Source organism: Oncorhynchus mykiss, chromosome 2, assembly GCF_013265735.2.
Source record: "Oncorhynchus mykiss isolate Arlee chromosome 2, USDA_OmykA_1.1, whole genome shotgun sequence".
NCBI lineage: Eukaryota > Metazoa > Chordata > Actinopteri > Salmoniformes > Salmonidae > Oncorhynchus > Oncorhynchus mykiss.
This window is the reverse complement of record NC_048566.1, coordinates 19570246-19640982: the sequence shown is the minus strand read 5'-3', so window position 1 is coordinate 19640982 and position 70737 is coordinate 19570246. Positions and strand designations below refer to the sequence as shown.

The following is a 70737-nucleotide window of genomic DNA, read 5'->3' as shown; positions in this document are numbered from 1 at the left end:
CTGCAGCCTGACAGAGAAAACAAGGAAACATGGTCAAATAGGGGGAACATTTTTCTAAGGAGTTGATGTTTCATTGCCAATGTCTTGTTACTCTAGCAGGAATTGACTAGGTTTATAAGCTACCGCGTTGCATGGTGAATAACCAACCAACACTGAAAATGGTCAACGGGGAGTGGGAATAAATACTAAGCACTTTATGACATATGCAATATAAATACATTTTAATTTATCAATTGAATGATTGATTGATTGATCAACTTGCTGATACATGCATGCTTGGGTGGATATGGTTCAGTGTCACCATAAGATGTACTGTTACAGGATGTCAGGCGACCTCAGGGATTACCATAAGATGTACTGTTACAGGATGTCAGGCGACCTCAGGGATTACCATAAAATGTACTGTTACAGGATGTCAGGCGACCTCAGGGATTACCATAAAATGTACTGTTACAGGATGTCAGGCGACCTCAGGGATTACCATAAAATGTGAGAAAATTATGAGATGAGAGGTTGGATGAATGTCACATTGGAGCAGCCAGAACATGCTGTATGTACATTTCTACTGTCCCCTCAGTCCCCTGTGTCTATCATATCATCAGTATGACCCCATATATACATCTGCTGACCTCGTTAAAACAGGATCCCACCCCGCCTAAAGTAACACGCCAGCAAATGAGTCAGGGATGTAAAGACTGTTTGTGTAACACAGTGGATGAAGCTATAATAACACCAAGAATTATCAGACCAAGGTGCAGCATGATCTGGTTTACACATGTTTATTAACTGAAAATGCACAAAAACAATAAAGAATGAACAAAATGTGAAGACAATGGTGTGCTCACAGGCAACACATAAACAATATCCCACAAAACACAGTAGGGAAATGGCTGCCTAAATATGTTCCCCAATCAGAGACAACGATAAACAGCTGCCTCTGATTGGGAACCATACCAGGCCAACATAGAAACAAACAACCTAGATTACCCACCCTAGTCACACCCCGACCTAACCAAAATAGAGAATAAAAAGTATCTCTATGGTCAGGGCGTGACAGCTCGACCTTGCACATATATTTGTTGCATAATAGAGCATCAAAATGTCAAATAGGGGGTGCTTACAAGTGTACAGTGTGAAATGGAAATGTGTTATTTGCATATCCCACTCCCCCCCAGAGAGTGGGATTACAGCCAGGCATCAGCCGTTATTGACGGTGACCCTGGAGTAATTGTTTCGACAGATTTTCCACCTAGTCGGATCGGGGATTTGAACTAGCAACCTTTCGTTTACGGCCCACAGCTCTAACTTCTGTAATTACTTGAGTTGGGAGTAACATACTTTTGGATGTAACTGACAAAAGACTTGATTTGCATTGGCAAAGGTCAGGAGTTTGCACCTGTTACATTACAGAGTGAAATAAAGACAATACGGTCTTAGGAACAAATGTAAAAAAAACAGCAGTTACATGTTTTAACTTTCAGCTGCAGAATCTTCCATCTGATGAAACGCTCAGTAAATCTATCGGCGAGTTGGCTTTGAGTAAGTGGAGTTTTATTTTAGTGGACTATCTGAACTATCTGTGTCTTGTCACACAACAACGCCAAACATTTGATATGAAGCCAAGAATACGCCAGCAGGGTCCAACCAGTCTGAATATGCTGCTGTTGGGCACGCTGGAGAAAATATAAAATACATTTCTAACATAAATGACAAACTCTATTTCTTGAATTGCACTGTTGGTTAAGGGCTTGTAAGTAAGCATTTCACGGTAAGGTCTGTACTGGTACCCCCTGTATACAGTCTCGCTATTGTTATTTTACTGCTGCTCTTTAATTAATTACTTGTTACTTTTATCTCTTATTCTTATCCATATTTTTTTTAACTGCATTGTTGGTTAGGGGCTCGTAAGTAAGCATTTCACTGTAACGTCTACACCTGTTGTATTTGGCGCATGTGACAAATAACATTTGATTTGATAGGCTACATTGGGTCAAAGGTCATTATTTCCCTCAGCCCAATTTCATATGAAAGCACTGAAAATATGAACTCCTTTGGATCACAATCAGGAATGGTATCATTTCCATGTCAATTCAGAGAATGAATTGAAATGTGCCTATCTTCAATGAGGACTTTTCAATTGATTGATTGAATTCACTCTTAATTTAAATGAAATTGACCCCCGGCTAGCACTGATCACTATGTCCAATGACGTTTCCCAATTGACACCAATTGCGTAACTTGTTGCTGCAACAGGTGGAAGACAGTTGCCCCAGACTCACCCACCTGACATTCACTGTGTCCTTGTAACCTGAGGTGATTATGAATTAATCCCTTATTGGTCAATGAATCCCCCTGTCGATAAGAGCTAGCTGTAATTGAAATATTGGCCTCTATGACAGTATTATGAGCTGTCGGAAGACTAACGCTATTAACAGATTTAAAGACAAGAAAAAACAGTAAAGATATAAACATTGGAAGCTGAAAAGCCTCTCTACTATGTGCTCCTTTCTGGACCCGTGGCCGTGGTAACCACTGACACCCCCAACTGAACACCCCCGTATGAAGACATGTCTATATGACAACGTCACTTCACTATGCAGATACTAGTGTCAGAGTGATGTTACTGTATTTACAGACCCATAAACATTATACCATTGTCCATAGAATGTGACCCCCGAAACAAACGGAGTCCAATGCAACATCTGACAGCAGGCTAAATCAAATCAAATCAAAAGCAAATCAAAGTTTATTGGTTGCGTAAAGCGTTCAGCAGATGCTATAGTGGGTGCAGTGAAAGGCTTGACTTACTAGCTGCTAACGATGCAGTAAAAATGTCAAACAATACACAAATCATGAATCTACTTGTAAAAACAGTGGTTCTATGTTTATATGACTATAGTGCAATGTCATATCAGCCTCCTGTCGATGTAGTGGGGCGAGGAAGACATTGGCTGTATAAAAAAAATCCCATAGTTGTCTTTGTGTATTTATGACTATTTTGCGATGGAATTTCTCTGCAGTTGGTATAGTGGAAATTAAAATATATGACACCGCCACTTTTCATACAATTTGCATAAGGACAATAGTAGCTGAATTTTAAAGAAACGTCCACTTACTGTCATTGTAGAGTTTTCTCAAGTGGGAACGTCTGTCTCTGTTCAGCTTGTCTGGGTCCTCGTCAGCATCGACATAGACTTCAACAACTTCCTGACCCTTTGTAGGTCTGCTGTTGGTCTGCTGCTGTTCTGTTCCTAACTATTGTCTTTCACTGGTGATCTACTCTTTAGGAGATCTGTATCGGAGCACAAGTGGCTGTTATTGTTACTTTGTCTCTGCAGGTCCATGCGCTGGTAGTTTTTATAGCAGACACTGAGGTATATCTACCTTCCTATCCCTCGGGACCTTGGTACTTACCTTGTCTCTCTCCCTGAGAGACCACCACTTCACTCACTCTCTGTCTCCTCCCCTCTCTCTATCCCCCTCCTCCCTCTCTCCTGCTCTCCCCTCCTACCTCCCTCCCTCTCTCTGTCCCTAACACACACTCTCTCACTCAATCTAAGTTCCCCCACTTGTTTTTCCAGCAAATATGCATGTACCATAGTTGTAAGGTATTCCAACCCTCTCCCTCTCCCCACGTGTCCTTAGCCCCCTCCCTCTCAATGTCAGTGTTAATGTTGAAATGTGCCCATTCTGTCAGTCTGTCTGTCTACATTAGCCCTGTAACCCATTCATTGTGCTCTCTGTCTCTCTCTCTCTCTCTCTCTCTCTCTCTCTCTCTCTCTCTCTCTCTCTCTCTCTCTCTCTCTCATACACAACCACCCCTCCCCATACTCTGTTCTCCTCTCTGTCTTTCTCGCCCTCTCACTCAGTCTTACTCCGTGAATTCCTTCCACAGTGTTTGGATTCCGTATCTAATCAACAGACGTGGTGGATTAGGACAGTCTGATTGAGCTAACAAGCTGTTTCCACCATCACTGTATCTGATGGAGTTTAGCTTCCAATGACTTCTCCTGCCAATCTGCATGTTGTATTAAATCCCTATTACTCAACATATCTCTGCTCTCTGGTCTCTCCCTCACTCTCTCTCCTTCTCCCTCTCTCTCCCTCTCTCTCCCTCTCTCCTTCTTTATCTCACACACATTCACTCTCGTCTCTCCCTCTCTCTCCCTCTCTCCTTCTCTGTCTCACACACATGCACTCTCTCTCTCCTTCTCTCACACATACACTCTCGTCTCTCCCTCTCTCTCCCTCTCTCCTTCTCTCACACACATACACTCTCGTCTCTCCCTCACTCTCACTCTCTCTCCTTCTCTCACACACATACACTCTCGTCTCTCTCCTTCTCTCTCACATACATGCACTCACTCTCTCTCCTTCTCTCTCACACACATGCACTCTCTCGTCTCTCCCTCACTCTTACTATCTCACACACACATACACTCTCTTGTCTATCCCTCACTCTCTCTCTCACACACATACACGATCGTCTCTCATTCACTCTCACTCTCTCTCCTTCTCTCTCACACACATACACTCTCTCGTCTCTCCCTCTCCCTCACTCTCACTCTCTCTCCTTCTCTCACACACATACACTCTCGTCTCTCCCTCACTCTCACTCTCTTTCCTTCTCTATCTCACACACATACACTCTCTCGTCTCTCCCTCACTCTCACTCTCTCCCCTTCTCTGTCTCACACACATACACTCTCTCGTCTCTCCCTCACTCTCACTCTCTCTCCTTCTCTGTCTCACACACATACACTCTCGTCTCTCCCTCACTCTCACTCTCTCTCCTTCTCTATCTCACACACACACAGTCTCTCGTCTCTCCCTCACTCTCTCTCCCTCTCCTTTCTCTCACACAAAACACTCTCTCTCTTTCTGCCTCCTGCTCTCTCAAGCAGTGAAGTGAAATCAAGTGTTGTGCATAAACATACATTTTTAAAACCCATGTCCTCTGAACTCTTAGTCAGCCTCAAAGTTTAGAAAAGCCTAATGCATTAGTCATCTATTTTTCATCATACAAAACATATATTTTTGGTATGCTCTCAAAGCTACGTTTCTGGCTTTCCCCTTTCTCCCTACTTCTCTTCCTCTCCCCTCCACCTTTCTCGCTCTTTACCTCCCTCCCTCCCTCCCTCCCTCCCTCCCTCCCTCCCTCCCTCCCTCCCTCCCTCCCTCCCTCCCTCCCTCCCTCTAGTCCAAACTGTATTATGTCCCATCATCTGTGAGTGACAAAGCTAACAGCTGAAACTTTACCTTACCAAACAGCTTAATACCACAGTGCCGTCAACATGTCAACTCCTTTTCCCTGCTTAGTGCCAATGAACTGGGACCTCTTCTACATCTCTCTCCCCCGACACCCTCCTTCTCTTTCTATCTACTCAGATTTCCCCTGATACTACATACTACTGTACTATTATTGCTGAGGGCTCTCGCTCTCTGTGTGTTGTGTAACTAAAACACAGGCTGTTATAGCAACCACCCGTATACACTCAGGTTACTACAGCTGCTGGGTGGCCTGACGGGCGGGGGCGCGCAGGGGGGGGGGGGGGGGGGGGGGGGGGGGCGACGACCTGGTCCGCTCTGTGGGCTCCCCATGCCCCTGCTGTGACAACCTGCCACCACTCCACCAGGAACATGTCTCATCACTACCTATCACTACCCAGCCTACTCTGCTTAAATTCTTTTAATTTCACACACACACACACACACACACACACACACACGCACGCACACGCACACGCACGCCACATATACTGTACATACACATGCGTATACACTTGTACGCACACACGCTCATACACACACCAGCATGCAGAAACGTACGCTCGCATACACACACTCGCTCCTGCCATTCACAAAACATTGTTGCTGACAGAGACAGACAAACGACATAGTGTACCTTTCTGCTCCTAAATGACTACAGATAGCACAGATAGTACAGATAGCACAGATAGTACAGATAGCCTTTTTGCAGTTTTTTCTGATTGCTTTGGCACTATCTTTGAAACTATAGGCTATTTTTGCAAAACTCTACACACTAACCACAAAACCTTACACCAAACCAGCAAAACATTATACAACTCTTGCAAAGGCAAACAATTCTTGCAAAACTCTTCAAAAGCTTTAAAAAAATGTGTGTTTATGCGTAAATTCAGGACACACAAACCATCATTTGAATAAGCAGGCGAAGAACCAACTAGGCACTGATAGTATGAATGAAAAACACTTGTGGCTTTTGCTTTTTCTGTGTGCTGGGCATAGCAGTTTGCAATAAAGTTTTGTCATAGCTGTAGTAAACACACATGCACACAGGTGTCCAAATTTGTAAAGTATGGCTGTGTATTGCGAACATAACACACTATCAAACCAAAGAGGAAAATCATTTTCATTATTTTTCTCAAAATGTTCTAACACTCCTCAAACAACAAAAGCGCAGTAGAAGAAAACAAAAACATTTGTTCCAGAAAAAAAAGAACAGAACAAAATGAAGTTACTGTCAAGTTCTGACCTTAGTTCTTTTATTATGTATTTTTTTTAATATGGTCAGGGCGTGAGTTGGGTGGGTTGTCTATGTTCCTTTTTCTATGTTGTGTTTTGCTTTTGGCCTGGTATGGTTCTCAATCAGAGGCAGGTGTCGTTAGTTGTCTCTGATTGAGAATCATACTTAGGTAGCTTTTTTTCACCTGTGTTTCGTGGGTGATTATTTTCTGTTCTGTGTTTTGTATTTCACCGTTCAGGACTGTTTCATTTTCGTTCTCGTTGTTTTTGTTTTGTGTTCATATAATAAATACAATATGGACACTTACCACGCTGCGCATTGGTCCTCCGATCCTTCTTACTACACCTCCTCAGAAGAGGACGACGAGAATCGTTACAGCTACATCTCACCTTCTTTGTGGGTCTGGCCATAAGACTTCATCCACATCACATGTGATGTTGTCTTGAGTTAGGCAGCGTGGAAAGTATGGCCTGGAGGGCCATATCCAGGCCTGGCATGACCCCTGACCCATGTCTCCACAAGCCTCCTCTGTTGCCTGTAGAAGGGGTGTGCGTTGGTGGGGCTGGTGATCATACACCTTCCAACGCCATGCAGAGAAGAATTCTTCAATAGGAATCAAGAACGGAGAGTATGGGGGAGATTGAGTGCGATGAAAAGTGGGTGACCTGTGAACCAATTGCGGACCACAGCAGCCCGGTGGAAACTAACATTGTCCCAGATGATAACGTACCTGGGCTGCTCTGGACCCTGGTTATTTGGGATTACTCTGTTGTGGTGGGTGTCCAGAAATGTGATAATGTGTGCAGTGTTGTATGGGCCTAGGATTGCATGATGGTGAAGGACTACTTTTTGACTAATAGCCACACACATTGTTATGTTGCCATCACGTTGTCCCGGGACGTTGATGATGGCACGGTGTCCGATGATATTTCCTTGTTTTTGCAAGGTTGAAACCTGCCTTGTCCACATCTGTATGTTAGCTCATTTTGCACTGCATCTACTTCTAGCTCCATGACTCTCTTAACTCTTAAAGACAAGACAAAACAATGTAGCACAGTAGGAAAAGACAGGGATCAGTCAATATGATGTAGCACCATACACTTCCAGATCCAGTACCAATGATCGGATAGTAAAGCTTACCTGCACATATTCATATCTCAGTTGTTTTACACAGTCTGAGTTTCTTTCGAAAGGGACCTTGTACAGCTGCCTCATCCTAACTCTATTGCGTTTCAGTAGACGAGACAGTGCAGAGAGACTCACTCTGTTGACGTTGTGGAATATGGTGTTATCTGACATTATGTGGTCCTGCAGTTCTCTGAGTCTGCATTTATTTCCAATGACCATATTTACTGCTCCTGCTCTGGGGTGAACAGTCCACCTCTTCCACCAGATACTGGTTTTCTTGCAGCTCTGTTAAAACATTTGAATGGTTTTAGTGAGATATCCTTCTCACTATGAAAGTTCAGTACATATTACTGTACCAGTAAGACTACAGCACTTACAGTTACTTACCGGTTCTCATTTTGAAATATCCGGATGATACCTGCAACAGTATAGTGGCTCAGATTTGGTTGAACCCGTTGCCCAGCCTCCCTCATGCTCATCCCATGGTTAACAACATGGTCAACCACAGTCACTCTGATTTCATCTGTAATTGTGTTCCTGACTCCCCTTCTTCTTCCTCTTCCTTTTCCCTGTCCTCTCCTTCTCTCCCATCCTACATCACATCTTCCTTCTCCTCCTCTTACTTCTTCACCTCCTCGTCCTCCTCGTTCTCCTCTTCCTCCTCCTCGTCCTCCTCTAGTTCTCACCCCTCTTACTCTCTGTCAATATTGACCTCCATTGTTGTCCAAACCAAATGTTTACCTGTGGCCTAATTATAGTGCTCAAGCTCTGATTTGTAAGTGAACTCATTATCTAAAAGTGTTTTCACAGTGTCAATGTGGAAAGGCAATTATTAACAAAATAGTGTAGCAATGTAGAGACCAATATTTACAGTTTTGCTAGAAGTGTGTTATTAAATTGCAAATTGAGTGTAAAGCAGTGAGTTGTCTTTACAGTGTTGCAAAAAGTGTGTTGTAAAATTACAAACTGAGGGTAAAGCAGTTTGGCACACTTGGTAAGTACATTGCCTACAAGTGTTAATGGTTTCAGAGAATGTGCTTCAAGAATCATTGTTAGTGTTTAAGCATTCAGAATAAACTGAAATACGTGTAATGACAGCATTGTGGTACCTGTATAACAGGTTCATCTGTCCCCTGTCCTTCTGCAATTCTTGCTAGTGGCAGAATAATAACTATTTTATGTTTGCACTTAATACATTTTGCATTAAAAGGAATGGTTAGCATTTTTATATATTGTGACCGAACTTGTTTTAACTATCATAAGATCCATCAAATAATGTCAAATAAAATCTCCCTAACACAGTCCAATCTTAGAGCATGACCCAAGGGCAACCTACCATCACTACCCCGACCCACCTTTCAAGAAACACTAATAAGGAACTTACATTGCAACTCTTGCATAAACTATATGTCTTTGAAACACCAAAGCATATTTGTGTGTTTTCCTATGTGCCTGTCTGATCAGTGCTGGACCCACACCCTCTCAAGTGTCCCCAGCAATCCTGACAGAGCATAGGGGGAGAGACACAGAGAGAGAGCGAGAGAGCGCCAGGGGAGTTTTGTTGTCTGTGACTCCGGTAGAATTTGTGGCAAAAATATAAACGCAAAAATATTAACGCCACATACAACTATTTCAAACATTTTATTGACTTACAATTCATATTTGGACATTAAGGCACTAATATATGGATATTAGGGGAATACGGATATGCATGTTTGTCACAGATACCTTAAAAAGGGTAGGGGTGTGGATCAGAAAACCAGTCAGTGTCTCATGCAGCATAAGCCATCTTCTTCGCATAGAGTTGATCAGGCTGTTGATTGTGCCCTGTGAAATATTGTCCGACTCCTCATCAATGGCTTTACGAAGTTGCTGGATATTGGCGGGAACTGGAACACGCTGTTGTACATGTCAAACCTGAGCATCCCAAACCTGCTCATTGGGTGACTTGTCTGGTAAGTATGCAGGCAATGGAAAAACTGAGACATTTTCTGCTTTGTTTCAGAACATTCAATTTTCTGGAAACAGCTCTGGTGGACATGCCTGCAGTCAGCATGCCAATTGCATACTCCCCCAAAACTTGACACATCTGTGGCATTGTATTGTGTGACGAAGGATAAATGCTCACTAACAGGGATGTAAACAAAATTGTTCACAAAATGTGAGATAAATAAGCTTTTGGGTCTTTTATTTTAGCTCATGAAACATGGGACCAACACTTTACATGTTGAGTTTATATTTTGATTCAGTGTAGATAGTGGATAAAAGGAGGAGTTGTGACCCACATGTATAGCAGCTCTTATAATGGTCTTCTGATCTGTTGACCTCCATGCATTATCATGGTTCAGCTGGGTTCTGACGCTATACTGTACATCTCTGTAAAATAGCCTGGAGGTTACCTCTGTGTGGATGCTATATGCTACGGTAGTGATATTGAGGGCAATTCACACAGCCACCCACAGCAGACATACACATGTCCCAGACACACAATGTCCCAGGCTCAGAGGTGTCCTGTTGGGTTAGAGTTATAGGTTGAGGTTATGGGGTTAGGAACTGGGAAACGTGATCTCTGGACATTACCGTCTGACTGTACCAAGTGAATTTCTAAAAAGAGCTCTACAAATGTGAAGGAAAAATGTGAGTGATTGATGCTTGTGGATGTGACAGCGCTTGCGGGATTGTGCCTGTTGAAAGATGATTCTCTTTTATTGTGATCATAGTTTTCATAATGATATGCACATGAACATGGTCTCATGCCTGAGGAGGACAGGATAGATGCTTGGTGTTGAAGGACTTTCGCCAGGGAGGGAGTCTCACTGCAGGGGAAAATGGAGAGGTGTTTATGATCACTATTCATACCAGCGGAAACCAGAGCAACAATAAGATTACATAACACGCTTCTGTGTGAATCTGAATGTGAAGAATGTGGATGAGAGGAATAGTTCCATTCACAACGAGGTGATTTATATGAGCTGATTTTATTTATAGCTCAATATTTGCTACTGGTTTTGCTTCTAAATTTAGGAAGTGGGCCTGCAGGAACGTCAACCAACACACAACACAAGCCTAACCCTCTTGAAATCAATGTCAGACAAATCTCAACGATTTGTTGTCAACTGTCCCTTAGTAATATATATATTTGGTGATTTGTGTTGTGTTGGCCAGTATTTTATCCGGTCTTATTTGATAAATGCTTTGAAATATAAATATTGAAATATGCTTATATTATTAAAGTATATTCATATTTTATCCTGCAAAACTCGCAAACAGTCACAATAATTATGTACAAACAAATAAACATACCTCGTGAAATAAAACATGGAATAAACGCATACCAGTATAGCGCATAAAAATAGACACATGACACAAAACAATCTCACACAAAGACATGAAGGGGAACAGAGGAATAAATACATGTAGTGTGATTGGGGAATGAAAACCAGGTGTGCAGGGAACAAGACAAAACAAATGGATAAATGAAAAATGGAGCGGAGATGGCTAGAAAGCCGGTCATGTCGATTGCCGAACGCCGCCTGAACAAGGAGAGGAGCCGGCGGAAGTCGTGACAGTCCCCCCCCCCCCCCCACACCCCCCCCCCCCCCACCCGGCGCACGGCTCCAGCTGCACGCCGACACCGGCCTCGGGGACAACCCGGAGGGCGAGGCGCAGGGCGATCTGGAACCCAGCACCTCGTCCTCCGGACCGTACCCCTCCCACTCCACTAGGTACTGAAGGCCCCTCGCCCGACGCCTCGAATCCAGGATGGAACAGACGGAGTAGGCAGGGGCCCCCTCAATGTCCAGAGGGTGTGGAGGAACCTCCCGCACCTCAAACTCCTGGAGCGGGCCAACCACCACCAGCCTGAGAAGAGACACATGGAACGAGGGGTTAATATGGTAATTGGGGGGAAGCTGTAACCTGTAACATACCTCGTTCAGTCTCCTCAGGACTTTAAATGGCCCCACAAAACGTGGGCCCAGCTTCCGGCAGGGCAGGCGGAGGGGCAGGTTTCCGGTCGAGAGCCAGACCCGGTCACCGGGGCCTCACTTCGGTAACGGTCCGCGCTGGTCTTTTGGCGCAGCACGGCCTGCTGGAGGTGACCATGGGCGACTTCCCATGTCTCCTCCTGAACCAATCGTCCACTGCGGATCCTCGGTCTGTCTCTGATGCCACGGTGCCAGAACTGGCTGGTACCCCAATACACACTGAAAGGGGGAGAGGTTAGTGGAGGAGTGGCGGAGCGAGTTCTGCGCCATCTCTGCCCAGGGCACGAAAGCCGCCCACTCCCCCGGCCAGTCCTGGCAATAGGACCGCAGAAACCTGCCCACATCCTGGTTCACTCTTTCCACCTGCCCATTACTCTCAGGGTGGAAATCTGAGGTGAGGCGGATCGAGACCTCCAGATGTTCCATGAATGTCCTCCAGACTCTCGAAGTGAACTGGGGTCCTCGATCAGACATTATATCCTCAGGCACCCCGTAGTGGCGGAAGACGTGTGTAAACAGGGCCTCCGCAGTTTGTAAGGCCATAGGGAGACCGGGCAGAGGGAGGAGACGACAGGACTTGGATCGTGGTGTTTCCCTGTGAGAGAGGAAGATCCGTCTGAAAATCCACCGACAGGTCTGACCAAGGCCGTTGTGGAATGGGTAAGGGATGTAGCTTACCTCTGGGCAGGTGTCTAGGAGCCATACATTGGGCGCACACCGAGCAGGAGGAAACATAAACCCTCACGTCCTTAGTCAAGGTGGGCCACCAGTACTTCCCAGTCAGAGAGCGCACCGTCTGACCGATCTCCGGATGACCAGAGGAGGGTGATGTGTGGGCCCAATAGATCAACTGGTCACGGACAGCAGACGGAACATACTGACGCCCGATGGGACACTGGAGTGGAACGGGCTCTGTACGCAACGCCTGCTCAATGTCCACGTCCAGCTCCCCCACGACCGGCACCACCAGGCAGGAGGCAGGGAGAATGGGAGTCTGAGCCATGAGCCGCTCCTCTGTGTCATACAGCCGGGACAGTGTGTCATACAGCCGGGACAGGGTAAAGAACATGACCCACCTTGCCTGACGAGGATTCAGTCTCCTAGCTGCCCGGATGTACTCCAGATTGCGGTGGTCAGTCCAGATGAGGAAAGGGTGTTTAGCCCCCTCAAGCCAATGTCTCCATGCCTTCAAGCCTTAACCACAGCCAACAGCTCCCGGTCCCCCACATCATAGTTCCGCTCCGCCGGGCTGAGCTTCTTCGAGAAGAAAGCACAGGGGTGGAGCTTCGGTGGCGTGCCCGAGTGCTGAGAGAGCATGGCTCCTATCCCAGCCTCGGACGAGTCAACCTTTACTCGAAACGCCAAAGAGGGATGCGGATAGGCCAGCACAGGAGCCGAGGTAAACAGAGCTCTAAGGTGCCCAAAAGCCCTGTCTGCCTCAACCGACAACTGCAGACGTACAGGACCCCCCTTTAGCAGTAAGGTAATGGGAGCAGCCACCTGGCAAAAAAAACCAATAAATCTCCGGTAGTATTTGGCAAACCCGAAAAATCGCTGCACCTCCTTTACCATGGTAGGAGTCGGCCAATTACGCACGGCTGCAATGCGGTCACTCTCCATCTCCACCCCTGATGTGGAAATGCGATACACGAGGAAGGAGACGGCCTGCTGAAAGAACAGGCTTTTCTCAGCCTTGACGTACAGGTCATGCTCCAACAGTCGTCCAAGTACCTTGCGCCCCCAAGGACACATGCTCGGCACGTGTATGCCAAGGACACACCCTGCCCATGCAGCTCCCTGAAAATCTTGTCTACAAAGGATTGGAAGACTGGTGGAGCATTCATCAACCCGTACGGCATGACGAGGTACTCATAATGCTCTGAGGTGGTACTAAACGCCGTCTTCCACTCGTCTCCCTCCCGGATACGCACCAGGTTGCACGCACTCCTGAGATCCAGTTTAGTGAAGAAGCGCGCTCCGTGCATTGACTCAATCGCACTGGTGATAAGAGGTAGCGGGGTAACTGTACCTCACCGTGATATGATTGAGACCTCGATAGTCAATGCACAGGCGCAGACCTCCATCCTTCTTCTTCACAAAAAATAAACTCGAGGAGGCGGGTGAAGTGGAGGACCGAATGTACCCCTGACGCAGGGATTCAGGGACATATGTCTCCATAGCCGCTGTCTCCGCTTGCAACAGGGGATACACGTGACTCCTGGGAAGTGCAGCGTCTACCAGGAGATCTATCGCACAATCCCCCATCGATGGGGTGGTAATTGAGTCGCCTTCATTTTACAGAAGGCGAGAGCCAAATCGGCATATTCTGGGGGAATGCGCAAGGTGGAGACCTGGTCTGGACTTTCCACCATGGTAGCACCAACGGAAACCCCTACACACCTCCCAGAGCACTCTTGCGACCACCCCGTGAGAGCCCTCTGTTGCCAGGAAATGGTGGGGTTATGACGAGCCAACCAGGGAAGGCCTTGTACCAAAGGAAATGCAGGAGAGACAATGAGGAAGAGACTGATTCTCTCCTCGTGACCCCCCTGCATCTCCATGGCCAGGGAGATGGTGGCTTCCCTGATTAGCCCGGACCCTAATGGTCGACTATCCAGAGCGTGTACCGGGAAAGGTCTAACCACAGGAATAATGGGGATCCCTAAACTAAGGACAAACACTCTGTCGATAAAGTTCTCAGCTGTGCCTGAATCGACGATTGCCTTATGCTGGGAATGCGTGGAAACAAACAGGTATTAACAGGTGGACAACAGAGGACTCTGGATGAGAGTGGTGCAGACTCACCTGGGGTGACGCCAGAGTGCCCTGCCTGCTGCCTCGACTCCCAGAGGGACCAACCCGGCACCGACCGGCAGTGTGCCCTCTGTGGCTACAGATGGTGCACGTGAAGGCCCCTCCTCCATCCTCCCTACGCGCAGCCCCTCCCAGCTCCATGGGCACCAGAGCGTGGGTGCTGGAAGATGAAACCGACAGAGCCACCTCTGGACATCCGCGGGTGACCAGCAGGTTATCCAACCGGATGGACAGATCCACCAGTTGGTCGTCCTGTCAATCCATCCTGCTCCAGCGGCCAAGGTCCGGAATTCCAGAGCGAACTCCTGTGCGCTCCTCGTCCCCTGCCTCAAATGAAAGAGCCGTTCTGTGAACTCCTCGATGTGGTCCAACGCCACGTCTCCTTCTCCCCATACAGCGTTTGCCCACTCCAGAGCTCTCCCCAAGAGGCATGAGAAGGGATGAACGGTGGCCAGCTATAGGTCCAGTTGTAAGAGGAACCCTTGGCTCTGTGCTGCCATCCCATCATACCCCCTGGGAAGGGAGAGACGCATCCCACTGGAACTGGATCCGGACGGGACGGGTAGAGGTAACCCCGGTTGTGCTGGCCGGGGCGCTGGAAAGACTCTCCTGTCTCTCCCAGCGGTCCATGGTCTGGACAACGTGATTCATCATGGCACCGAGATGATGCAGCATTGCCGAGTGTTCCTGAACATGCTCCTCGACTCCTCTGACCGGGGTACCTGCTCCTGCTGACTCCATGGTCGGTGTGAGATTCTGTCAATGGTGTGCGTACTGTGACCGGAGTCAGGTGCAGGAGAGCAGAGAGTTGTGAACAGGCGCACACTTTATTTAGGCAGGAGAAACCAACAGACAGACGCCACTGTGTCGAAACCTCCAGCCAATTGGAAAAGGGCAAAACGCGCAAACAGTCACAATAATTATGTACAAACAATTAAACATACCTCTTGAAATAAAACACGCAATAAACGCATACCAACTATAGCGCATCATAATAGACACGTAACACAAAACAATCTCACACAAAGACATGAGGGGGAACAGAGGAATAAATACATGTAGTGTGATTGGGGAATGAAAACCAGGTGTGCAGGGAACAAGACAAAACAAATGGATAAATGAAAAATGGAGCGGAGATGGCTAGAAAGCCGGTGATGTCGACTGCCGAACACCGCCCGAACAAGGAGAGATTGCAAAACAATCAATATCAATGGTCAGTTTGACACCATGTTACAGTATAAAGCTTATTTACAAGTGTGATAAATAGCGCTGCATTCCCATCCAGACCATGAAATAGGTTAGAATTTAGATCAAATTGAAACTATTTTATGCATAATGACATTAGCTGGACCAATTGCTGGGCCAATTGTCCGCTGCCCTATGGGACTCCAAATAATGGCCAGTTATCAGTTATGATAATGACTGTGTAGCCTCGCCCAGTTCATAAATATTACATGATGGGAGGTGCAAAGGGGTGCGGTCTTTCCTGTAGTCGGGAACGGAACCGGAAGTTCCGCCATCTCCTTGTACCATTCGAGCTACAACAGGGTCAGTATAGACTTAATTTGGATGTTAATTATGGTATATTGTCAACAGTTATTAAATATTATAAGTAATATTGACGCAGTAAACGTTCCATAACCATCGGTTTTATGTTAAGGATGGTGGTATCACTCGATCAGATCATAAATACCACTCCTATTCTGTTGCCACTTGAACTGCTAGCAACAGCGTTCAACGTTATCTCATCTGTTTTATGCCGTTGGCTACTTCAGCTACCTAGCTAGGTAAATAGCAATGATTCATTCAGTGTCGTGACAGGAATACCTATATTTAGTTAGTCGGGTTTCTCTTTCACGCTTTCCCCTTAACCCCCACCACAATTGTAAAACGTTCAAATTGATCGCTACTGAGAAAGCCAAGGAGAAGGGGAGTTAACGGTAAGTAGCTAACGTTTTCCAGCTGATAGCTGGGAGGGTGGTACCAGATAGCTAATGTTAGCCAGCCTATAGCTAGCTAACGAATTAGTTAGTGACCCCTTTTATCTGGTTTGGATGGCCTTCTATGTTTGCCAACCAAGTTCGTTACACTTCCCATGTTCTTTGATAGTAGTAGTGTCAAGTATTTCCTGTTGTACTGTTTGCATTAGTGTTGAATTGCTGTGTAGACTGTTGTGAGAGATGATAACTGGTTAGCATGATAACTGGGTGGGGGTCTCTGGCTCAGGATGGTGTGTGACTGTCTGATAGCAAGTGGGAACGAGCGTAGTGGCCACAGTGTCTCTGACATTGTCATGATCGTTACAGTCGACAACGTTACACCGCCCTATTTTTTTTCTGGCGTTCGCACAAATATGGGCTAGTAGCGCAATAACTTCGGCTGGCTAACGAACTTTAGTTCAACAGTTTGTTAGCTAGCTTGTATTAGACTCAGCCAACTAGGTACGTTTCTCTGGCTTCAGCTAACTAGTTGCATGTGTATTGCATGTTGGGATTTCATTGCCGATAATGTATCTGCCATTGAATGCACATTGTATGTCTAGTGTCAGAGTGAAACTTATTCTGATACTTATTCCACTGTAAGCTGTCCTGAATATTTAAATGGCATTAGCCAAGGTCCTCATCAACAGTTGAACTTGACGGTACAATAACATACATACAACACCCGGACGTCTCCTGTCCTGTAGCATGTAGCTATGTTATTGTACCGTCAAGTTCAACTGTTGATAAGGAGCTTTGCTAATGCAGTGCTCCACATTATGATGTGTAGGGTTGAGGTCATTGCCATATAAATTGAGCACAGAATATGTCTGTTTCAAGAAAGATCACTTTTTTTCCGGAGTATTTCTCAGTATTTTTCAGATCGCTTCCTCAATTTACATAGATTTGGCCTGAACCCTGTTGAATTGTGAGAGATTTGGGCTAAGCTTGTCCCTTATCTACATTCGGTCATGGTAGATGCCTTGTATGAACTTTGGAACGTTGCTCCAGTAATCTCTAAACTGACTTCAGGAATGGTTATCTCTCTGTGTTATGCAACCTATTAGTACTGTACAACCTGTCGTCTTCCACTCCTTATTAGTCTGCTCGGCCACACTGCTAGGGTCATTCAGCAGCACTGGAACAATTCTGTCAGAGAAGACAGTTAAATCATATAGGAATATGCTGTACCTACATATTAGATGAGTTTGTTAGTCACATACAGAGGCTCGCAGATGTAATTGCAGGGCACAGTGAAATTCTTAAGCTCCGTGCTCCAACAGTGCAGGTCAAAAAGAGAAGTGAATGAAACCCAATAAGATTAATCATGCCACAGCATTGCTAAACAGTCCACAGAGTACTAACAGTTCAATGATGTCAAAATAGTGACACTGTTCAAGCCTGCATGCCATGGTCATGCTCATCTGACAGCATTAACTGGGTCAGATAGTGAAAGTGAACCATTCTAAAACACTGCCTAATTCCAATTAAACCCAATTAAATATCCTAGCCTACGTTGTGTTTGGGGTGAGGAGAAGCTCAGGGTTTTCTCTTTGGGGCCCTCAACACGTACCGGTAAGATTAGTGTTGTCATCTCTCACTCCACAGATTGTTTTTATCGCCCCAAATCTGCGGTTTTGGGACTCAATGTCTCTGTGAGGAGAGACGGACAGGCTGAGACAGAGCACTCTGTAAACGACTGGAGCCGGAAAGAGAGAAACCAAGTGAGAGAACACTATTCCATTGTAACAGGTGTGTGTGCTGCCTTTCTCTCTCTGTTGACATAAAGGAGCACTATGTCCACTAAATTTGATTGCTGGTTTAGTTTTTCTCTTTCACGCAATGTTTGCCTATCCATCTCGATGTCTCTCTCTCCATCTCGATGTCTCTCTCTCCATCTCGATGTCTCTCTCTCCATCTCGATGTCTCTCTCTCCATCTCGATGTCTCTCTCTCTCTCGGTGTCTTTCTCTCTCAATGTGTTCTCTCAATTCAATTCAAGGGGCTTTATTGGCATGGGAAACATGTGTTAACATTGCCAAAGCAAGTGAGGTAGATAATATACAAAAGTGAAATAAACAATAAAAATTAACAGTAAACATTACACATACAGAAGTTTCAAAACAATAAAGACATTACAAATGTCATATTATATATGTGTGTGTGTGTGTGTGTGTGTGTATATACACACACACACATATAATGTTGTAACAATGCACAAATAGTTAAAGTACACAAGGGAAAATAAATAAGCATAAATATGGGTTGTATTTACAATGGTGTTTGTTCTTCACTGGTTGCCCTTTTCTTGTGGCAACAGGTCACAAATATTGCTGCTGTCATGGCACACTGTGTAATTTCACCCAGTAGATATGGGAGTTTATCAAAATTGGATTTGTTTTCAAATTCTTTGTGGATCTGTGTAATCTGAGGGAAATATGTATCTCTAATATGGTCATATGTTGGACAGGAGGTTAGGAAGTGCAGCTCAGTTTCCACCTCCTTTTGTGGGCCGTGTGCACATAGCCTGTCTTCTCTTGAGAGCCAGGTCTGTCTACGGTGGCCTTTCTCAATAGCAAGGCAATGCTCACTAAGTCTGTACATAGTCAAAGCTTTCCTTAAGTTTGGGTCAGTCACAGTGGACAGGCATTCTGCCACTGTGTACTCTCTGTTTAGGGCCAAATAGCATTCTAGTTTGCTCTGTTTTTTTGTTAATTCTTTCCAATGTTTCAAGTAATTATCTCTCTCTCTCTCTCAATGCGTTCTCTCTCTCAATGTGGCTCTCTTTTGATGTCTCTCTCGCTCTCTCTCGATCTCTGTCTCCCTCTCTCGATGTCTCTTGATGTCTCTCTCTCTTGATGTGTCTCTCTCTCTCTCTCTCGATGTGTCTCTCTCGATGTCGATGTGTCGCTCTCGATGTCGATGTGACGCTCTCGATGTCGCTCTCGATGTGTCTCTCGCTCTCTTGATGTCACTCTCGATGTCTCGCTCTCTCTCAATGTGTTCTCTCCATCTTGATGTCTCTCTCGATGTCTCTCCCTCTCGATGTCTCCCTCTCTCTCTTTCTCTCTATGGGTCTCTTTCTCTCTATGGGTCTCTCTCTCTCGGTCTCTCTCTCTCTCGATGGGTCTCTCTCTCGGTCTCTCTCTCTCTCTCGATGGGTCTCTCTCTCGGTCTCTCTCTCTCTCGATGGGTCTCTCTCTCGGTCTCTCTCTCGATGGGTCTCTCTCTCTCTCTCTCTCGATGGGTCTCTCTCTCTCTCTCTCTCGATGGGTCTCTCTCTCGGTCTCTCTCTCTCTCTCTCTCGATGGGTCTCTCTCTCGGTCTCTCTCTCTCGATGGGCCTCTCTCTCTCTCTCTCTCTCTCTCGGTCTCTCTCTCTCTCTCTCTCTCGATGGGTCTCTCTCTCGATGGGTCTCTCTCTCTCTCGACGGGTCTCTCTCTCGGTCTCTCTCTCTCTCTCTCTCGATGGGTCTCTCTCGGTCTCTCTCTCTCTCTCGATGGGTCTCTCTCTCGGTCTCTCTCTCGCTCTCTCTCTCGCTTGGTCTCTCTCTCTCTCTTGATGGGTCTCTCTCTCGATGGGTCTCTCTCTCTCTCTCTCAATGGGTCTCTCTCTCTCAATGGGTCTCTCTCTCTCGATGGGTCTCTCTCTCGATGGGTCTCTCTCTCTCTCTCGATGGGTCTCTCTCTCTCTCTCTCTCGATGGGTCTCTCTCTCTCTCTCTCTCTCTCTCAATGTGGGTCTCTCTCTCCCTCTCTCGATGTGGCTCTCCCTTGATGCTGCTCTCTCTCTCAATGTCTCTCTCGATTAGAGGTCGACCGATTATGATTTTTCAACACCGATACCGATTATTGGAGGACCAAAAAAGCCGATACCGATTAATCGGCCGATGAAAAAAAATATATATATATTTAAAAAATAAACCGTATTTGTATTAATGACAATTACAACAATACTGAATTAACACTTATTTTAACTTAATATAATACATCAATAAAATCTATGTAGCCTCAAGTAGATAATGAAACATGTTCAATTTGGTTTAAATAATGCAAAAACAAAATGTTGGAGAAGAACGTAAAAGTGCAACATGTGCTATGTAAGAAAGCTAACGTTTCAGTTCCTTGCTCAGAACATATGAAAGCTGGTGATTCCTTTTAACATGAGTCTTCAATATTCCCAGGTAAGAAGTTTTAGGTTGTAGTTATTATAGGACTATTTCCCTCTATACCATTTGTATTTCATTAACCTTTGACTATTGGATGTTCTTATAGGCACTTCAGTATTGTCAGTGTAACAGTATAGCCTCCGTCCCTCTCCTCGCTCCTCCCTGGGCTCGAACCAGCAACACAACGACCACAGCCACCACATCAAAGCAGCGTTACCCATGCAGAGCAAGGGAAACAACCACCCCAAGGCTCGGAGCGAGTGAAGTTTGAAACGCTATTAGCGCGCGCTAACTAGCCAGCCATTTCACTTCGGTCACACCAGCCTCATCTCGGGAGTTGATAGGTTTGAAGTCAAAAACAGCGCAATGCTTGACGCACATCGAAGAGCTGCTGGCAAAACGCACGAAAGTGCTGTTTGAATGAATGTTTACGCGCCTGCTTCTGCCTACCACCGCTCAGTCAGATACTTAGATACTTGTATGCTTGTATGCTCAGTCAGATTATATGCAACACAGGACACGCTAGATAATATCTAGTAATATCATCAACCATGTGTAGTTAACTAGTGATTATGATTGATTATTTTTTATAAGATAAGTTTTAATGCTAGCTAGCAACTTACCTTGGCTTACTGCATTTGTGTAACAGGCAGTCTCCTTGTGGAGTGCAACGAGAGAGAGGCAGGTCGTTATTGCGTTGGACTAGTTAACTGTAAGGTTGCAAGATTGGATCCCTCGAGCTGACAATGTGAAAATCTGCCTTCTGCCCCTGAAGGAGGCAGTTAACCCACCGTTCCTAGGCCGTCATTGAAAATAAGAATGTGTTCTTAACTGACTTGCCTAGTTAAATATGTCTCTCTCTCTTGATGTCTCTCTCTCTCTCGATGTCTCTCTCTCGATGTCTCTCTCTCTCTCTCTCGATGTCTCTCTCTCTTGATGTCTCTCTCTCTCTCTCTCTCTCTTGATGTCTCTCTCTCTCTCGATGTCTCTCTTTATGTCTCTCTCTCTCGATGTCTCTCTCTCTCTCGATGTCTCTCTCTTGATGTCTCTCTCTTGATGTCGCTCTCTCTCTCTTGATGTCTCTTGATGTCGCTCTCTCTCTGTCTCTCTCTCGATGTCTCTTGATGTCTCTCTCTCTTGATGTCTCTCTCTTGATGTCTCTCTATTGATGTCTCTCTCTCTCTCTTGATGTCTCTTGATGTCTCTCTCTCTTGATGTCTCTCTCTCTCGATGTCTCTCTCTCTCTTGATGTCTCTGGATGTCTCTCTCTCTCTTGATGTCTCTCTCTTGATGTCTCTCTCTCGATGTCTCTCTTGATGTCTCTCTTGATGTCTCTCTCTCTCTCTCAAGGTCTCTCTTGATGTCTCTCTCTTGATGTCTCTCTCTCGATCTCTCTCTTTATGTCTCTCTCTCTCTTGATGTCTCTCTCTCGATGTCTCTCTCTCTCTTGATGTCTCTCTCTCTCTCTCTTGATGTCTCTCTCTCTCTTGATGTCTCTCTCTCTCTTGATGTCTCTCTCTTGATGTCTCTCTCTTGATGTCTCTTGATGTCTATCTCTCTCTGTCTCTCTCTCTCTCTCTTGATGTCTCTCTCTCTCTTGATGTCTCTCTCTCTCTTGATGTCTCTCTCTTGATGTCTCTCTCTCGATGTCTCTCTCTTGATGTCTCTCTCTCTCAAATTCAAATTCAAATTCAAGCTGCTTTATTGGCATGAAAAACATTGTGTCAATATTGCCAAAGCAACAATGTATACAATATACATTGTAACAAAATTGTAAATGATAACAAATAATAATATAAAATGGTAGTAAATAATAATACAAAAATAAATACAATAAAATGGTAACAGTCTACAGTAAACATTAATAATTATAGTAATAACAATAATACTAATAATAAGTAAGTTACTGTTTACTATGCAGATGTTATTATTCAGTGTCCCTCAGGCTATGGCAGGAAAATACATATTTGGCTGCAAGAGGAGCCATTGCTCCTTCGCCCATGAGTATTCTTAGTTTTTCCTCTGGGTTCAATTTGTAAAAATGTGGAATATATGTAGTCATTTCTGTGAATAATGAATCTCTTTGTGAGGAATATTTATCACAGTAAAGGAGAAAGTGCATCTCTGTCTCTACCTCCCCTGTCATGCAGTGACCACATACACGCTCCTCTTTGGGTAGCCATGTCTTTTTATGTCTGCCGGTTTCTATTGCCAATCGGTGGTCACTCAGCCTGTACTTGGTAAGGATCTGTCTCTGCTTTGTATCTCTGACAGAGTAGAGATAATCAGCCAATTCATATTCTCTGTTTAGGGTCAGATAGCAATTTAGTCGGCTTTGGGATTTTGTTTCGTTTTTCCAGTATTGTAAGTATGATTCCTTTGATTGGTTCATGATTTTGTTTATTGGAATTCTTTCTTTTGAAGCAGTGCTGGTGTCAGCTTGATTGGTGAGGTCCAACACCAGCTGACTGAGAGGGCTCGTTTCTGGGCTCAGCTCTTGGGCTTGAAGTGCTTTAAATTGCAGACTCGAATTTGGACTTGAATTTAGATGTAGCCAAAATTTTAATGATCTTTTCTGTATTTTCATTATTACTGGAAAACGGCCCAATTCTGCCCTACATGCATTAGTTGGTGTATTTCTCTGGACTTGTAGAATTTTCCGACAGAATTCTGCATGTAGGGTTTCAATTGGATGTTTGTCCCACATTTTAAAATCCAGTTTATTGAGTGGCCCCCAAACCTCACTTCCATAAAGTGCTATTGGTAGGATTACACTGTCAAATATTTTAGTCCAAATTCTAATTGGGATGTTGATTTTGAATAATTTCATTTTTATTGCATACATTGCTCTGCGGGCTTTTTCTTTGAGTGCCTTCACTGCCATATTAAAGTTTCCCGATGCAGATATGGTCAGACCAAGGTAGGTGTAATTTTTTGTGTGTTCAATTAAGGTGTTGTTCAGGGTGAATTTACATTTTTGTTTCTGACATCTGGTTTTTTTTTTGGAAAATCATGATTTTAGTTTTTTGGAAATTTACTGCCAGGGCCCAATTATGGCAATATTGCTCCAGAATATTAATGTTTTGTTGAAGACCTTCTTTGGTTGGTGATAGAAGTACCAAGTCATCAGCATATAGCAGGTATTTCACCTCTGTGTCAAATAGTGTGAGTCCTGGGGCTGGAGATTGGTCCAACATGTCTGCTAATTCATTGATATAAATGTTGAAAAGATTTGGACTCAAATTGCAGCCTTGTCTCACACCTCGACATTGTGAAAAAAATTATGTTCTTTGGTTTTTGATTTTTATTGCACACTTATTTTCTGTGTACATACATTTTATTAAGTCATACACCTTACCACCAAGCCCACTTTGTAGAATTTTGTAGAATAGCCCTTCGTGCCAAATCGAATCAAATGCTTTTTTAAAGTCAATAAAGCAAGCAAAGATTTTGCCCTCTTTTTTTTGGTGGACGTGTTTATTAATTAGTGTGTGTAAGGTGTATATATGGTCAGTAGTGCGATGGTTAGGGAGAAAGCCAATTTGACATTTACTTATTACATTTTTTTCTTGAAGAAAGGTTTGAATTCTTGAATTCAAAATGCTACAGAAAATCTTTCCCAAGTTACTGTTGACGCAAATTCCCCTGTAATTATTGGGGTCTGATTTGTCTCCACTTTTGTGGATAGGGGAGATGAGCCCCTGGTTCCAGACATCAGGGAAGCAGCCAGAAGTTAAAACCATGTTGAACAATTTAAGCACAGCATTTTGCAACTCAGGTGTGCTGTTTTTCAGCATTTCATTTCTGATGTTGTCTACACCACAAGCCTTTTTTAATTTAATAGATTTTAGCTTTTCATTTAGTTCTTGTTGGGTTATTGGGTAATCTAATGGATTTTGGTTGTTTTTAATGACTGATTCCAGGATGTTCAATTTTTCTTTAATTTCTAATTGGTTCTGGTTTAAGTCTTTTTGTGGGATGTTTTTGTATAGATTATCAAAGTAAGTTTTCCAAATTCCTACATCTTGTATGGCTAATTCTTGTGGCTTTGATGTGCTTAAATTGTTCCACATGTCCCAGAACTGATTTTGGTCAATTGCGTTTTCAATTTCATCAAGTGTCTTGTTGGTATAATTCAATTTCTTGCATTTCAGTGTTTGTTTATACTGTTTCAGAGTTTCAAAGTATTCATATCGTAGCTCTGGGTTGTTTTGCTGCTTATGTTTTTTGTTTGACATTTGTCTTAGGTGTTTTCTAATTGTTTTACATTCATTATCAAACCATTTGTCAGAAACATTTTGATTTTTGCTTCTGATGTTGCATTGCTTTGGTTTTCTCAAATTTGCTTTCGATGCTGCTTTTTGGAATATGCAGTTGATGTTTTGGGTAGCTGAAGTGACACCATCTTTATTGTTTTGGTACTGTGAGTTATTGAAAAACTGTATAGAGTTCATCATTTCATTTGAGTTCAATGTTTCAATGAATGCCTCTGCACTGTTTGGAGCCCATCTGAACGATTGGTTTATGTTGTAAAGTTTATTGGGCTGTTTTTTTGAATGAATACTGCCGGTTAATTTCTTCAGAAACACGTTGATCTGACTGTGATCTGACAATGGTGTCTGTGGTCTGACAGTGAATGCACTAATGGAGGAGGGGTCAATGTCAGTGATGGCATAATCGACTACACTTGTCCCAAGAGCTGAGCAGTAAGTAAACTGACCTAAAGAGTTCCCTCTGATTCTACCATTAAGCATGTACAGGCCTAAGGCTCGACAGAGATGTACTAACTCTTTTCCATTTTTGTTCAGTATTTGGTCAGGACTGTTTCTATTATTTATAATAGGGCTACTGTACAAGGAGGGGTGTCCAAATATGTGGTGGTTACCTCCCGCATCAGTGTAGTCAGGCTCAGAACCTGTTCTTGCATTGAAATCTCCACAAAGAAGCACTTTACCCTGCACCTGAAATGTAATGATTTCTGTCTGGAGATTGTCAAAAAACTGATCATCATAATATGATGAATCTGAAGGAGGAGCATAAGCTGCACATATGTATACATCATTGTCACAATAGATTGTACCTTTGTTAAGTTTTAGCCAAATGTGAGTGGTACCTTTTTTCATTTCATTCAGTGCTAAGTCCTGCTTATGCCAAATGATGATTCCACCTGAGTCTCGGCCCCGTTTAACATTTTTATGTTTGATTGATGGTAGTAAACTTTCTCTATAGCCTGAGGGACACTGAGTATCTATGTCTCCACGACACCATGTTTCCAGTAGGATTATGATGTCCTGTCCCTTGATGTTTTTAATCAATTCTGGATTAGTTGTTTTATAACCAAAATGTGAAGAGTATAGGCCCTGGATATTCCAAGAGCTGATAGTTAATGATCTCATTTATAATAAGTGATATTCACTGGTTTGAGTAAAGTACATCGAAAAAAACAAAAAAAATAAAATACTATATATATATATATATATATACACATACATACACATATACATACATACATCTCTCTCTCTCTCTTGATGTCTCTTGATGTCTCTCTCTTGATGTCTCTCTCTTGATGTCCCTCTCTCGATGTCTCTCTCTCGATGTCTCTCTCTCTCGATGTCTCTCTCTCTCTTGATGTCTCTTGATGTCTCTCTCTCTCTTGATGTCTCTCTCTCGATGTCTCTCTTGATGTCTCTCTCTCTCTCTCTTGATGTCTCTCTCTCTTGATGTCTCTCTCTCTCGATGTCTCCCTCTTGATGTCTCTCTCTCTCTCGATGTCTCTCTCTCTTGATGTCTCTCTCTCTTGATGTCTCTCTCTCTCGATGTCTCTCGATGTCCCTCTTGATGTCTCTTTCTCTCGATGTCTCTCTTTCTCTCGATGTCTCTCTCTCTCTCGATGTCTCTCTCTCTCTCGATGTCTCTCTCTCTCTCGATGTCTCTCTCTCTCTCGATGTCTCTCTCTCTCTCTTGATGTCTCTCTCTTGATGTCTCTCTCTCTTTATGTCTCTCTCTTGATGTCTCTCTCTCTTGATGTCTCTCTCTCTTTATGTCTCTCTCTTGATGTCTCCCTCTCTCTTGATGTCTCTCTCTCTTTGTCTCTCTCTCTCTTGATGTCTCTCTCTCTTTATGTCTCTCTGTTGCTGCTTTTCTTTTTGTCTACTTGTTTCTTCTCCTCAGAGTTTGGCTCCTCTCCTCTCTCTGTGTATTAACTCACTGTACACTTTGCCCTGGCTGCTATTTGTTTTGTGTTGTATTAACTGTTTTACAACCCCTCTCTTTCTCTGTTTGGGGCAGATTTTCCGTGGAACCCGACAGCCAGACGGTTGCCATGTCGACCTCATCGCTACGGCGACAAGTAAAGAACATTGTCCACAACTTCTCAGAGGCCGAGATCAAGGTTCGCTCGTCCTCTTTCTTTTCTCTCTTCCTCTCCGACCACTTTTCCACCCACACCTCACACCTCTATTTTTTTATTCTTCTGTTACCCATTGTCCTCTTCCTCCTATCCTCACCACTTCGTTCAAGGCCATCTCACCTCAGTCTTCCCCGCCTCTGCTTCCTCCCTCTCCAACTCTTTCTTCCTCTCCTCCCTTATTTCTGTCTTAACTATTGGCACTTACCAAAGAATACATTCCACTGTGTACTCCCTGTATCTCCACCTCTCGCTATCTGGGTTAATGTAATCATGTTATCCATTCATCATGATGGTTCTGTCCAGCCTGTTTATCATCACATCATCTCCACACCCCAGAGAGTAGAAGAGATGATCAGTTAAGGTGACCTACGATCACGGCTGTGGACTTATCAGGGGTTCATTTGATTAAAGTACTTTGCATAATTGTTTTGTCTGTTTTTACATGTTTAGTCGGGAGCTTTGTATCGTAATATTTTGTTGGCTTGAGCTTGCCAAGGGAATTAATAGTCTGTCTTGATATAAACTACCAGTTGATTAATCAATTCATTTATCAATAAATCACACCTTAGATTGTTCAATATTGACTGCTTTTGGGGCGTCAGGTAGCCTAGTGGTTAGAGCCATGGGCCAGTACCTGAAAGGTTTCTCGATCGAATCCCTGAGCTGACAAGGTCAAAATCTGTCGTTCTGCTCCTGAACAAGGCAGTTAACCCACTGTTCCTAGGCCGTCATTGTAAATAAGATTTTGTTCTTAACTGACTTGTCTAGTTAAATAAAGGTTAAAGAAAGAATCCTGATGTTTCTCTCCCCCCTCTGTTCCTTGTCTCTCCCCCCTCTGTTCCTTGTCTCTCCCCCCTCTGTCCCGTGTGTCTCTCCCCCCTCTGTCCCGTGTGTCTCACCCCCCTCTGTCCCGTGTGTCTCTCCCCCCTCTGTCCCGTGTGTCTCTCCCCCCTCTGTCCCGTGTGTCTCTCCCCCTCTGTCCCGTGTGTCTCTCCCCCCTCTGTCCCGTGTGTCTCTCCCCCCTCTGTCCCGTGTGTCTCTCCCCCCTCTGTCCCGTGTGTCTCTCCCCCCTCTGTCCCGTGTGTCTCTCCCCCCTCTGTCCCGTGTGTCTCTCCCCCCTCTGTCCCGTGTGTCTCTCCTCCCTCTGTCCCGTGTGTCTCTCCACCCTCTGTCCCGTGTGTCTCTCCACCCTCTGTCCCGTGTGTCTCTCCACCCTCTGTCCCGTGTGTCTCTCCACCCTCTGTCCCGTGTGTCTCTCCCCCCTCTGTCCCGTGTGTCTCTCCCCCCTCTGTCCCGTGTGTCTCTCCCCCCTCTGTCCCGTGTGTCTCTCCCCCCTCTGTCCCGTGTGTCTCTCCCCCCTCTGTCCCGTGTGTCTCTTCCCCCCTCTGTCCCGTGTGTCTCTTCCCCCCTCTGTCCCGTGTGTCTCTTCCCCCCTCTGTCCCGTGTGTCTCTCCCTCCTCTGTCCCGTGTGTCTCTCCCCCCTCTGTCCCGTGTGTCTCTCCCCCCTCTGTCCCGTGTGTCTCTCCCCCCTCTGTCCCGTGTGTCTTTCCCCCCTCTGTCCCGTGTGTCTCTCCCCCCTCTGTCCCGTGTGTCTCTCCCCCCTCTGTCCCGTGTGTCTCTCCCCCCTCTGTCCCGTGTGTCTCTCCCCCCTCTGTCCCGTGTGTCTCTCCCCCCTCTGTCCCGTGTGTCTCTCCCCCCTCTGTCCCGTGTGTCTCTCCCCCCTCTGTCCCGTGTGTCTCTCCCCCCTCTGTCCCGTGTGTCTCTCCCCCCTCTGTCCCGTGTGTCTCTCCCCCCTCTGTCCCGTGTGTCTCTCCCCCCTCTGTCCCGTGTGTCTCTCCCCCCTCTGTCCCGTGTGTCTCTCCCCCCTCTGTCCCGTGTGTCTCTCCCCCCCTCTGTCCCGTGTGTCTCTCCCCCCCTCTGTCCCGTGTGTCTCTCCCCCCTCTGTCCCGTGTGTCTCTTCCCCCCTCTGTCCCGTGTGTCTCTTCCCCCCTCTGTCCCGTGTGTCTCTTCCCCCCTCTGTCCCGTGTGTCTCTTCCCCCCTCTGTCCCGTGTGTCTCTTCCCCCCCTCTGTCCCGTGTGTCTCTTCCCCCCCCCTCTGTCCCGTGTGTCTCTTCCCCCCCCTCTGTCCCGTGTGTCTCTTCCCCCCCTCTGTCCCGTGTGTCTCTTCCCCCCCTCTGTCCCGTGTGTCTCTTCCCCCCCCTGTCCCGTGTGTCTCTTCCCCCCTCTGTCCCGTGTGTCTCTTCCCCCCTCTGTCCCGTGTGTCTCTTCCCCCCTCTGTCCCGTGTCTCCCCCCCCACGCCCCTTCTCTCTTTCCCCCCCCTCCACGCCCCTTGTCTCTCTTACCCCCCCCCACGCCCCTTGTCTCTCTTTCCCCCCCCCACGCACCTTGTCTGCTCTGTCCCCCCCCACGCCCCTTGTCTCTCTTTCCCCCCCCACGCCCCTTGTCTCCTCTGTCCCCCCCCCACGCCCCTTGTCTCCAGGTGCGGGAAGCGACGTCCAATGACCCATGGGGCCCCAGCAGCTCTCTGATGTCAGAGATAGCAGACCTGACCTACAACGTAGTGGCCTTCTCTGAGATCATGAGCATGGTGTGGAAACGACTCAACGACCACGGCAAGAACTGGAGACACGTCTACAAGGTTTGCGTGTGTGGGTGGTGAGCGAGAGGAAGTGAAAAGGAAAGTTGTGCGAATGTCTGTTCAATATTGACCATAACAACAGGTGACGTAGTCTGTCTGTCTGGTTTGTCTGCTCACACACTCACTCTCACTGTTGTATTTGTGCACATAGAAATAGGAATTAGAATACTAGAATGGACATAACTAAACCAAGATAGACCACAGTCCGTTGTTTTCAAATGGGATCAAATGAGTCATAGTGGGAAGAACCAAGCACGATCTAGCAAGATCCTATTGGCCCGTTCTAGCATTCATTTGCATATTTGCAATAACTCAATTTGCCTTTACACTGTTTCTAAACAACACCATTTTTTAATACTTTGGCAAAGTTTAGTCCACTCTGTTCGTAACATATTTTAGTTTTGGGAAGAGAACTGTATTGAGAAAATTTGCAGAAAATCGACAAATCCATCTTGTTCCATCTTCTCCTACTGCCGCCCACTGAGCTTCCTTTCACTACCATATTTGGTAGTGAGTAGAAATGCCAAACGGATGCTTCACATTTACACATCCGGTGAAATATCTGTCTCATTGTTCTATCTGTGACCTAAGGCTTCATATGACAGTATAAAAGATCTTCCATTTTGGCCAGTGACTAGGTCAGCCAGTGATAAGATATTGTGCACATTAAGCTTGTTAGCTAGCCTGTCAGTTTCAGTGGAATTAATGATTCCATGAATGTTTTAAATGAACAATGTCTACACTATTTCTGATCAATTTGATGTTATTTTAATGGACAAAAAAGTAGTTTTTCTTTAAAAAAAACAAGGACATTTCTAAGTGACACCCAAACTTATATAAATATACAGTGCCTTGCGAAATTATTCGGCCCCCTTGAACTTTGCGACCTTTTGCCACATTTCAGGCTTCAAACATAAAGATATAAAACTGTATTTTTTTGTGAAGAATCAACAACAAGTGGGACACAATCATGAAGTGGAACGACATTTATTGGATATTTCAAACCTTTTTAACAAATCAAAAACTGAAAAATTGGGCGTGCAAAATTATTCAGCCCCTTTACTTTCAGTGCAGCAAACTCTCTCCAGAAGTTCAGTGAGGATCTCTGAATGATCCAATGTTGACCTAAATGACTAATGATGATAAATACACTCCACCTGTGTGTAATCAAGTCTCTGTATAAATGCACCTGCACTGTGATAGTCTCAGAGGTCCGTTAAAAGCGCAGAGAGCATCATGAAGAACAAGGAACACACCAGGCAGGTCCGAGATACTGTTGTGAAGAAGTTTAAAGCCGGATTTGGATACAAAAAGATTTCCCAAGCTTTAAACATCCCAAGGAGCACTGTGCAAGCGATAATATTGAAATGGAAGGAGTATCAGACCACTGCAAATTTACCAAGTCCTGGCCGTCCCTCTAAACTTTCAGCTCATACAAGGAGAAGACTGATCAGAGATGCAGCCAAGAGGCCCATGATCACTCTGGATGAACTGCAGAGATCTACAGCTGAGGTGGGAGACTCTGTCCATAGGACAACAATCCTATGTATATTGCACAAATCTGGCCTTTATGGAAGAGTGGCAAGAAGAAAGCCATTTCTTAAAGATATCCATAAAAAGTGTTGTTTAAAGTTTGCCACAAGCCACCTGGGAGACACACCAAACATGTGGAAGAAGGTGCTCTGGTCAGATGAAACCAAAATTGAACTTTTTGGCAACAATGCAAAACGTTATGTTTGGCGTAAAAGCAACACAGCTGAACACACCATCCCCACTGTCAAACATGGTGGTGGCAGCATCATGGTTTGGGCCTGCTTTTCTTCAGCAGGGACAGGGAAGCTGGTTAAAATTGATGGGAAGATGGATGGAGCCAAATACAGGACCATTCTGGAAGAAAACCTGATGGAGTCTGCAAAAGACCTGAGACTGGGACGGAGATTTGTCTTCCAACAAGACAATGATCCAAAACATAAAGCAAAATCTACAATGGAATGGGTCAAAAATAAACATATCCAGGTGTTAGAATGGCCAAGTCAAAGTCCAGACCTGAATCCAATCGAGAATCTGTGGAAAGAACTGAAAACTGCTGTTCACAAATGCTCTCCATCCAACCTCACTGAGCTCGAGCTGTTTTGCAAGGAGGAATGGGAAAAAATGTCAGTCTCTCGATGTGCAAAACTGATAGAGACATACCCCAAGCGACTTACAGCTGTAATCGCAGCAAAAGGTGGCGCTACAAAGTATTAACTTAAGGGGGCTGAATAATTTTGCACGCCCAATTTTTCAGTTTTTGATTTGTTAAAAAAGTTTGAAATATCCAATAAATGTCGTTCCACTTCATGATTGTGTCCCACTTGGTGTTGATTCTTCACAAAAAAATACAGTTTTATATCTTTATGTTTGAAGTCTGAAATGTGGCAAAAGGTCGCAAAGTTCAAGGGGGCCGAATACTTTCGCAAGGCACTGTATATGAGTGTAGCATACAGCAATCGGTGGTGGTAATCAAAGTACTTTTTAACTGTAATGCAGTTGCTTGGTGATAATGACATGAACCTGTATGGGGGTTAGTGTCCATACAAGCTTTATACTCTGATTTGTACCTCAACATAGTGTGAAATGCACATAAACAATAGCCTAAATGTAGGCTAATTCTGCTGGGGGGAAATGAGGAGATTCGGGATCTTCCTTCACTGCCCTTTCCTGTCCTTGTTTCCATGGCAATTCCATTGTTTTGGTCGAGTTCGATTGACCTCTTTACCAAATCTATGGCTGCTATTCTCGTCCCGTTCTGGAACTTTGAGGGTTTATGACATAGCATCTCCAGTAATTTAATATCTCTGTGGTTTCTACTGTACTGTGTGTTCTCCAGGCTATGACTCTCATGGAGTACCTCATAAAGACGGGTTCAGAGCGCGTGGCTCAGCAGTGCAGAGAGAACATCTACGCTGTCCAGACTCTCAAGGACTTCCAGTTCATCGACAGAGACGGCAAGGACCAGGTACGACGCGCTCGCACGCACATGCACACACACTGTACACACACTGGTACTGAATCACTACTCGCCTCTCATTCAAGGACTTTACAATGTTTTACTGTGACCTCTTAAACAAACACAGAGTGAAAAGCCAACAGTAACATGTTTATGGGCTGGTAAAGGCAATATAGCAGGTCACAGGGAAACACTGTTTGCAAGCAAATAACTGACATTTATCAACTATTCAGTGACACAGCTGTGTAGTTAGGAAGGTTGTGCACTGAGTTGTATGTACTCATGTGCATTTACCTGCATGTGTGTCAGGGGGTGAATGTGCGGGAGAAGGCCAAACAGCTGGTGACACTGCTGAAGGACGAGGAGAGACTACGAGAGGAGAGGATCCATGCCCTCAAGACCAAAGAGAAGATGGCACAGACCACTAGTGGTGAGAGACAACTACATTACCCAGCCTGCACCAGCCACCAGGGGATCTGAAACAGATTGAGGAGGAAAGCAAACCATAAACAGAAATGTAGTTTTAAATTGTCTGCTGTGATGCAGAGCTGCCCTGATCCTGGAGAGATGCATGTGGTGTTTGCAGGCTTTTGTTCCTGCCCAGCTCTAACTATGCCATGATGCGCAAGCAATACCATTTTCTTTCGCCTCCTTTCCCTGTTCTCCGTTCCCCTCATCCTGTCCCCCAGCCTCTTCGGCCCCCTCAGCTCCAGGTCTGGGGGGTGGAGCGCTGTCTCAGGGCTCTCACTCTGGAGGGGCGGACCCAGAGCAGGCGTGGCCACAGAGCTCCGGGGAGGAGGACCTGCAGCTGCAGCTGGCCCTGGCCATGAGCAAGGAGGAGGCGGAACAGGTATACAGTACAGCCAGCCTGGAGCTGGTGGAGGGTAGGCAGAGCCCCCGCTGGCCAACCACACTGTTAACCTGAGGTCCTATGGCTTGATAAACGGGTTGATTTGTATAGGATATATGCACTGTACACCCTACAACCACTATACATAGAACACACATATATGGTGACACTTAACTACAGTCCATAACAGAAGTATCCGGGCATAGCAAGGGTAACCCAGGACAATGTGTGTTTCCATTCACTCACCTTTACCCTCTGACCCCTGACCCCCAGACTACTGTGGCCCCTCTGGAGGACGCAGAGCTCCGCTATGCACTCACACTCAGCAAGGAAGTACAAGAACAGGTCAGGGGGCAAAGGTCACCACCTGACCGACCGATCATCATCTACCTATCTATCTGTCAATCTGTCTACCCAGCTGGCAGTCACTCCATCGAGTCTTAATCCCAATCAAAATGAATGATATTCATAGGAATGATCTGTTTCATTAATTCCAAACATACACGTCAATGGGTTAATAATATAAGAAGGAAAGAAGTAGTTTTAAAAATAACTCCCCCTATGATTTAATCAGTGTAAAATGATGCATGGCAAAGACTTGATAATTTGAATGACTCAATTGAACCCTTTCTGAATGAGTGATTACTCCCTTTTTTTTCTTCCATTGCAAATGACTCTGTTCTGAACGCATGCTTCAAACTACACACACAATGACATACTTAAACACACTCAATTAAAGGCATCTTCCAGTGCCCACACTCTGCAAGTTGGAGGGCAGTATTCAATCAACACCGGTATTCAGAAGTTTAGAGGCTAAGGCAAAACAACACTCTCGCTAAGCATTGTTAAAACTACAGGTTGTTTTTTACCCAGTTTGTTCTTTTGTCTCACAAAGTTCTTAAGTATAGATACAACCTCAGTGTAATTCTAGCACCCCGACATCATTCTAGCATCCCGACGTCATTCTAGGACCCCGCTCGATGTCATTCTAGGACCCCGACGTCGTTCTAGGACCTCGACGTCGTTCTAGAATGTCAACTTCCTTGCAGAAGCACAAGAAGAGGACTGTTGTTTTGTCTGCCCATGAACACTTCTGGATACAGGCAGTGGTTGAATAGAGAGCCCTGGCAGACAGTCCACGTCCAGTATGGCTGGGACCCTGACCACTTTCTTCAGAAGGTGAAAGAGGATACTGCCCATAGCGGCTGGTCTAGAATCAGTTTTTGATTTCCTCAGGGAAGGGAGAATGTTTTCAAACTCCCTAAGGTGGGTTGAGGAGAGCTGATCTGAGAGCAGCCACTAAAGGCAGCATCTCTCCTGGAGCTTTGCATCACGGTCAGATAGTGCTTCCTGGGGGAGTGAAATTAAGTTGCTCCCTAGACACTGATCTACTGTCAGTTTAGCATATTCTCCCCAAATGGCTTTGGCTACAATTTGGAGGTAGTAAGCTGATCCTAGATCTGTGCCTATGGGCTGGCCTGCCTGAGCGCTTGTCGCAGGTGATGACATCACAGCTGTATGTGATTGGCAGGAGGAGAGGCTGCGCAGGGGGGACGACCTGAGACTGCAGATGGCCATCGAGGAGAGCAGGATGGAGAAGGCCAAGCCAGAGGAGGTGTGTTTGGTGACGTGTGTGTACGCCAGCCATAGGGGAGGGATGGATGGGGGCTACACACACTCTTTAGACAATACCACTCAGTTCCTCTTTCTCTCTCCTGGTGTTACCTGCTGTAGTTGTGTCTCTCACCTGTGCATTCTGTGATTGGAGAGAACTGAAAGCGAAGGTAGTGTAGGCCGACACCAGAAGGGTTTCTGAACCCTATCGGGTAACTAACTGTAAGCTATGATATTTCCTAGAGGAGCCTTTTTTTTATTAAAAGTTGTGCTTAAGAACAGAGTTTGCCAATTATCTGACTGACTGGTCAGCAAAATCAACAGACCGGTGCTGGTCCCCAGACCACAGGTTGAGAAACAAGAAACACCCCTCGCTCTCTCCCGTCCCAGTACTAGTTGGTCTATCCCTTCTTTCATCCTCTGCTTTTATCAAGGTAACTGTGTGTGTTGCCTGTGTCAACATTTGTTTAGTGTGTATGTTAACTGACTGCTCTGTGATTTTCAGTGTGTGGGGGTGTGTGTGTGTGTGTGTGTGTGTATGAGAGACAGACTACACTAGCCTTGAGCTCATTGACTCTTGATGTCTGTTCAACATCAGTGTGTTGTTATAACCTGGGTATTATCCTCTCCCAGAGTGCGTTAATGGAGCTGAGTGCTGTGGACCCCTGGGGGGCTCCTGCTGCTGCCTCTGGGGGCTCTGCCGGCCCCTCACCCCCTCCCACAGTCCCCCTCCCAGCCCCCTCTGCCTCTGGCCCCTGGGGCCTGGCCCCTGCAGACCCTTGGGGTGCCTCATCGCCCGCCTCACCCCCCAGCGTAGACCCATGGGCTAGTGGAGGGACGGCCCCCCCAACGATAGCCCCCCCGCCAGACCCCTGGGGAGAGACAGCCTCCTCAAGAGTCAACTCCGTTGACCCCTGGGGACCCTCAGGTTAGTGACCTCTGACCTTTACTCCCCTGGCCCCGTCTACACCTGTTACCCTCATTCCGTCTCCTTGTCCCACACCCCTACTTCCACACACTGGACATCAATACATTTGGTCTATTTTCCCAATACTCTTCAAATAGCCAGCATGTTTAGATCATTTGGAATGTGACCCTTCATATCTCAGTCAGGGGTATCTCTGGTTTCAATAAAAGATCTCTGTCTGTTCTTACCTCCTTTCAAGTGAAAATATTCTGTGTCCAGCTCTTCCATAGCAGTACAGATAAATGAGAGAAAGTGGGGAAAGGAAGCCATATTGGACTATTGGGATCCAGCCCAGCTCCTTGTTCCCAAAATATTGTATGGTGTTGGGTTGGGTTCCTGTTCAGTTCAAGAGATGAACAATCCTCATTGAAAATAAATGGCACTTTTGAAATCTTAGATGGGAATTCCAATTCATCTTTTGAATTGACTGACTTGAAATGGTATTGACCCCGACCCTGGTGTTGTATGTGAGCCAAACCCCTGCCTGTCTCCCTCCCCCATAGCTGTGACCCCCCCCAGTGTCGACCCCTGGGGTCCCTCTGTGCCCCTCTCCACCACCTCCTCTTTTGGGGGGCCAATAGACCCCTGGGCTGGGGACGGGGTTGACCCCATCATCACCTCTGACCCATGGAGCGACTCCGCCAAACACACTAATGGCACAGGTACATCCACACACACTTTGACATATAATGGCAAGGACATGTGGATGAGATGCTCATTGAGCACCCCCCCCCCATTCACCCACAAACACAGTTGTCTTGCATTCCATCCTCCCTCAGTAATACTGGTATAATGCTGTGGTGTCTAATCTGGTTAGTCACTATAAATACAGTACTCCATGTTCACCTTCACTCTCTCTGTCTCTCGGTCTGTAGGACACCCAGAACTGCGAGGTCAGTTAACGGGCGATAGTGCGGGTTCTCCGGTGCCCTTTGACCTCACATCTCTGTGCTCTTCACTTCCTGTCTGTAAGACCCCTGAGTCGTTCCTGGGGCCCAACGCATCTCTGGTGGACCTGGACTCACTGGTGTCTTCTAAACCCAAACCTAAACAACCTCCTCCTCCATCAATCTCCTCCTCAACACACAACCCCTTCCTCCAGACCACAGGTACTGATAACACATGAACACATACACACACATTTTTAAGCACTTTGTGTTTGTAATAAATGAAAGTATATTGATTGAAGTATTCTCTCCTCTCCAGCCTCGTCTTCAGCCCCTGGCATGGCAGTCACCCCGGGCAGCACAATCTCCAGCAGGGGGGTTTCCCCGACGCCACCCCCCACCTCCAACCCGTTTGGCGCGGCCGCCCCCATTTCCTCCATCTCCCCACAGCCCTCCACACTGGGCCTCAGCAGCCTCCGCACCAGCCCTGTACCACCCAACCCCATGGCATACCCTGGCATGGGCTTGGGGCCTATGGGTAGTATGGGAGCACCAGGCCTGGGGATGGGCATGATGCAGAGCCCCATGGGAATGTCCCCCTACGGCGGGCTCTCGCCCATGGGTCCTCCTGGGTCCTCTCACTTCATGGGGCCCGGAGGGGCCCTGCCCCCACAGCTGAATTTTGGGGGGCCTACGGGGGCAGCTGGAGTGATGGGAGCCGGGGGAGCAGTGGGAGGGGCCGGAGTGACGGGCGCCAGCACCAATCCCTTTCTTCTTTGAGGGCGTTTCGGCACTCCCCCCTTCCTCTTCAACACCCAATCCAGGCCCTGCCCCACCCCCTGGTTTATCTACTGCCCCTCCCCCCAGAGCGATCCTCCTTCAACACAAACAATTTATGTTTCCAAAAAGAAACGTGTGTACATCTCTATTTAAAGAAGAAAAAATAACATCTGAATTTGTTATTTTCTTTCAGAAGCATTTACATGAATTTCAGCAACAAAAATATTTTGGTTCATTTCAGTGGGATGTAGCGGGAGGGAAATAGACATTTATTTATTTTTTATTTTGGTTTCTTTCAGTCCTTTCTGAAATAAAGGTGGGTGTTTGAGAGTTAGGCTTCATCAGTTATGTCACACTGATATAATATTGTATTATTGCACTGACGGATGGGGAGAGAGAGGGGACATGGCCACTAACAAACTGAAACACCAACAAATTCCTGTACCTGCCTCTTCCTCTTTGTCTGTAGAAGAGAAAGATAGGATGAACACTGACATGAGAGGAGGATTGAAGGAGGATTTTATAACAAAAACTCCTGAACAAGATTTGGACTGAAAAAACTGGCATTAACATTTCAGCCACAATATAGTCAAATCATTCAATAGCTGTTCTATTTTTTATTTCATGTTTAATATAATTTATTGATAATTTTTTCCGCTCCTGGGAATGAATAAACAAGGGGGGAAAAATTATGCAATTATGCCATAAAATCAAATGCTTATTTTTTCTTACTGATTGTCATGGAAATCAAGAAGGCAACTATTGAATTGGTTGAGGAGAGATGGAATGTGTTTTGTAAATGTGTTGTGTGGAAGAGTGTGTGTGTGTGAATGTGTCTGTCTCCATTCATCCTGTGTCCTTGCTTATTTCAGCAAGATACAAATCTATTATTTTTGTTTTTAAAAATGGTCACTTGTATCAATGCTATGTAATGTGGGGATTTTAAATGAGGTATTATAAGGATCACATTTTTCTGCCAATTTTATTTCACAAATGTTTTGTAATAATCGGAAGCATTAGTCTTTCTCACTCTTTCATACAGGATGTCTCGTCTCCAGGTGTCTCGTCTCCAGGTGTCTCAACATGACTGGACCCTCTCCTTTCGGACCCTCGCTCCTACGGGGGGAGAGCTACAGATGCTTCTTTTAAAAAGACAATTCAATGAATGAACGAACTTAAACAACAGGGGACTTGATGACATGCTCCATGCTGTTTCTTTTCATTTAGTTTGATGAATTGATTGTTATTTTATATCAACTAAAATATCTCTTTTATTGGGAAAGGTCACATTTTGTGTGGTGTTAACTGTGAACATTCACATTTGAAAAGTAAAATGAAAAAAAAAAACAAGAAATTTAAGAAATAAAACAAATCCACAAAGGGTATGTTTCCTTACGTTAAATCTGTCTGGTGTACTGTGTGTTTGATGTTCCATTGCTGTTGGGTGGAAAAACTGGGACAAGGATTAATTTTCTAGTATGTTATTAACATATGAAGTCTTCTCTGTCAGTTGGAGGATAAATGCATGTCCAGAAGCTTCTGTGAAGACTTCCAGATAGGGATACAATTGCAGAAAATAAGTAGGAACCAAAAACCTTTCAACCATTTCACTATAGCAATACATGATTGAATGCAGTATCAATGACCATCCTCACTGGCAAGAGTAGTGTGTGTGTGTGTGGTGAGGCAGATGAATATAGGGTGTAGTGTTTTGTATGGGAGGCCCCTCGGAGTAGGAGGAAGTTTCCCCTAGATACTGATCTATGTTCAGTTTTGCATGTTTCCTCCCAGTGGTCCAGGTTTGTTTTGGGGAGGGTAAGCTGATCCTAGATCTGTGCCGGCAGGCAACACTGATCCAGTAGACTTCCTGAATGGAATCGTGGGGCAAACAGAATTCACTCTGTCAGGCGATCAGAGAGTCCCAGTCAAAGTCATCTTGGATCTCCTCGCTGTTGTTATGGAGCTGTTTCATAGGGGGACGGGGTTTAGGTTGAAGTTGGAGCCCAGCTGTGTGAGAGAGTGGAGAGAAGACAACATAAGCCTCCTTTGTTGATTATGAAACTACTGCACAGACCTCAAACTATTACAAGGCGTGCAACTCAAGTCCCTTTCAAAGCAGTTTAATGTCCACTTCCCTATTAACACTTCCTGTTTCCTCATCTCCTTCACTATGTGACGTCATGATGTGACTGGGGTGGACTTTCTACCTTACCAACCCAACCTAGCTCTGTCCCTGTTACATTAGTGGTAATGAGGGCAAGGAGAGGAAGCCATTTGATAACATCAGAGTGATAGTATATTTGACTAAATAATCCCAACAAGTACTATTGAGCGAAGCAAAGCTTTACACTGGTAGAAAATATAACTTTTTGTAAAAAAAATGCTTTGCAATGAAAACGCTTGCCAAAACACCACTACTGTGTACTGGAAGATGTAGAGCTAAAATACTGTCAATAGTTTAGAAAAGTGGCTGAGGTCTCACCATTGGCCTGAAGGGCTTCAGTTTGGGTCAGGTGGGGCCTCTGTACACCCTGAGTTTCGGGGTGGAGGGGCCTCCTGGGAGGCTGCCCACTGCTGGAAGGGGGGACCAGAGGGGGGTAGGCCAGGGGAGAGGGGTGGGTCAGGCTGGCCAGGGTGGGGGTGTTGTGAGTAAGGGGTGGGAGGAGCAGAGTTTGAGGGGCACCGTGGGCCAATGGGGAGTTGTTACCGGAGGACGAGCCAATTAGGCCCTTCTGAGTGAAGAAACGGTTCAATGAATCACAGAGCGAAGTGAAGAGTGTCGGCTCCAGCGCCCAATCACAGAGCTCGGCCTGGCGCATGCTCTCCAGGAGGTCTGGAGGAGAGAGGGAGGAGGGGAAAAAACAAATAGTGGGGAGAAAGAGGAATATTGTCAATGTGATAACTATTCTTGTCAATGTAGAAACAATGGGTAGCATTGATCTATAATAATCATGTAGTTTGTTAAGGGACCTGGGTGGCTAGTGAGGTCAATGTTGGCCCAGTCCAGACTGCTGGCGACCCTAAAGCTCTCCTTCAGAGTGTCTGTGGTACTGAACCAGTCTGCTGGCACCACTACAGAGACAAACAGAGAGAGAGGTGGTATAGGTTGTCAAAGAGTTAGTTACCGTATCATATTCACACAGTGCAGTGACAAACCTACAGGCACAGTTGAATAGGTTTTTGAAGTACTAAGGTGTTCAGGTGTTGAGTTGTTATAATCACCACTGCTGTGAGACAGTCTGTCTGCCTCAGGAGGAGGCCCGGGCGCTACAGAGGGTACAAGGTGAGGGGAGAAAGGGGGGAGGGTTGGGGTGTGCAGTGTGGTACTGTCATTGGTCAACACAAATAATGGACCCACGTCCGCTACAGAGAGAGAGAGAGAGAGAGAGAGTTAAACATTCACATACACAGATTCTCTGACAGCATAGACAGATATGAATAAAAACACTCATTTAGAAAGTGAGAGTGAACGTACATTGCGAGGCCACTCTCTCCCTGACGCTTCTGCAGAGGGACTGGAAGGAGGTGTAGAGGTCTGGCAGGTTCAGATCAGAGAAGGAGAAACGGAGAAGGGGATCACAGGAGTGTGACGAGGCGTAGGTGGGGGCAACAGAAAGAGATGGGACAGAAAGAGAGGGAACAGAAAGAGCGGGAACAGAAGGAGGGAGACTTTGAGGGGAGACAGAAGAGGGGACAGTAGAGTGAGGAACAGAAAGAGAGGGGAGAGAATGAGGAACAGAAAGAGAGAGGAGAGAATGAGGAACAGAAAGAGAGGGGAGAGAATGGGGAACAGAAAGAGAGGGGAGAGAATGAGGGATAGAAAGAGAGGAGAGAGAATGAGGAACAGAAAGAGAGGGGAGAGAGTGAGGGACAGAAAGAGAGGGGAGAGAATGAGGGATAGAAAGAGAGGGGAGAGTAGCAGAGGCAGTAGATGGGGAGACAGTATCATGGGGGACAGGAAGAGAGGAGACAGGGGACTGCATATAGGGTGGCCGCTGCTGTGGAACCAAGGTGATAGACAACAACAGCTTATTATCTGGTTGTAAAACCCATGATCTTTATCAATCTACTGGATACATTTGTTGGGACTGAACTTACTCTACCTTGCATGGTGGGGGGGATAGTTGTTGACTGGGTTCCTGTGGCGATTCTAAAGACGTATAATGTTCTGTCTGTGGAGATGCTAAAGACCTATAATGGTCTGTCTGTGGAGATGCTAAAGACCTATAATGGTCTGTCTGTGGCGATGCTAAAGACCTATAATGGTCTGTCTGGGGTGAATGCTGTTTCTCTGCCTGCATCACTGAGACATTGGGGACCTGGATGGACCCCTCCTCCTCTTCAGCTGGATACGGACGCTTGGTTCCTTTCAGCGGATTGGGCTCTGAGGGGCCGTCCATCATCCAATAGGAACCCTGGAAACACAAGAGGTGGAGGGTTCTCACAATTTATAAGTATTACTTCAAAAGTACCAAAAAGTTTGAAACTGTAATATATTCAGTATATTTTGAAATATCATACTTTTATCTATTTCTAGCCTATGTATCGTATTTCACAGAAAACAGTGGATCACTGAGTGCACTGGCCCCTAATGTCTTCACGTGGCAACATTGTGGCCGTTTGAAACATTCACTGTTTGAATGTTTTTAGAATGACTCACCTTCCCAGGGTCACTTTGGGGTCGAGGAACCTTCCGGAAGCATTTATTGAGGGACAGGTTATGTCGGATGGAGTTCTGGGAGGCAAAATAAGCATGAACATGTATTGCAGTAACACAATCATTTTGGATAATCGACTTTGGACAGTTTGCACATGGAGAGTTTGGAGTATTTCTGATTACTGCACCTTCCATCCTCTGGCAGATCTGCTGTAGTAGGGGAACATGTCACTGATCCACATGTAGATGTCATTCAAACTCAACTTCCTGCCGGGGGCGGCACCTATCGCCATGGCGATGAGGGTGGCATAGCTGTGAGGGGGCTTGGCTTTGGATCCAGAGGAAGGAAAGGGGACAGGGATGGATGGAGGAAGATCACTTCTCTCCCTCCCTCTCTCTTTCTTTCTCTCCCCCTCTTCTCCTCCTCTCTCTCTTCCTGATCGCAGTGAGCTGATTCCCAGCTGGGGGAGCCAGTCTATGCTGGTTAGACTGGAGTCCAAGTTAGAAGACATGCTCACTCTGTCAGGGCTCTGAGGGTTGGAATAAAAGCCTGCACACACTGCAACCCTCCAGGACCAGAAGTGGCCACCTGCTGTAGAATACAACACGTATAAGAACAGTTCTATAGAACAACATTACAGTAAGACTCACCACAGTAATGCAATACTGTCGTCAGCACTGCAGTTTTAGATGGTGTTGTTTACATTTCACATGTTGTGTTTCAATGGAACTATAACACTCACAATAGAGACTGACTTCAAGTGTTTGTTCATAGTTTTCTGTTTAGTTAGGAGTAAGAGTGATTGACTTACCTTTCTCTCCTTGGTCAATAAAGGCCTCAAGGCCTCAAACACGTAATATTTTATGTTCTCATCAGTTGTGCAGTATACTCAGTGTCAGGTTAGTGTTATTCCTCCCTATTTCTTTATCTCTCGCTCTCATTCCCAATCGGTTGATCGTCATCGGCTCTTATCGTCTTTTCTCTTTTTGAAAGTTTGTGTGTGGAGAAAAAAAATGTATAGCAGACTGCTTCCATTTTCTCTCCCTCTCTTACTTCCCCTCCCTTTCAGTCTGCCCCTGAATGAGGTCATCCACTCCTCCCCCTCTGTGACATCACAGATTCTGTTCCTCCTCCTCTGAAGGGTTGTCTACACCCCTCGTCTGCATGAGGAGACACCTTGAATTTGTATTGGCTGCTATGTGGGTGGCAACAGACTTTAACTTGTAATGAGCTGTTAATATGAGAGTATGTGTGTGTGTGTGTGTGTGTGTGTGTGTGTGTGTGTGTGTGCGTGTGTGCGTGTTTGCGCCTGTAGCAGTCTGGTTGCGTTGTTGACGATGTTGGGGAACTGGAAGATGTTGGGTCTGAACTTCTCCTGCATGTCACACAGTAAGAGTACTGAGCCCTTTGTTGACAGTCTGCCAATCCTTGCCACTGAGAGAGCAATATATAGCGAGAAAATGGAGAGAATAGAATAGTCTAGAAGAAGTACTACATCAAAAGGGTGCTCAATGGATCAGATTCAGAGGACTGTGACAGACATTTGTGACAGCAAAATCATGTTCTCAACTCTCAACATGTGTTTATTCAACTCAAGACACAGACGAGACAACAAGAGTATTCAATGCATGTAATTATTTCAATGTCATGCTGTATTTGTATGTATACAGTGGGCATGCTCATTGGGAATTCGTATGATGTCAACCTTGTACACATAACGTAAACTCACCCCATTCCGTACAAATGTGCGCAAAAGCAACATTCAAACGAGGCTACAAATTAAACTAATGGGACTGTAGCGAATGTGTTGACCTCAAAATCGGGGGTGTGAACTAGGTTTCTATTCAAGCGTTGATCGACATGCTAATAGCTCTATGGTATTGGAGAAAAGTTGAAAAAACGGACCCTCCGTTACATCTAGACGTGTCATGCCGCATTAAGCAAATATTTCTGTCTTACAATCTCTCTCCACCAGGTGTCATCCTTTAAAAACAAGAACTGGACAGTGACGGGGTAAGTCTCTTTTTTTTTTTACCTCTTTTCTCCCCAATTGTTAGTAGTTACTATCTTGTATCATCGCTACAACTCCCGTACGGGCTTGGGAGAGACGAAGGTCGAAAGCTATGCGTCCTCCGAAACACAACCCAACCAAGCTGCACTTCTTAACACAGAGCGCATCCAACCTGGAAGTCAGCCGCACCAATGTGTGCACCTGGCAACGTGGTTAGCGCGGCCAGCCCACCACAGGAGTCGCTGGAGCGCGATGAGACAAGGATATCCCTACCTGCCAAACCCTCCCTAACCCGGACAACGCTAGGCCAACTGTGTGTCACCCCATGGGCCTCACGGGCGTGAACCCGGAGTCTCTGGTGGCACAGCAGCACTGCTCCCTAGAGCACTGCGCCACCCCTAGTCATTTTTTGCATCTTCATTGCATGCGATCATCATTCTCAAAGCCTCTGTTTACTTCTAAGATCACGTTAGCACCGGCCTAAAAACCCCATTCAAATTTGACACACACCTTCAAATAGGTATGTAATGACACATTATATAAACTCTTTATAGTGTTTTATTTACATAAGGTGATAAGTTGGACAGATCGGGTGAAAAAAAGAAGCTATTTTTCCACACAATATCTCTCCTTTTCACTATCACGCATTAGTTTTGCATCCCCACCCGCCATTTTTTTAAAAACCCGACGGGCTTATTGCCTGTTTGAATTACGCAGAAACGGGCAGCGTTTATGTCATATAATTGATTCTGTTGGAATGGGGAGAAATTGTGCTTTACAATGGTATTGACATTACAGTTGATCTGGAAGTATTATGTTTTGGGGTGCTAAAATAAGGGCAATTGTACGGACCAAGGCGATGTACTAGTTTAGATATTGCAGATTTTGATATTTCACTGTAATGTTTTCAATGAATGTCAATTTTAAAGGAATGCATGTCCAGGAATGCCTATCAAAAGACAGTAAATAAGCATTAAATTGGTAAAGAAAAGGCAAAAGGATCAAACGTACTGTTGACATGTGGAATGGCTGAACTTGAAGGTCCAACTTTCTACAGCTACCGGACAGTTGACACCCCCTCCTTATTAGCAAAATCTAGGAACATTTTAGATTTATGACAGAGTAAATGAGGTTACACATACAGTACACAGCCAACATTCAGCATATGAAATACAATACCGAGACTGTCATAGAATTAGACATTGATTGCTAGATCAAGCTGTAAAATAGATTGGCTAAACAAAGACAGCGATAATTGCATGCACAGCACACCTCAATAATTCATGAATAGATGGAAAAACCACGAGATCAACTTTCTACTACGACCACTGTTCACAAATTACACTAAAACGCCCCAACATCAAATACACCAATCGAATGAGACGCATTGACATTGGTTTCGGCAAATAGCATGCAGCGTTTTCCCCATAACGAGTGCGTGTCAGAATCTAGTGCACACACTCATGATAAGGACTGCTGAGGATGTCTGCCAACGCAGAGTCTCCTACAGAAACGCAAAAAGATGAGCCTTCAACCCCACAACAGCCTACGGAAGACTCGGGGACGGCAGACGAGAAGAAAAAAAGTAAATTATGAGCGACTGTTTGACTCACAGTTAAATTTACAGTAAGATATCGTGCTTTCTGTTTACAAGCAAACGTGACCCGGAAGAGGTCGATTGACCGTTGTCTCAGTCAATATAATTGAAACAATTTTGTAAACAGAAAATCGATGGTCAGGGATGTTCATACATTTTAAGTAGGGCGGGCGCTGGCTGAATGGTTCACGTTTAGCTTGCATTTCAAACTATGTTTACCTCATAATTTAACACATTATACAAAATGTTTTTTTTTTTTTAGGGCTGAGTCATTATTTTTATTTCTTACTGCATCAAACATTGAACATGCCAAAATCAATGTTCAGACGTTACGGTCTGTGTCATGGCTATAATGATTTCACAGTCCAAGATCTACCTATTTTTTTCCAGGTGACTATAACATAGCTGGAAACCAATGAAAGTTTAGGTTGCAAAATTAGGTTATGTAGCTAATACTTCGATCACTAGTCGCTTTAATAATGCCACTTTAATAATGTTTACATATCTTGCATCACTCATCTTAAATGTATATATTGTATTTTATACCATCTATTGCATCTTGCCTATGCCGCTCTTTCATTGCCCATGTATTTATATGTATATATTCTTATTCCATTCCTTTACTTAGATATGTGTCTATTAGGTCATTCTTGTGGAATTGTTAGATTACATGTTAGATATTGCTGCACTGTCAACTAGACACACAAGCATTTCGCTACACTCGCAATAACATCTGCTAACCATGTGTATGTGACCAATAACATTTGATTTGATAACACAGATCAGGGCATTAACTTTAATCTAGCAGTCTATTGTTATGCTATGCAAAATATACATGTATTCTGTCTCTCTCTCATTCTCCCTTCATCCTCCTCTCCCAAGTTGATGTGTTGTTGAAGGCAGTAGGAGACACCCCCATCATGAAGACAAAGAAATGGTCGGTAGAGAAAGGGAGGACAGTGCAATCACTCTCTCAATTCATCTCTCGATTCCTCAAGATGGAGGCCAATGAACAGCTGGTGAGTTATTGTGTGTGCTTCTCAATAGTTGTCTCTTGCCTCCTTCCCTTCAGCTAGAGGAAGTGGACAGGTGATACCTCTGGTATATGCACCAATGAGGCAAAGATATTTAGAACTAACCTAAGATAGTTAATCTGTGTCATTTTTACAGTGGGAGCAAATAAAGCCTAGCACGATCCTATAGAGTATCACAGTATGAGTCATTATACCCATAAAACCTAGCGGTCAAACAGGGAAATGGTTCCAATTGTTTTTCTACCATTCATTTTTCCCATAGGGGATTTTTAGAAACTCTTAAAATAAAGGCTGTGTTTTGTGTAGGCTTACTCTGGTGTGACGTTTTGATAACCATGTAAACTTCTCTCAGACATGGTGACTTTTATCAATATATTTGCCTGTATTTACCCCCCCAACAAATGAAATGCTAATGTGGCTATTATAAAGAACTACAAATCCTGAATTGAGGCAAAAGTTAATCCAGAGTTTCTTAACCATTTAATGTTAGCTAAATGTTGTAATTAATAAATTGGCAACATTTTTAAAAATGTACCTGTTAGCAAAGGTGCCAGCTAGAGATGACGTGCAGGGATTTGTAGTCTTGCAGGGTGCCTAGTCTGATGACGTGCAGAAGCGTGCAGGGATTTGTAGTCTTGCAGGGTGCCTAGTCTGATGACGTGCAGGGATTTGTAGTCTTGCAGGGTGCCTAGTCTGATGACGTGCAGAAGCGTGCAGGGATCTGTAGTCTTGCAGGGTGCCTAGTCTGATGACGTGCAGAAGCGTGCAGGGATTTGTAGTCTTGCAGGGTGCCTAGTCTAATGACGTGCAGAAGCGTGCAGGGATTTGTAGTCTTGCAGGGTGCCTAGTCTGATGACGTGCAGAAGCGTGCAGGGATTTGTAGTCTTGCAGGGTGCCTAGTCTGATGCTAATTATCATATTTGAATCTGAGGATAAATAGAGGTGAATATATTGATAAAAGTCACCTTGTCTGAGAGATATTGACATGGTTATCTAAGCGTCATGCCAGGGTAAGCCTACATGAAACGCAGCTCTTCATTTAAGTGTTTATAAAAATCCCCTAAGAGAAATGAATGGTGGAAAAACGATTGGAACCAATTCCCTGTTTGACCGTTCTTAACGGATGCTTCAGCTTTATAGCCCCTGTGACATGTCTGGACTACCCCTTCTGTCTGTGACTGAGGTATGAACTGGAGAAAGCATCCTGGCCCCTTGATATGCACCCACTGTGGCCTTTGATCTGGGACCATAGTGTGTCAGCTTGTTCAATGATTCTAAACACCCATTGCTCTCATCTCTCACACTCACTCACTCACTCACTCACTCACACACACAATGGGCTTTATTGGCAAGTGAAATAGATAATAAACAATAAAAAAATCTCTCTCTCCACACAGTTCATTTACGTCAACCAGTCATTCTCTCCCTCGCCTGATCAGGAAGTAGGAGTCCTGTTTGAAGTGAGTACTTTTCATTTGAAATCATTTCTGGAGGCCTTGGGAAATGCAGTTTTTCTGTTATCTATTTGTCCTGTGGTAAGTTAGTTGACCACCGGAGGGAGGTCTAAGTGAGCAATTCCCTGTGAGATGGAGCTGTTCTTATCTCCACAGTGACTACTGTTCCCTGGGGCCAGTACACTACTGTATGTGTTATGTCAATACAGGCCTGGAGTATTCACCAAGGATGTATATAAACCCTGGATTGCTGATGCTATGTATTAGCCATTGAGAGGCTAGTAACAAGGAAAATGTTTTTGTTTTATTTTTAGCTCATAATATAATTTTAAAAGTATGCATTAAGGTGTCTGTAATAGCATGCACATGACTGTGTGAGAAAATCTGTGAGGTGATTCTGAGAATTTGGTTACAAAATATCCTCTAGCCCAAGGCTACCCCTTCAGTGTTTACAGATCAGAAGGAACTGTATAGATGTTTGGCAGAAGCTCCACTATGCTCATTGCAAGCCTGCATAATGGAGCCAGCATCACATATGACTTACTATCTAATTATGTTCAGACCTGTTAACACTTGGGTAAAGGCTAAAGGTTTATCAGGCACAGTTCTCCTGGTCTAAGGGTCAGGCTATTAGTGTCCACTTGACCCCCATCTTGACCCATGGCCTTGACCGTCCCTATTAAATACCCGCTAAATACTTCAGCTGATGTTTTGTGCTCCCTTTCCTATTCTTCTAAAAGAGTAACTCTTACCTTCTGTGTTTTTCAGTGTTTTGGCAGCGATGGGAAGCTTGTTCTACATTATTGTAAATCTCAAGCCTGGGGTTAACAGTTTTTAGCCCTTTTCAGTTCAAACGCATACACACACAATATTGTTTATACTCCTTCCTTGCCTAAACCAATGTTGTCATTGCTAATTTCTTGTTTGTTTTGCTGTACATAACCCAATGTAAATAAATTGTGACTATATAAAGTAAACCCACTCTGTCCCCTGTGTTGTCTCCAGACAATTATAGACATTAATAGGAAAATGTCAGGATTTGGCTTTGCACAGGGGGCATAACCTGTCCGGCTAGGATACTTACATTAAATATAACCCCACACAGATTGAGATGAGTGCAACAATTCAAACACAAACACTGTAATGACATGACATGGGATGGTGCCAAGAGTGGGTGAAAGTTGAGTTGAGGTTAGTCAAGAAAGTAGAGGGGCTACTAGGGAGGGAGGGAGACTGATATGGGAGAAAGTACAGTAACAGATGGACTTAGAGGGATTACATGGATTTGGGATGGGTCTGTGACACAAATTCCCAAGAAAGACAGAAAAAGGAGGAGTGTGGCGGGGGACTCACACTCGTCCTGGAGCATGAGAGAGAGTGGGAAAGGAGGATAAAGAGAGAGAGAGGAGCATCTGGCTGGAGAGGTAAGGGTCATAACTGATCATTCTGACAAAGGGGGTATTAGAGAGAGGAGTAGTGCAGAGTACTTGGGTTAAACCAGGGACGACAAAAATCAAAAATACCAAAAAATGTGTGCAAAGTTATTGCTTGGTCAACATGAATGTCTCAGCATATCGGAGAGGACTGAGGAAAAATACGAAAGAGGATAGGAAGGAAAGATTGTGATGGAGGAAAATAAAAGACGGCAGTAGAAAGATTGCATTGTAGTGATGGATGTTGTCTCAAGAAAAATAGACCTCTGTTTCTTCTGTAGTGAGGCAACGATGCAGTTTCGATTTGGTGCCAAATTTCAGGCTAAGAATTAGTAGTTCTTAGAACTGAATAAGCTGTTAAGAGTTTGGCATGGAGAAAATAATGATGTACTTCCTGATGTGCTCTGTATAGTTTATATATCTTGTACTGTCCAGTCCTTCCTTTAAAAAATACAAAAATTGCAACTGAAATGACTGAAAGAGAATGTTGCTGTTGGTAACTGAGGATTATAGGGAAAATCTCATTTTATTGGTCTCCTACACATTTTTAGCAGATGTTATTGTGGGTGTAGCGAAATGCAGGTATAGTGAAATGGCACCGGGTTTTTAACGTACTGTAGGTCATTTTGTGTTTAGCATTTTTTATTGTTGATTCATTGCCGATTTGTTATGCCAATGGATTTCAGTTTGACTGCTGCAGAATGTGTTGGGTATTAAACTTTAATATAATGGCCTATGTAAACAATACCTGCAAATCTGAAGCGTTTTTCACCAGACATAGCCGCGGGAAGTAGTTTTGGGGTGCGGGTTTTTGCCTGCGTTACAGGCGGCTATATCAGTCCACTAATACAGAACTAGTAAAACTAGTACTATTTGATTCAACTTTTTTTTAAATTCTGATTTTTCACGGGGTCCTGCAGCACACTCAGCACCCATACTTCCCACTGAGACTGACTTGAAGATTCTAGTGATATTACAGTGATGGGCAGTCATACTAACTGGTTAATCTGTCCTGTGTTAACATTGCAGGGATCGCACACAGTGTGAGAGAGAGACCAGGAGAGAGAGCCAGAGTGGGTTTCACACTAACACACCTAACACAAACAGATTAGAGCAGATTAACATGGATTATCAGAAAAATGATTTAGATCAGAGGTTTAACTAATGATTTCATTTAAAAAAGTAATCTGTACATTTTATTCCTTCCATATTTTTCCTCCTCTACTTTAAGTCGTGAGGAGGATGCCGTGAGAGGTAGAGGCAGGCCAGAACCTCTTAATCAGGAAGTAGTAAATTAATAACGGGGTGCAGGTCACAGAACATTATGGATTACTAATACCTCCAGAACCATATGCAAACACACTGAGCTCTTGGACTTGTACGACCCGTCACCCTGAGCATTGCTATGAGTAAGATATACTGTATCTGCCCTAAGATGTGATCATACGGAAAACACTTGTACGCCAAAGCAAAATGTATTCCAATAATATCTCTCCATTTGATGATACGTTTTACGGCTGGATCTGATAGTATCTGTATCAAGTCTGTATAATCAAAACTCACTGTGGGACTAGAGTGAAAAGTTAGGCGACAGAGATCTAGATAGCATATCCGATAGCTCTAAAGTTTATGATGAAAGGCGGCTAGGGACTAGTGATCTATTGACTCCCATTACTGTTGAATGGTTAGAGTGAAGAGCCCTAGGGATCTATAACAGCATAAACCTTCAGTCCTGGTTGGACAGACATGTCCTCCTTCTGTCCCTTCTTTTCTCCTGGCGTGACCCCTCTCCTCTGTTCATTTGTCCATTCTGTCCATCTCTTATTTTCCATCCCTCTTTTAACTTGACAGAATCTTATCCAACTCTCTCTCTTTCCCCTTCTCTCTCTATTCTTGCTTTCCCTTTGTCCCCATTTTCTAATCTTTTCTCTACGTTGTTTTTTATCTTGTCTTGTTTTTTTACTCTGTTCTGTCTTTTTGAAACTCTCTTTCACTGATTTCAATCTATCACCAGAACTGTCATCTTCTTCATCATCCTCTACATCACCATCACCAACAACAACTTCATCCTCACATACTGCTTTTGATACTTATATCCCATCTTCCTCCGTTTGTCCATCTGTCTTTCTTCATCCTCTTCTTCTCCTTCCCCTGCCTTGAGTCTCTACACACTTCCTCTCCTCCTGCCCTATCCCTCCTTTTTGACCTTCTCTTACCCTCTCCCCTCCTCCCGGTGTGGCCATGTTGGAGAACATGTCTCGTCGGTCCCGCTCCCTGCTGTCCCTGACCCTGACCACTCTGGCTCTGGCCCTGTCCATCCTGGCTCTCTGTACCTCCTACTGGTGTGAAGGGACTCACAAGGTGGTCAAACCTCTCTGCCTGTCTCCAGTCAAGATGAGGAACTGTGGGCAGAACAACAGTGAACCCTACACCACAGGTATGCCACCTATGTAACTAACTGTCACATGTGTAATTGTGATGTCATTTCCTGTGGCACTCTCAACACACCCAGTGTCACCCTAACTTATTGACCCACCCCTCACTGTGATCATATGTATATCCTGTTACTGTCATCACTAGTCAGCCCTACGGATCCTACCAGCCCTAAGCTATTATCTAAACATTTGGATGTCCAAGGGAGTCTGAACTGCATTCATTTGGTTCAAGTACCCATCTCAGTGTTAGACAAGTAGAAGGACAGTGTTTCACATAAGAATTACACAACTGTAACACCATGGTGACATCTGCCAGCCATTTATAACATGCTGTCTTCTGACTGTGTGTGTGTGTGAGAGAGAGAAAGTGTCTTCTGTATGTGTGCATGCATGTGTGTGTGTGTTTGGTGTTATTCTGCCTTGCTCTTCATGCCCACTTGGGTTGAAACCCCATCACAACCCTCATCCAAGTGCTCCCAAATGGCCAAACACCCAAAAGATGCCAGTCTGATTTTTCTTTACTCCAAATCAACTGTTTTCAATGAAGTCAGTTGATCATCCCAGCAGTACGTTCTGGCCACTTACAGTGGGGCAAAAAAGTATTAAGTCAGCCACCATTTGTGCAAGTTCTCCCACTTAAAAAGATGAGAGAGGCCTGTAATTTTCATCATAGGTACACTTCAACTATGACAGACAAAATGAGAAAAAAAATCCAGAAAATCACATTGTAGGATTTTTAATGAATTTATTTGCAAATTATGCTGGAAAATAAGTATTTGGTCACCTATAAACAAGCAAGATTTCTAGCTCTCACAGACCTGTAACTTCTTCTTTAAGAGGCTCCTCTGTCCTCCACTCGTTACCTGTATTAATGGCACCTGTTTGAACTTGTTATCAGTATAAAAGACACCTGTCCACAACCTCAAACAGTCACACTCCAAACTCCACTATGGCCAAGACCAAAGAGCTGTCAAAGGACACCAGAAACAAAATGGTAGACCTGCACCAGGCTGGGAAGACTGAATCTGCAATAGGTAAGCAGCTTGGTTTGAAGAAATCAACTGTGGGAGCAATTATTAGGAAATGGAAGACATACAAGACCACCGATAATCTCCCTCGATCTGGGGCTCCACGCAAGATTTCACTCCGTGGGGTCAAAATGATCACAAGAACGGTGAGCAAAAATCCCAGAACCACACGGGGGGACCTAGTGAATGACCTGCAGAGAGCTGGGACCAAAGTAACAAAGCCTACCATCAGTAACACACTACGCCGCCAGGGACTCAAATCCTGCAGTGCCAGACGTGTCCCCCTGCTTAAGCCAGTACATGTCCAGGCCCGTCTGAAGTTTGCTAGAGAGCATTTGGATGATCCAGAAGAAGATTGGGAGAATGTCATATGGTCAGATGAAACCAAAATATAACTTTTTGGTAAAAACTCAACTCGTCGTGTTTGGAGGACAAAGAATGCTGAGTTGCATCCAAAGAACACCATACCTACTGTGAAGCATGGGGGTGGAAACATCATGCTTTGGGGCTGTTTTTCTGCAAAGGGACCAGGACGACTGATCCGTGTAAAGGAAAGAATGAATGGGGCCATGTATTGTGAGATTTTGAGTGAAAACCTCCTTCCATCAGCAAGGGCATTGAAGATGAAACGTGGCTGGGTCTTTCAGCATGACAATGATCCCAAACACACTGCCCGGGCAACGAAGGAGTTGCTTCGTAAGAAGTATTTCAAGGTCCTGGAGTGGCCTAGCCAGTCTCCAGATCTCAACCCCATAGAAAATCTTTGGAGGGAGTTGAAAGTCCGTGTTGCGCAGCAACAGCCCCAAAACATCACTGCTCTAGAGGAGATCTGCATGGAGGAATGGGCCAAAATACCAGCAACAGTGTGTGAAAACCTTGTGAAGACTTACAGAAAACGTTTGACCTCTGTCATTGCCAACAAAGGGTATATAACAAAGTATTGAGATAAACTTTTGTTATTGACCAAATACTTATTTTCCACCATAATTTGCAAATAAATTCATTAAAAATCCTAAAATGTGATTTTCTGGATTATTTCTTCTCATTTTGTCTGTCATAGTTGAAGTGTACCTGTGATGAAAATTACAGGCCTCTCTCATCTTTTTAAGTGGGAGAACTTGCACAAATGGTGGCTGACTAAATACTTTTTTGCCCCACTGTATGTGGCCTCTTCCCCTATTCTCCAAAGGTTTATGATACTGTACATATTTCATCTAACCTTTCAAACCTGGCTCCACATCCCTCATTGAAAACAACTTTTCTCTGAGCTGTAGTCTGCTGTGTGTGAGGAATGCAGATGAATCCTGGGGTTTTGTTCTGTCCTCTCTGCTCCCTGGTCTGTATTGTGTATAATCCAGTGAGATTGAGATAAACACTTTATAACTCCATACATTAATCCAGTTAGAGATCTGTAGTGGTCAGTACGCACTGTAGCACCGCTAAATATAATATTCTACTCTCCCCGGAGAGCCCAACTCAGAACCCATACAACAAAACCCTGTCCCCCAGAGGAAATATAATATTCTACTCTCCCCAGAGAGCCCAACTCAGAACCCATACAACAGAACCCTGTCTCCCCAGAGGAAATATAATATTCTACTCTCCCCAGAGAGCCCAACTCAGAACCCATACAACAGAACCCTGTCCCCCCAGAGGAAATATAATATTCTACTCTCCCCAGAGAGCCCAACTCAGAACCCATACAACAGAACCCTGTCTCCCCAGAGGAAATATAATATTCTACTCTCCCCAGAGAGCCCAACTCAGAACCCATACAACAGAACCCTGTCTCCCCAGAGGAAATATAATATTCTACTCTCCCCAGAGAGCCCTACTCAGAACCCATACAACAGAACCCTGTCCCCCCCCCCCAGAGGAAATATAATATTCTACTCTCCCCAGAGAGCCCAACTCAGAACCCATACAACAGAACCCTGTCCCCCCCCCCCAGAGGAAATATAATATTCTACTCTCCCCAGAGAGCCCAACTCAGAACCCATACAACAGAACCCTGTCTCCCCAGAGGAAATATAATATTCTACTCTCCCCAGAGAGCCCAACTCAGAACCCATACAACAGAACCCTGTCTCCCCAGAGGAAATATAATATTCTACTCTCCCCAGAGAGCCCAACTCAGAACCCATACAACAGAACCCTGTCTCCCCAGAGGAAATATAATATTCTACTCTCCCCAGAGAGCCCAACTCAGAACCCATACAACAGAACCCTGTCTCCCCAGAGGAAATATAATATTCTACTCTCCCCAGAGAGCCCAACTCAGAACCCATACAACAGAACCCTGTCTCCCCAGAGGAAATATAATATTCTACTCTCCCCAGAGAGCCCAACTCAGAACCCAAACAACATAACCCTGTCCCCCCAGAGGAAATATAACATTCTACTCTCCCCAGAGAGCCCTACTCAGAACCCATACAACAGAACCCTGTCTCCCCAGAGGAGAGATGAACTGGCTAAGATCCGCCAGAGACAGTTGGACAATGCTGTCCACTACATCTGGGAGACAGGAGAGGACAAGTACACCTTCAGATACTTCCACACGGGCTTCTGGGAGAGTTGTGAGAAACACGTTGATGGTGAGAAAGGCTACAAGCACACTTTACTTTTCTCTCTCACAAAAAGTTGCAAACCGCTAATATTGTTCTAAATCTTTCCTCCAGGTGAGAAGTGTCGCAGCTTTATTGAGCTGACTCCTGGAGAAACACAAGGTGTGTTCTCTCTCTCTCTCTCTCTCTCTCTCTCTCTCTCTCTCTCTCTCTCTCTGCCTCTGCCTGTGGTGTCTAGTTTTGCATTATGTTATTTTGAGGGCCTCCCATTGATACAGTGTGTGTGTGTTTGGTTTTATTATCCTTGTGGGGACCAGAAGTGGGGAAGTTCAAACATGTGGGGACAAGGAAAAATACTATTTTAGGCTCAGGGGTTAGGTTTAGGGTTACAATTAGGGTTAGGGGGTTGAGGTTAGGGTTAGGGCTTAGGGATAATAGGATTTTGAATGGGAATCAATTTCTTGGTCCCAACAAGGATAGTAAAACAGATGTGTGTGTGTCTGTGTGTGTGTGTCTCCAGGTGTGTTATGGCTATCGGTGATATCTGAGTTCACTTACATCGGTCTATTGGGAATGGGCTTTCTGTTGATGTGGTTGGAGTTGTTGTGTTCCCATAAGGAGATACACGCTCTCAAAATCAACGCCTATGCTGCCATCTGCACCGTACTGTCAGGTAATGCCTCTACTCCCTCCCTCCCCCCTCCCTCCCTCACCTCCCTCCCTCCCTCACCTCCCTCCCTCCCTCCCTCCCTCACCTCCCTCACCTCCCTCCCCTGTCTTTACTGTATGAAGCACTTCTCTTGTTCATATCCTTCCATCTCCAGACTTCACCTCTTTATCTCGGTCTGCCCTCCCATCCTCTAGCCAAGATGTTCAGTTAAAGAATCAATGAAACAGTAAATCAATGCTTTTCTCTCTCCCCTTCCAGGTCTGATGGGGATGGTGGCCCACATGATGTACACCACAGTGTTCCAGATGACTGTCATCGTTGGCCCTAAAGACTGGAGGCCTCAGACCTGGGACTACGGCTGGTCATTCGCGTGGGTATTCATTCACAGTCTTAGTAGTGAATAGTAGGGACACTTCTTTCATAGCCCTCTCTCTCTAATGACCCCTCCCCCTCTCTCTGTGGTCTCTCCTCAGCCTGGCGTGGATCTCCTTCAGCTGTTGTATGGGAGCTGCAGTCTTCACCCTCAACTCTTACACCAAGACCATCATCGAGCTGCGCCACAAACAGAGGCTCCGATTGGAGGAGACCCGCGCCGCCAGCCACGCCCCTCCATATGATGAGGTGGTCCCCGGGGGCGGGCTCTACTCTGTCAGCGGCCTATTGCAGTGCCCAGACGGGATGATTGACGTGGCGTGGGCGCCTGACGGGACTGTGATGGGGGTGGGGAACGGGGATGTACCAACTCTTGTGTTGCTAGGAGGATGTGGGCCAGAGGGCTGTGAGGACTGTGAAAGAGAGATGGATGAGATGGAGGAGGCCATGGAGAGGGAAAGAGCTGATTCGCCCTGTTAATAAGTGATGGGTGGGGCTAAAGAGAACAGAGGAGGACTATGGGTAATGTAGTCACATTACAGGTACAGTATATGCACCTTGAGCTCTCAAGATGGAAAGACTGCGACAGAGAAAGACTGGGACAGAGAAAGACTGAGACAAGAAAGACTGAGACAGAGAAAGAGTGAGACAGAACTTGATGGACATGGGACACATGAACTGTGTTGGCTGTAAGAGCTACAGTATCCCCTCTTTGACATTGAACAGAGATCACCTTGACATACATGGTTCGGGCTAACACTCCTCACATTGTCATTCATTAATACAATAGTGCCTAATGGTAAGGGATTGTTATACAGTTTTGTTATACAGTATACAGTATGTATGTAAATGTATCCATGTTAGAAATAGTTTTACCATAAGAATCCAATACTTTCTGAACTTTGTAAAACATGCTTTTCACTTCGTCTGAATGGGTCCCGTTCTGAATCTGTAAAATAAACAATCATCTCTGTGTCAATCTGAAGTGGAACTGATGTTATTCATGCAGTCTCAGCCCTCCTTCCCCCTCCTCTTCTATAGGAGACATCTGTCTGTGGTAGCTCTACTGTAGATACCTCTGTATTTCTCTATCTGTCTGTGGTACCTCTACTGTAGATATCTCTGTATTTCTCTATCTGTCTGTGGTGTCTCTACTGTAGATCTCTCTGTATTTCTCTATCTCTCTATGGGTAGCTATGCTGTAGATCTCTCTGTATTTCTCTATATGTCTGCGGTATCTCTACTGTAGATCTCTCTGTATTTCTCTATATGTCTGCGGTATCTCTACTGTAGTTATCTCTGTATTTCAATATCTGTCTCTGGTACCTCTACTGTAGAACTCTCTGTATTTCTCTATCTCTTTATGGGTAGCTATTCTGTAGATCTCTCTGTATTTCTCTATATGTCTGCGGCATCTCTACTGTAGATATCTCTGTGTTACCCTGTCTGACTGTGGTATCTCTACTGTAGATATCTCTGTGTTACCCTGTCTGTCTGTGGTATCTCTACTGTAGATATCTCTGTATTTCTCTGTCTGTGGTAGCTCCACTGTAGATCTCTCTGTATTTCTCTATCTCTCTATGGGTAGCTATGCTGTAAATCTCTCTGTATTTCTCTATATGTCTGTGGTATCTGTACTGTAGATATCTCTGTATTTCTCTATCTCTCTGTGGTAGCTTTACTGTAGACCTCTCTGTATTGCTCTGTCTGTGGTACCTCTACTGTAGATATCTCTGTATTTCTCCATCTCTCTGTGGCAACCTCTACTGCAGATATCTCTGTATTTCTTTATCTCTCTGTGTTACCTCTACTGTAGATATCTCTGTATTTCTCTATCTGTCTGTGGTACCTCTACTGTAGATCTCTCTGTATGTCTCTATCTCTCGATGGGTAGCTATGCTGTAGATCTCTCTGCATTTCTCTATCTGTCTGTGGTATCTCTACTGTAGATCTCTCTGTATGTCTCTGTCTGTGGTACCTCTACTGTAGATCTCTCTGTATTTCTCTATCCCTCGTTGGGTAGCTATGCTGTAGATCTCTCTGTATTTCTCTATCTGTCTGTGGTAGCTCTACTGTAGATATCTCTGTATTTCTCTATCTCTCTGTGGTACCTCTACTGTAGATCTCTCTGTATGTCTCTATCTCTCGATGGGTAGCTATGCTGTAGATCTCTCTGCATTTCTCTATCTGTCTGTGGTATCTCTACTGTAGATCTCTCTGTATGTCTCTGTCTGTGGTACCTCTACTGTAGATCTCTCTGTATTTCTCTATCCCTCGTTGGGTAGCTATGCTGTAGATCTCTCTGTATTTCTCTATCTGTCTGTGGTAGCTCTACTGTAGATATCTCTGTATTTCTCTATCTCTCTGTGGTACCTCTACTGTAGATTTCTCTATCCCTCGATGGGTAGCTATGCTGTAGATATCTCTGTATTTCTCTATCTGTCTGTGGTACCTCTACTGTAGATATCTCTGTATTTCTCTATCTGTCTGTGGTACCTCTACTGTAGATCTCTCTGTATTTCTCTATCTGTCTGTGGTACCTCTACTGTAGATTTCTCTGTATTTCTCTATCTGGCTGTGGTACCTCTATATCTCTATATTTCTCTATCTGTGGTAGCTTTACTGTAGATATCTCTGTATTTCTCTGTCTGTGGTACCTTTACTGTAGACCTCTCTGTATTTCTCTGTCTGTGGTACCTCTACTGCAGATATCTCTGTATTTCTCTATCTCTCTGTGGTAGCTCTACTGTAGATATCTCTGTATTTCTCTATCTGGCTGTGGTACCTCTATAACTCTATATCTGTGGTAGCTTTACTGTAGATATCTCTGTATTTCTCTGTCTGTGGTACCTCTACTGTAGATATCTCCGTATTTCTCGATCTCTCTGTGGTAGCTCTACTGTAGATATCTCTGTATTTCTCTATCTGTCTGTGGTACCTCTACTGTAGATTTCTCTGTATTTCTCTATCTGTGGTAGCTTTCCTGTAGACCTCTCTGTATTTCTCTGTCTGTGGTAGCTTTACTGTAGATATCTCTGTATTTCTCTGTCTGTGGTACCTCTACTGTAGATATCTCCGTATTTCTCGATCTCTCTGTGGTAGCTCTACTGTAGATATCTCTGTATTTCTCTATCTGTCTGTGGTACCTCTACTGTAGATATCTCTGTATTGCTCTGTGGTACCTCTACTGTAGATATCTCTGTATTTCTCTATCTGTCTGTGGTACCTCTACGGTATATATCTCTGTATTTCTCTATCTCTCTGTGGTACCTCTACTGTAGATATCTCTGTATTTCTCTATCTGTCTGTGGTACCTCTACTGTAGATATCTCTGTATTTCTCTGTGGTACCTCTACTGTAGATATCTGTGTATTTCTCTATCTCTCTGTAGTAGCTCTACTGTAGATCTCTCTGTATTTCTCTATCAGTGTAGATGAACGGGCAGAGACAAGTTAAAGAAGAATATTTAAGCCTTGAGACAATCGAGACATGGATTGTGTAAGTGTGCCATTCAGAGCGTGAATGGGCAAGACAAAAGATTTAAGTGCCTTTGAACGGGGGATGGTAGTAGGTGCCAGGTGCACCGGTTTATATCAAGAACTGCTGGGGTTGGTCCACCACCCAAGGACAGCCAGCCAGCCAACTTGACACAACTGTGGGAAGCATTCGAGTCAACATGAGCCAGGATCAATGTGGAGCACTTTCGACACCTTGTCGACTCAATATTAGGGGCTGGCCACCACTATGTGTGTAAAACACTGTAAATGAGCCATCAGTTCAATCAATTCACAAGCATAAGAGGACACAAAGCAGATTACATTTTTTGTGTCACCTTTATTTAACCAGGTAGGCCAGTTGTGAACAAGTTATTATTTACAACTGCCACCTGGCCAAGATAAAGCAAAGCAGTGCGACACAAACAACAACACAGAGTTACACATAAACAAACATACATTCAATCACAATAATTCCCTGCAGCTAGACAGAGACAAATAAGAGAGAGATGGAACGAGAGATAGAGACGGAAAGATTACAGAGAATTTGCTGCTCTCTGCTTTCCGATGTTGGACAGCAGATTATGACAGTAATCCCGAGTTGGACAGAGAGGAGGGAACGAGTGAGGAGGGAAGGGAGGAGTAAGGAGGGAGGGGGAGGAGGATGTGGGGGACAAGAAACGGCCTTGGAAATAAATATAGGAACACGGACACAACTGTGCACGCACAGGCACGCATAATACATTATAATACACACACTTATTTTCATGTCGTCAGAAAATCCATCTGTAAATATGATCAAAAACGTAAGACCCTTGTCCTTTGTTTGTGAATCACATATTTGAATACATGAAGTCACTGTTTGGACAATAGGAACCATATAGAAACCTTACTATTCTTACTGAAAACCGACTATTTTTAGGTCACGGACTAATTTGTGGGACATCAAGGACACACACACACACACATGCACACACACACAAAATGATTTGCAATACACAGAATTTATGAGAAAAGGTTTAATCCACCATTTGCAGCGTATAACTCTTTGATTAAAACAATAAGCTAATTGCAGGATAAAATCTAAAACCCACCCTCACAACCATGCAAATTCCTAATGGAGAAAAAGGTTTGTTATTCTACAGATGTTCAATCTTTTCTTTTCCCAAATACCTGTGTCTGAACTGTTATCATTTATCACATTTACACACTTCAAATTTCCTTCTACAGCAACACCATTTAGAGCTTCTTAGAATAATGAAATGTAAAGACTGAGCAATGGTCACCAAGTGATCAAGTCCATGAGTATTCAGGACACTGCAAAACACTAGACCACCATTACTTTTTCACAATCATCTCACAGTACCAAAAAGCTATTGTAACTTCAATCTGATAGGAAAACAGCATTTAGCAGGGATGTTGTATCAATATACAAACAAATAAAATATACTTGTGCCTCAATGTTTCTGTCGTGTTTATATTGCATCAAACACTAATTACAATAGTGGCCGTCTACCTTCATATTTATCACACCTACCTTCATAAAACAGCCTCAATCCAATAGGCATACATGCACAGACAGACATACTTTAACATACTTTTACTTTGACATACTCATACTTTATACTTTAACCAACATAAACCCCTACTTTCTTAGAAGGTACAGTGAAGACAATTAAGACACCACCATACAAGAGTATTTACACAGAAGAGAAAGACAGAACGCTAGAATACAATGACAAAGAGGAGGAGAGGAAGAAATAGTGTGTGAAGGAGAAAGAGGGAAAGAAGAAGGGATGACTAGTCAGTGATGGGTTCGTAGTGGATGAGACGCATGGCGTTTTCGTTCTCCGTCACCCCCTTGATGAACTCTCCCTCTGCCAACCGGTCTGAGAGAGAGAGAGCGACAGAGAGAAATTGTAAAATTATTAGTGTTTGACTCCATACTGTATGTGTACTGCATATACCATCTGTCAGTAATTCTTCAACAGTACATACTGTATGTATACTATATATACCATCTGTCAGTAGTTCTTCAACAGTACATACTGTATGTGTACTGTACTGTATGTGTACTATATATACCATCTGTCAGTAGTTCTTCAACATTACATACTGTATGTGTACTATATAAACCATCTGTCAGTAGTTCTTCAACAGTACATACTGTATGTGTACTGTATATACCATCTGTCAGTAGTTCTTCAACAGTACATACTGTATGTGTACTGCATATACCATCTGTCAGTAATTCTTCAACAGTACATACTGTATGTATACTATATATACCATCTGTCAGTAGTTCTTCAACAGTACATACTGTATGTGTACTATATATACCATCTGTCAGTAATTCTTCAACAGTACATACTGTATGTGTACTGTATATACCATCTGTCAGTAGTTCTTCAACAGTACATACTGTATGTGTACTGTATATACCATCTGTCAGTAGTTCTTCAACATTACATACTGTATGTGTACTGTACTGTATGTGTACTATATATACCATCTGTCAGTAGTTCTTCAACAGTACATACTGTATGTGTACTATATATACCATCTGTCAGTAGTTCTTCAACAGTACATACTGTATGTGTACTGTATATACCATCTGTCAGTAGTTCTTCAACAGTACATACTGTATGTGTACTGTATATACCATCTGTCAGTAGTTCTTCAACATTACATACTGTATGTGTACTGTACTGTATGTGTACTATATATACCATCTGTCAGTAGTTCTTCAACAGTACATACTGTATGTATACTATATATACCATCTGTCAGTAGTTCTTCAACATTACATACTGTATGTGTACTGTACTGTATGTGTACTATATATACCATCTGTCAGTAGTTCTTCAACAGTACATACTGTATGTATACTATATATACCATCTGTCAGTAATTCTTCAACAGTACATACTGTATGTGTACTATATATACCATCTGTCAGTAGTTCTTCAACAGTACATACTGTATGTATACTATATATACCATCTGTCAGTAGTTCTTCAACAGTACATACTGTATGTATACTATATATACCATCTGTCAGTAATTCTTCAACAGTACATACTGTATGTATACTATATATACCATCTGTCAGTAATTCTTCAACAGTACATACTGTATGTATACTATATATACCATCTGTCAGTAGTTCTTCAACATTACATACTGTATGTGTACTGTACTGTATGTGTACTATATATACCATCTGTCAGTAGTTCTTCAACAGTACATACTGTATGTATACTATATATACCATCTGTCAGTAGTTCTTCAACAGTACATACTGTATGTATACTATATATACCATCTGTCAGTAGTTCTTCAACAGTACATACTGTATGTGTACTGTATATACCATCTGTCAGTAGTTCTTCAACAGTACATACTGTATGTGTACTATATAAACCATCTGTCAGTAGTTCTTCAACAGTACATACTGTATGTATACTATATATACCATCTGTCAGTAGTTCTTCAACAGTACATACTGTATGTATACTATATATACCATCTGTCAGTAATTCTTCAACAGTACATACTGTATGTGTACTGTATATACCATCTGTCAGTAGTTCTTCAACAGTACATCTGTATGTCTTTGCATTTGCTTCAATGAGATGAAAAATGTTCTGTGGAAAAAGCCATGTTTTGGTAGGGAGTGAATCCCCAGGTGGCTGCTGTGTGTGCATACCCTTAAACTAAAGGGCAACTCTCCTGTAAGAAATCACATGATGAACCATGTAATCTATGTAAGCTGGACGGACGTCCTACAGCTGCTGAGCAAAGAACATAATGACATAAAACCTTTCCTCTCATTACCACAACAACGCAAGTCACAACAACCTACTGTGTGTGTATGCGTTTGTGCGTGTGTTTGTGCGTGAATGTGTGTTTGTCTCTTACCGTTGTCTGGTTTCTCAAAGTATCCCCACAGTTTGTTGGCTCTCTTCTCTGGTGTATTCTCGTCGGCCGGTAACTTGGGCAGATCTTCCTTGGGGATTAGCTTAAAGATGGCCTGAGAGTGAGTGAGTGAGTGAGTGAGAGTGAGAGTGGAAATATGGGGTAGGGGGAGAGAGAGAGAAGAAAGGGGTGGTAGGGGTTGAGAGAGAGAGAGAGAGAGAGAGAGGTGGTGGGGGAACAGATCAAGTAAGATTGCATAGACTTATTTTACATGATATACAGTGCCTTGCGAAAGTATTCGGCCCCCTTGAACTTTGCGACCTTTTGCCACATTTTAGGCTTCAAACATAAATATATAAAACTGTATTTTTTTGTGAAGAATCAACAACAAGTGGGACACAATCATGAAGTGGAACGACATTTATTGGAAATTTCAAACTTTTTTAACAAATCAAAAACTGAAAAATTGGGCGTGCAAAATTATTCAGCCCCCTTAAGTTAATACTTTGTAGCGTCACCTTTTGCTGCGATTACAGCTGTAAGTCACTTGGGGTATGTCTCTATCAGTTTTGCACATCGAGAGACTGAAGTTTTTTGCCATTCCTCCTTGCAAAACAGCTCGAGCTCAGTGAGGTTGGATGGAGAGCATTTGTGAACAGCAGTTTTCAGTTCTTTCCACAAATTCTCGATTGGATTCAGGTCTGGACTTTGACTTGGCCATTCTAACACCTGGATATGTTTATTTTTGAACCATTCCATTGTAGATGTTGCTTTATGTTTTGGATCATTGTCTTGTTGGAAGACAAATCTCCGTCCCAGTCTCAGGTCTTTTGCAGACTCCATCAGGTTTTCTTCCAGAATGGTCCTGTATTTGGCTCCATCCATCTTCCCATCAATTTTAACCATCTTCCCTGCCCCTGCTGAAGAAAAGCAGGCCCAAACCATGATGCTGCCACCACCATGTTTGACAGTGGGGATGGTGTGTTCAGCTGTGTTGCTTTTACGCCAAACATAACGTTTTGCATTGTTACCAAAAGTTCAATTTTGGTTTCATCTGACCAGAGCACCTTCTTCCACATGTTTGGTGTGTCTCCCAGGTGGCTTGTGGCAAATTTTAAACAACACTTTTTATGGATATCTTTAAGAAATGGCTTTCTTCTTGCCACTCTTCCATAAAGGCCAGATTTGTGCAATATAGGACTGATTGTTGTCCTATGGACAGAGTCTCCCACCTCAGCTGTAGATTTCTGCAGTTCATCCAGAGTGATCATGGGCCTCTTGGCTGCATCTCTGATCAGTCTTCTCCTTGTATGAGCTGAAAGTTTAGAGGGACGGCCAGGTCTTGGTAGATTTGCAGTGGTCTGATACTCCTTCCATTTCAATATTATCGCTTGCACAGTGCTCCTTGGGATGTTTAAAGCTTGGGAAATCTTTTTGTATCCAAATCTGGCTTTAAACTTCTTCACAACAGTATCTCGGACCTGCCTGGTGTGTTCCTTGTTCTTCATGATGCTCTCTGCGCTTTTAACGGACCTCTGAGACTATCACAGTGCAGGTGCATTTATACGGAGACTTGATTACACACAGGTGGATTGTATTTATCCTCATTAGTCATTTAGGTCAACATTGGATCATTCAGAGATCCTCACTGAACTTCTGGAGAGAGTTTGCTGCACTGAAAGTAAAGGGGCTGAAAACTGATAGAGACATACCCCAAGCGACTTACAGCTGTAATCGCAGCAAAGGGTGGCGCTACAAAGTATTAACTTAAGGGGGCTGAATAATTTTGCACGCCCAATTTTTCAGTTTTTGATTTGTTAAAAAAGTTTGAAATATCCAATAAATGTCGTTCCACTTCATGATTGTGTCCCACTTGTTGTTGATTCTTCACAAAAAAATACAGTTTTATATCTTTATGTTTGAAGCCTGAAATGTGGCAAAAGGTCGCAAAGTTCAAGGGGGCCGAATACTTTCGCAAGGCACTGTATATTTTATATTTTAGATTCTTCAAAGTATCCACCCTTCGCCTTGAGACAGCTTTTCACACTCTTGGCATATGTGTCCCAACTTTTGACTGGTACTGTATCTACAAGTTCAGAATACTGTATATTACATATGATCTGCTGGCAACCGTTTACATGTAGTTACAGTATCATTTAGTTGTTGCCTGCAGCCTCTCATCATAGCCTTAACATGGGTCTGTGTGCCAACATTGGTCGGTGCCTTGCAATGCCCAATACATGTTTTTTACAGCTCGTCTGAAGGGAACCAATTTGACCATTAGAGGAACCCATTTGACCACTAGAGGAACCCATTTGACCACTAGAGGAACCCATCTGACCACTAGAGGAACCCATCTGGCCACTAGAGGAACCCATTTGACCACTAGAGGAACCCATCTGACCACTAGAGGAACCCATTTGACCACTAGAGGAACCCATTTGACCACTAGAGGAACCCATTTGACCACTAGAGGAACCCATCTGACCACTAGAGGAACCCATCTGACCACTAGAGGAACCCATTTGACCACTAGAGGAACCCATTTGACCACTAGAGGAACCCATCTGACCACTAGAGGAACCCATTTGACCACTAGAGGAACCCATTTGACCACTTGAGGAACCCATTTGACCACTTGAGGAACCCATCTGACCACTAGAGGAACCCATTTGACCACTAGAGGAACCCATTTGACCACTAGAGGAACCCATCTGACCACTAGAGGAACCCATCTGACCACTAGAGTAACCCATCTGACCACTAGAGTAACCCATCTGACCACTAGAGGAACCCATCTGACCACTAGAGTAACCCATCTGACCACTAGAGTAACCCATCTGACTACTAGAGTAACCCATCTGACCACTAGAGTAACCCATCTGACCACTAGAGGAACCCATCTGACAACTAGAGGACCCATTTGACCACTAGAGGAACCCATTCGACCACTAGAGGAACCCATCTGACCACTAGAGGAACCCATCTGACCACTAGAGGAACCCATTTGACCACTAGAGGAACCCATTTGACCACTAGAGGAACCCATCTGACCACTAGAGGAACCCATCTGACCACTAGAGGAACCCATTTGACCACTAGAGGAACCCATCTGACCACTAGAGGAACCCATTTGACTACTAGAGGAACCCATCTGACCACTAGAGGAACCCATTTGACTACTAGAGGAACCCATCTGACCACCAGAGGAACCCATCTGACCACTAGAGGAACCCATTTGACTACTAGAGGAACCCATCTGACCACTAGAGGAACCCATTTGACTACTAGAGGAACCCATCTGACCACCAGAGGAACCCATCTGACCACTAGAGGAACCCATTTGACTACTAGAGGAACCCATTCAACCACTAGAGGAACCCATTTGACTACTAGAGGAACCCATCTGACCACTAGAGGAACCCATTTGACTACTAGAGGAACCCATCTGACCACTAGAGGAACCCATCTGACCACTAGAGGAACCCATTGGACCACTAGAGGAACCCATTTGACCACTAGAGGAACCCATCTGACCACTAGAGAAACCCATCTGACCACTAGAGGAACCCATCTGACCACTAGAGTAACCCATCTGACCACTAGAGGAACCCATCTGACCACTAGAGTAACACATTTGACCACTAGAGGAACCCATCCGACCACTAGAGGAACCCATTCGACCACTAGAGGAACCCATCTGACCACTAGAGGAACCCATCTGACCACTAGAGGAACCCATTCAACCACTAGAGGAACCCATCTGACCACTAGAGGAACCCATTTGACCACTAGAGGAACCCATCTGACCACTAGAGGAACCCATCTGACCACTAGAGGAACCCATCTGACCACTAGAGGAACCCATTCAACCACTAGAGGAACCCATTTGACCACTAGAGGAACCCACTTGACCACTAGAGGAACCCATTTGACCACTAGAGGAACCCATTTGACTACTAGAGGAACCCATTTGACCACTAGAGGAACCCATCTGACCACTAGAGGAACCCATTTGACTACTAGAGGAACCCATTCAACCACTAGAGGAACCCATTTGACCACTAGAGGAACCCATTTGACCACTAGAGGAACCCATTTGACCACTAGAAGAACCCATTTGACTACTAGAGGAACCCATTTGACCACTAGAGGAACCCATCTGACCACTAGAGTAACCCATCCGACCACTAGAGGAACCCATTTGACTACTAGAGGAACCCATCTGACCACCAGAGGAACCCATCTGACCACTAGAGGAACCCATTTGACCACTAGAGGAACCCATCTGACCACTAGAGGAACCCATTTGACTACTAGAGGAACCCATCTGACCACCAGAGGAACCCATCTGACCACTAGAGGAACCCATTTGACTACTAGAGGAACCCATTCAACCACTAGAGGAACCCATTTGACTACTAGAGGAACCCATCTGACCACTAGAGGAACCCATTTGACTACTAGAGGAACCCATCTGACCACTAGAGGAACCCATCTGACCACTAGAGGAACCCATTGGACCACTAGAGGAACCCATTTGACCACTAGAGGAACCCATCTGACCACTAGAGAAACCCATCTGACCACTAGAGGAACCCATCTGACCACTAGAGTAACCCATCTGACCACTAGAGGAACCCATCTGACCACTAGAGTAACACATTTGACCACTAGAGGAACCCATCCGACCACTAGAGGAACCCATTCGACCACTAGAGGAACCCATCTGACCACTAGAGGAACCCATCTGACCACTAGAGGAACCCATTCAACCACTAGAGGAACCCATCTGACCACTAGAGGAACCCATTTGACCACTAGAGGAACCCATCTGACCACTAGAGGAACCCATCTGACCACTAGAGGAACCCATCTGACCACTAGAGGAACCCATTCAACCACTAGAGGAACCCATTTGACCACTAGAGGAACCCACTTGACCACTAGAGGAACCCATTTGACCACTAGAGGAACCCATTTGACTACTAGAGGAACCCATTTGACCACTAGAGGAACCCATCTGACCACTAGAGGAACCCATTTGACTACTAGAGGAACCCATTCAACCACTAGAGGAACCCATTTGACCACTAGAGGAACCCATTTGACCACTAGAGGAACCCATTTGACCACTAGAAGAACCCATTTGACTACTAGAGGAACCCATTTGACCACTAGAGGAACCCATCTGACCACTAGAGTAACCCATCCGACCACTAGAGGAACCCATTTCAACACTCCTGTGTGTCATTGTTTACCCGTTAGCTTGTCTTGTCTTTTCTAATATTCACTTTCACTTACATTACCTTTGGAACTACATCAATTGGCCACATTATTTAAAGATTTGACCTACGTTAATTGAATGGCTGTTTAGAAAATTTCCTGGGACACATCATTTCAGCTCCCTGAGTCAGATATGTGTTCTGCCCTACCAAGCACAAGAGCAGTAACTGCTTATAGAGTGAAACTGAGAAAAATCACTTCAAAGTTTTAAATATTGTCCAGCCAAGTGAATTGTAGGCAGATAATTGGAGTTTTGGTTATGTGTTGTCTTACTGTGAGCTTATTTTTTAAGTATATTGACCCTGACCTCTGACATGACCTTTGGCCCTAGACAGGGTTCAGCCTTCTTGCTTGGTACACCCACTGGAATAGTTTTCCACGACAACTGATTTTTTACACAAACTTGTGTTCATAGATTTACACTACACTACACGACAGAGCCATGCAATCTCTATATACAAACATTGGCAGTAGAATGGCCCAACTGAAGAGCTCAATAACTTTCACCGTGGCACCGTCATAGGATGCCACCTTTCCAACAAGTCAGTTCATCAAATTTCTAGCCTATAGAGCTGCCCCGGTCAACTGTAAGTGGTGTTATTGTGAGGTGGAAACGTCTAGGAGCAACAAGGGTTCAGCCACAAAGTGGTAGGCCACACAAGCTCACAGAACGGGACCGGCTAGTGCTGAAGCACATAGGGCGTAAAAATGGTCTGCCCTCAGTTGCAACACTCACTGACCGAGTTCAAAACTGCATCTGGAAGCAACGTTTGTCGGAAGCTTCATGAAATGGGTTTCCATGGTCGTGGAGCCGCACACAAGCCTAAGATCACCATGCGCAATGCCAAGCATCAGCTGGAGTGGTGTAAAGCTCGCCGCCATTGGACTCTGGAGAGGTGGAAACGCGTTCTCTGGAGTGATGAACCACGCTTCACCATCTGGCAGTCTGATGGAAGAATCTGGGTTTAGTGGATGCTAGGAGAACACTACCTGCTCGAATGCATAGTGCTAACTGTAAAGTTTGGTGGATGAGAACTAATGGTCTGGGGCTGTTTCATAGTTTGGGCTAG

At 44.5% G+C, this 70737-nt stretch overlaps 6 protein-coding genes across 15 annotated transcripts in view; 3 read left to right on the top strand and 3 right to left on the bottom strand.

Annotated features, from left to right (window-relative positions):
* Window positions 1-3549, bottom strand: part of LOC110537142 (serine/threonine-protein kinase SBK2) — a 7893-nt gene extending 4344 nt beyond the window's left edge. Inside the window, exons 1-2 of the mRNA XM_036941014.1 lie at window positions 3117-3549; window positions 1-7 (exon numbers count right to left, since the gene is read on the bottom strand). The exon at window positions 1-7 is cut by the window's left edge and continues 138 nt beyond it. Coding sequence (XP_036796909.1) covers window positions 1-7; window positions 3117-3122 — 13 coding nt within the window. The 5' untranslated portion in view covers window positions 3123-3549. The remainder of the gene's footprint in view (window positions 8-3116) is intronic.
* Window positions 3550-15898: 12349 nt separating this feature from the next.
* LOC110537113 (epsin-1) lies at window positions 15899-39085 on the top strand. 10 transcript variants are annotated; one of them, XM_036940976.1, is made up of 13 exons: window positions 15899-15981; window positions 18021-18136; window positions 26867-26969; window positions 29468-29626; window positions 32496-32624; window positions 32925-33045; window positions 33305-33465; window positions 33739-33810; window positions 34997-35080; window positions 35713-36007; window positions 36550-36708; window positions 36922-37155; window positions 37253-39048. In XM_036940976.1, the coding sequence occupies exons 3-13, from the start codon at window positions 26901-26903 to the stop codon at window positions 37711-37713; spliced, it is 1944 nt and encodes a 647-aa protein (XP_036796871.1). In that variant the 5' UTR covers window positions 15899-15981; window positions 18021-18136; window positions 26867-26900; the 3' UTR covers window positions 37714-39048. The 10 variants fall into 10 exon arrangements, with proteins under 10 accessions (XP_036796871.1, XP_036796864.1, XP_036796885.1 ...); XM_036940969.1 differs by having other exon boundaries at window positions 18021-18164; XM_036940971.1 differs by having other exon boundaries at window positions 15932-16373.
* Window positions 39086-41566: 2481 nt separating this feature from the next.
* LOC110537165 (forkhead box protein J2) lies at window positions 41567-43470 on the bottom strand. Its single transcript, XM_021623004.2, has 4 exons — window positions 43183-43470; window positions 42559-42962; window positions 42374-42448; window positions 41567-42128 (listed from the first exon to the last, which is right to left on the bottom strand). The coding sequence occupies exons 2-4, from the start codon at window positions 42880-42882 to the stop codon at window positions 41808-41810; spliced, it is 720 nt and encodes a 239-aa protein (XP_021478679.1). The 5' UTR covers window positions 42883-42962; window positions 43183-43470; the 3' UTR covers window positions 41567-41807.
* Window positions 43471-45803: 2333 nt separating this feature from the next.
* Window positions 45804-49444, top strand: LOC118936409 (ubiquitin-like protein ATG12). Its single transcript, XM_036940955.1, has 4 exons — window positions 45804-45967; window positions 46862-46998; window positions 48411-48473; window positions 49236-49444. Exons 1-4 carry the CDS (start codon window positions 45865-45867, stop codon window positions 49293-49295), a joined length of 363 nt encoding a protein of 120 aa, XP_036796850.1. The 5' UTR covers window positions 45804-45864; the 3' UTR covers window positions 49296-49444.
* A 5868-nt stretch (window positions 49445-55312) lies between these two features.
* Window positions 55313-57936, top strand: LOC110537188 (germ cell-specific gene 1-like protein). Its single transcript, XM_021623039.2, has 5 exons — window positions 55313-55957; window positions 56042-56089; window positions 56448-56600; window positions 56856-56967; window positions 57071-57936. The coding sequence occupies exons 3-5, from the start codon at window positions 56501-56503 to the stop codon at window positions 57447-57449; spliced, it is 591 nt and encodes a 196-aa protein (XP_021478714.1). The 5' UTR covers window positions 55313-55957; window positions 56042-56089; window positions 56448-56500; the 3' UTR covers window positions 57450-57936.
* A 3535-nt stretch (window positions 57937-61471) lies between these two features.
* The window catches only part of LOC110537107 (recoverin-like), a 13633-nt gene continuing 4367 nt past the window's right edge, over window positions 61472-70737 (bottom strand). Inside the window, exons 3-4 of the mRNA XM_021622887.2 lie at window positions 64385-64496; window positions 61472-62352 (exon numbers count right to left, since the gene is read on the bottom strand). Coding sequence (XP_021478562.1) covers window positions 62264-62352; window positions 64385-64496 — 201 coding nt within the window. The 3' untranslated portion in view covers window positions 61472-62263. The remainder of the gene's footprint in view (window positions 62353-64384; window positions 64497-70737) is intronic.

Bases quoted from the DNA above. Each gene is read 5' to 3' on its own strand.
- LOC110537113 (XM_036940976.1), top strand. From the start codon at position 26,901: ATGTCGACCTCATCGCTACGGCGACAAGTAAAGAACATTGTCCACAAC. The intron at 36,709-36,921 runs GTACATCCACAC...CTCGGTCTGTAG, and splicing joins CAAACACACTAATGGCACAG to GACACCCAGAACTGCGAGGT. The intron at 37,156-37,252 runs GTACTGATAACA...TCTCCTCTCCAG, and splicing joins CCCCTTCCTCCAGACCACAG to CCTCGTCTTCAGCCCCTGGC.
- LOC110537188 (XM_021623039.2), top strand. From the start codon at position 56,501: ATGGGCTTTCTGTTGATGTGGTTGGAGTTGTTGTGTTCCCATAAGGAG. The intron at 56,601-56,855 runs GTAATGCCTCTA...CTCCCCTTCCAG, and splicing joins CATCTGCACCGTACTGTCAG to GTCTGATGGGGATGGTGGCC. The intron at 56,968-57,070 runs GTGGGTATTCAT...GTCTCTCCTCAG, and splicing joins GACTACGGCTGGTCATTCGC to CCTGGCGTGGATCTCCTTCA.
- LOC118936409 (XM_036940955.1), top strand. From the start codon at position 45,865: ATGTCTGCCAACGCAGAGTCTCCTACAGAAACGCAAAAAGATGAGCCT. The intron at 45,968-46,861 runs GTAAATTATGAG...TCCTCTCCCAAG, and splicing joins GGCAGACGAGAAGAAAAAAA to TTGATGTGTTGTTGAAGGCA. The intron at 48,474-49,235 runs GTGAGTACTTTT...TGTGTTTTTCAG, and splicing joins AAGTAGGAGTCCTGTTTGAA to TGTTTTGGCAGCGATGGGAA.
- LOC110537165 (XM_021623004.2), bottom strand. From the start codon at position 42,882: ATGTCTTCTAACTTGGACTCCAGTCTAACCAGCATAGACTGGCTCCCC. The intron at 42,449-42,558 runs GTGCAGTAATCA...TTTGCCTCCCAG, and splicing joins GATCTGCCAGAGGATGGAAG to AACTCCATCCGACATAACCT. The intron at 42,129-42,373 runs GTGAGTCATTCT...TTGTGTTTCCAG, and splicing joins CCCAAAGTGACCCTGGGAAG to GGTTCCTATTGGATGATGGA.